The 72,089-nt window shown below is 41.4% G+C and overlaps 1 protein-coding gene and 1 pseudogene across 8 annotated transcripts; one reads left to right on the forward strand and one right to left on the reverse strand.

Moving 5' to 3' along the window:
• The first annotated feature begins 10,077 nt into the window (after window positions 1-10,077).
• Window positions 10,078-29,385, forward strand: LOC149019819 (putative cellulose synthase A catalytic subunit 1 [UDP-forming]; annotated as a pseudogene).
• Window positions 29,386-32,920: 3,535 nt separating this feature from the next.
• Window positions 32,921-42,930, reverse strand: LOC149019820 (uncharacterized). Of its 8 annotated transcripts, none has more exons than XM_089147785.1 (8): window positions 42,702-42,930; window positions 39,415-39,665; window positions 39,280-39,352; window positions 36,699-36,824; window positions 35,803-35,888; window positions 35,589-35,653; window positions 35,135-35,217; window positions 32,921-33,893 (listed from the first exon to the last, which is right to left on the reverse strand). In XM_089147785.1, the coding sequence occupies exons 4-8, from the start codon at window positions 36,777-36,779 to the stop codon at window positions 33,801-33,803; spliced, it is 408 nt and encodes a 135-aa protein (XP_089003911.1). In that variant the 5' UTR covers window positions 36,780-36,824; window positions 39,280-39,352; window positions 39,415-39,665; window positions 42,702-42,930; the 3' UTR covers window positions 32,921-33,800. The 8 variants fall into 8 exon arrangements, with proteins under 8 accessions (XP_089003911.1, XP_089003907.1, XP_089003914.1 ...); XM_089147781.1 differs by having other exon boundaries at window positions 42,668-42,930; XM_089147788.1 differs by lacking the exons at window positions 39,280-39,352; window positions 39,415-39,665 and adding an exon at window positions 41,569-41,772.
• Window positions 42,931-72,089: the final 29,159 nt, after the last annotated feature.

A 72,089-nucleotide genomic window follows, 5' to 3' on the forward strand; every position in this document is an offset into this window, starting at 1 on the left:
TGAGCGGAATTATCCCACTCACGACTTAGAGCTTGCCACCGTTGTTTTTGCTTTAAAGATTTGGAGACATTACATATACGGTGAGAAGATCGCTATCTTCACAGATCATAAGAGTTTGAAATACTTCTTCACCCAGAAAGAGCTGAATATGAGACAAAGAAGATGGCTGGAGTTGGTTTCTGACTATGATTGTGACATCCAATATCACCCAGGTAAAGCAAATGTAGTTGCGGATGCTCTTAGTAGGAAGAGTCAGAAGAAGGATTTGAACTTGTGTGCTTTGAATCGACCTTTGTTGCTGTCAATGGAAAGGTTTGGCTTAGAAGTGGTTCCTGAGGGTTCGGATTGTATTCTTTTTGCCATGACGGCAAGATCCACCCTTAGAGACCGGATCGTCGCTTTGCAAAGTTCTGACCCTGAACTGAGAGAGAAGATTGGGAAGGTTGCCACGAATTCAGAGATGGACCCTGCTTTTAGTACATCTTTAGATGGTGCCTTATTGTTTAGAGGTAGACTCTGTGTGCCTGCTGTTGATGAAATCAAGAAGGAAATATTGAAAGAAGCACACCAGTCGATCTTTACAATACACCCTAGGGGTACCAAAATGTATAAAGACTTAAGGGAACATTTTTGGTGGAATAGCTTGAAAGCGGATGTGGAAGACTTTGTTGCCAAGTGTGAGACTTGTCAGCGTGTTAAAGCCGTTCGCCAACCTCCGTCCGGATTGCTTCAGCCCCTTCCCGTTCCTAGTTGGAAGTGGGAAGATATATCCATGGACTTCGTGACTAGCTTGCCGCGGACAAGTAAAGGAAATGACACTGTGTGGGTGGTTGTAGATAGGTTGACTAAATCAGCCCATTTCATACCTATGAAGATCACCTACACTTTGGACAAGCTAGCTAGACTCTATGTGGACAACGTGGTTCGTCTACACGGTGTGCCGGTGAGTATTGTGTCTGATCGTGATCCTAGGTTCACCTCAAGGTTTTGGAATGGATTGCAGAAAGCCCTGGGAACCCAATTAAACCTGAGTACAGCTCATCATCCCCAGTCTGATGGACAATTTGAGCGGACGATTCAAATTTTAGAAGATATGCTTAGATCTTGTGTGGTGGACATGGGTGGAAATTGGGATGAACACTTAGCTTTAGTGGAGTTTGCCTATAACAACAGTTATCAATCAACAATAGGCATGGCTCCTTTTAAAGCTTTGTACGGTAACACTTGTAGAACGCCTTTGTATTGGACTGAGACAGGTGAAAGAAAAGTCTTAGGCCCGGAAATGATTGAAGCTACAAGTGCTATGGTCGACATGATTAGAGAGAGGATTAAGTCTGCTCAGTCAAGACAGAAATCCTATGCCGACAAGAGAAGGACCGATCTGGAGTTTCCTATTGGAGAGAAAGTTTTCCTTAAGGTATCACCTATGAAAGGTGTGATGAGATTCAATGTGAGGGGAAAGCTTAGCCCCCGCTTCATCGGACCTTTTGAAATCTTGGAAAGGGTTGGACCTGTTGCTTATCGCTTGGCCTTGCCTCCATCTCTTGCTGGAGTTCACAATGTGTTCCATGTTTCGATGCTTCGGAAGTACATAGAGAACCCGGAACACATACTACAGCAAGCACCCGAAGGACTTAGTGCTGATCTTTCTTACGATGAAGGACCAGCTGAAATCCTAGATAAAAAGGACAAGCAGCTGCGGAATCGCACCATCCCTTTGGTGAAGATTCGGTGGAAGAACCATACCCCGGAAGAAGCTTCATGGGAAAAGGAAGACGAAATGAAGGAGAAGTTTCCTCATCTTTTTGGGAGCACAGGTACGCTTTCAATTTCGAGGACGAAATTCTTTTAAGGGGGGAAGAATGTAAAATCCAGCTTTTACCTAACCTTGACCCGACCCGGTCATTGTTATGTTTGTAGGTCCAAAGACCCGAAATGGTGGTAGGAGGGACTTATGGGCCCTACTGGTTGATGACGTAATGTCGGGATTCCAGTTTATGGACATTGATGATGCTGCTCCTTCCTTGAGCACATTACCAGTGCTAAGTTAGAATCTGCGCACTGATGAAGAGCGAGACAGTTGAAATAGCAAACGGACTCCTGTGCGTAATCCGAAGGTACTCCCTGAAACTAGACCTCTTGAGTGAACTGTAGGAGAAAACCCCATGCAATTTGACCTTGTATAGCCCTCCAAGTCCGCACCTAAAGTTGCTGAACTATTCTGTAAAATTTCTGCGAGAGATTGTTTTGGTCGATACTATTGGTCGATACCATCGACCAAAGGTATCGACCAACAAGTCTCGTTGAGCCCAGATTTAAAGATTCTTGGAATATTCTTTTCTATTTATTTATTCCTCGAGACTGGAGCCCTATTCTCGCGTTTTTAACATCTGGGAACGTGAGAGAGCCTCCCAAGAACTCCTCCTTGGTAGTGGTGAAGCATCTTCTTCATCAATCATTGCCAACCACTCATTCCTACTTTCTTGTTCCACTTTAAAGGTATGACTCTCTCTCCTAATCACTTTCTCACTCATCTTTTCTCTATTTTACTGTTGGGACCATGGCCAAGGTGCTGCAACCTTGCATACACCTTGCCATGAACCTTCTAAACCCCATACAATGATATTTTCACCGATATGACTATGATTGATTCACCTCATGATCATTGACTACACATTTCCATGATTTATTGCTTACCAACTTGCTTTATTTACCAAAACTGAGATGAAGCTCATGATTAACCTAATCTATACCTTGCATATGTGCTCCATGTTACTTCTAAATGATTCCCTACCTAATCCCCCATGTTTTCCCCTAATTTGCATTGAGATATAGCCAATGCCATGATCTACAACTCTTAACCTTAATATGTCAATTTGGGGATTTCCAAATGGACCATTGGATTATGAAAGTTTCTTGATAATTAGTGTCCCCATGTTGTGCTTAGACTATCCTCCAAGTTTCATGTCAATCCGAGACCCGGAAGACGAAATCTGGGCAAGAATCCGAAAAGCCAGCTTGCTGTCCTGGAAGTGATTTGGTCGATACTATTGGTCGATACTATCGACCAAATGTATCGACCAATAGAGTTGCTGTCAGCAACTTTTGCCCAGTTCTGATTCGTTTGATCTCCGATTGTTCTGATTTCTTCTCTAACCTTTCATATATGCTTGTTTAGGACTTTAAGACTATTTGGGCCACTGCTTGTGATCTTGGACCATTCTCTTCTCCGATTCAAGGTAAGGATAGTTATCGATGTAATTACCTAGGATATGGAAATCTTGACTTGGTATTCCTAACCTAGTAAATATAGTTTCTATTTCATATTCTTATCGTGTTAGACTTGCTACATATGTCTTTTAACAGTAGCTTTGTGTTTACATTATATTACTTCAATGTTTTATCATGTTTATCAATTTCAATATATGATGACTTATGTCAATGTCATGAATTGAATGTTTATTATGACGTTGTATCTTGTGAACTGATATGATGAACTTGGGCATGTGATTGCTTAAGTATAACTTGGGATTGAGGGGTACCCTACTGGTGCTTCTGTCCTTGGACATCGGAGGGAATAGTATGGGATGTTCTCCGAAGGTGTCCATTGACGCTTTCCCGGGTTATTGAATGACATGCATAGGATTTGTCTAGATGTATGGCTAGGATGTCCCTATCATATCAGACCCGATTCGGAAGGGCATTGAGACCGAACAACCCATGGTAGTAGTGTGGATTTGTGGGCGCTCAAGACCGGTATCCACTCCGTGAGAGGACATAAATTGCATTACGGTTACCCAAAAGGGGCCATTTATTGGTAGGGTTACAAATGGCTAGACTTGGGCTCACGGGCACTCAAGACCGGTGAAATGATCCGTGAGAGGGACGTGAGAGCTTCCCGTTTACCATTTGTGGATGACCAATAGGGTTGATGAGTCCGGTGAGTAATATCCGTGACTCTAGTGTGAAGGATACCGGAAAGGATCCCGAGAGGGGAGGGATGGAAGTATCTGGAACTGGCATGATATGATTAAGTAGATGACTTGCATTGGGCTAGGCTATACCCTGACATGCGCCAATACTTAGACCAAACGGTGATGTGAGAGAGCGGTGACCGAAACCCCGACCATGGATTTGTCCAAGAGGGATGCGGACCCAATTCCCCCGGTGATGAGTGACCGAGACTACCTAAAGAAGTATGGTGCTATGACTTAAAGCATGTCTACCATAGATGACCAGCATACTTAGAATAAAGTCATATTGCATTATATGCCTCATATCATCTGCATCATTTTATGATTATCTTGTGGTTTATGTGTGGTGGGATAACTTCCTTGTTGAGTTCTTTTGAACTCATTCCTTTTCTTCGTTGCAATATTTTGTTAGGCTATTCTACGGGTGATTACTCGATGGCACCCCTCCCCGAGGCGGACCCAGATACCTCATACTACCATCCGGAGGCTGGCTACGTTGAAGACTTCGGTGACCATACCGAAGAAGATTACCAGGCGTACCAGGGTTAGCCCCGGAGTTGTATGGGAGCAGTCATGTTGGGTCTCCATGGTCCTCAACTTTGAAGAAGATATATTTATTATGGAGGAGACTTATGAGTAGTTACCCCTTCTTTTGTGACAGTATACTTAGAAGAATTGTAATAACTTTAACTTACCTTTATAATTTGAGACTTGTACTTAACTAAATTTTGACCTCACTTCCGTTTGGTGAAGGAGTGGATTCCGCCCACTGCCTTCTTAATTTATCTGATTTGATATTTATTTCCGCACTCTGATTATGTCTGACACCTTATTCCTGAATTCCATGATCATTCATTGTTAGTTTATGATTATTATCTGTTCATGATTGTATTATCGTCGATGTGGATTATGTGGTCCCTGAACTATGGATCTTCGGGGTTGTGGATCACATCCTGGGTATGCCAGATAGGGTACCGGCTGGGTGGATGTGACAAGTAGCCTATAAAATCAGAGTTTTAAGATATAAAATCCGAATTTGGTGGTTCAAAAGGGTACCAATCAAGGGGTAAACTACATTAGTAGTATCCTAACATATAGGGGATCTCAAAACACTAATCAAATCAAGTCATCAAGATACAAATTAGGAAACAAAAAGTTACCATAATTAGATCAATCATGGTTCTTGAAGAATTCAAGATAGAAATCAAAGACAAGAACAATAGGAGAATGAATCATTGATTCAGGTAAAGGTATCATGAAAAGCATACTTAGATCTTCAAGAAAATAGACCTAAGAGCATAAATCTAAATAAGGAAACAAAACCTACCATATATGTAACTATCATGATTCATGAAGAAAACATGGTATGGTAGAAGAGAAACAACTAGAGATTGATAAATCATGGATCATGAAAAGAAAACACAGCAATTGACTACTAACATGATCAATATAGTAGATCTAAGGAGATCAGAATTCAAATCAAAAGATAAACAAAGACTAGATCATGGTTTGATCATGATTACTTCAAAAGCTTGCAATGATCATGGTTAAGATCATTGCATTAGCCATTAATCCTTAGGAAGATCATGAGAGACAAGTCCAGAGATGTTTGCAACAGAGAATGCAACATCTCCTCTACTGTCTCAACTCAAAAAGGAAAGAAAAACAGAGATGGAGAAGAAGAAGAGAGTGTAGACATACCTTTGATGCAAAAGGAAGAGTTTTGACGAAGATCCGTCAAGAAAAACACCAAGGATGCAAGGGAGATGACTTGCAGAGGTCTTTGGTTCGTTCCAAAGAGTTTGGAGGCAGAAAATATGAAGTAGACTCGAGATTGGACTTAAATAGAGCAAGCAAGACCTAATTGCCAAAGACAGCACCCATTGGTCGAGTGGATTGGTCGACTGGTCCAGTCGACCAATCAGTCGACCAATCAGTTCAGCAACTCCTAAACAGGGAATTGAAGACCCAGATCAAATCCAATCCTAAAGGGGTTTTGCACACATATCAAGTGACTTACCTAATAGGTAGAAATGCCTTCAAACCATGATAGAGAGCACTCCAAGTCCATCGACTAATCCGATCTTCATCAAGATTCAGTTTCCATAAATAGAACCTCATCATCAACTCTCATGGATTCAAAGCCAGACACCAAGTCCTCCACTGGGATGGCCCAAAGTTGACTTCTTACTTTACTTCGGGTCACTGGACCTACAAATAACAAGGTTTCCGGGTCAAGGTTAGGGCTGGGTTTTACAGAACCATCGAATAGACATTCATGGATTTACTTCCATTGCCCTAGATCTGCCGTTGATAAAAAATGCACGGTTCAGATCTGATCTCGCTTGAAGCGTGCTAAGTGCGTGCGCCAGAAAACGTCCACTGCCCACGCCGCGCGTGTGCGTAAGCGTGCGAGCTCGGATGGTACACCGTCCTTGCTCGTACACTGCACACACAATGGCGTGTCTCATTGTTAAAAATCAAAGTTAATAGGCTGTACTTATTAATTAACTTGGATTCCGACATCTCGGTTTCCAATGTGGGACTATATAAAAGACATTTTCCTAAAATAAACAAAAGGAAAGTCTTCCGCACTTATAAATCCAATAATATGAAACATATATTATTTTATTATATTAAAAATAATACAACAAGATGGAGTCCAGTGAGCATATATGTCACATCCTCCCAACCGATACCCTAATTGGCATACCCGAGAGTGTGATCCACAGCCCCGAAGATCAAGTAATGAGGAAATCATCCTCCCACATATACAATAACATAATCATAAACAGGAAATAATCAGGGTTTAAAATATTATAAACAAAAGATTAAAGTCAAGAAATGATTAATCAATATAATCAGAGTGCAAAAATGATACCAGATGTAATCACATCAAAAGAAGTAGAGTGAGGTGGAAACCCACTCCACAAAATACAGCGGAACGCAGAATGTAAGTCTAAAAGAAATAATATCTAAAACAATGGAACTAAGAGAAATATCTAACATCAGGGTTTTCCATTCTATAAATAACGTCTTCAAAATAGTGGACTTCATCAATCCATTTGAAACGTTCCACGTATACGTTGTCTTTAATCGTACTACGCAGCTTGATCAACTGAGGGATCATCAGAGTAATCTTGATGGTTGCCAACACCTTGCGTGTAGTACGCTTCATCGGCTTGCGCTTCATCGTACCTTTTGCCATAGTAATCAGTACCTGTAGAATAGTCTAACAAAAACAATGTACAAAAGGAATGAGTTTCGAAGAAACTCAGTAAGGTAGTTAATCCATAACAACATAAATAACATGGAAGCAAACCATAACAAGATGCAATGCAATATGAAACAAGTAAGGTATGTATGCATCTAAACTCTATGTATGTTGATCTCTATGGCAGACATGCTTTAAGTCATAGCACCGTACTTCTTTGGGTAGGTCACGCATACGGCTCCTGTTGGTAGTGGGTCCGGCATCCCTCAGGACAAACCATGGCAGGGGGTTAAGTCAACACACTCTCTCAAAACCATTTGGCATAAGTACCGGCGCATGTCAGGGAAAAGCCTAGCCCAATGCAAGTCATCTACTCAGTTACATCAAGTCAGGTCCAGATACTTCCATTCCTCCCCTCTCGGGATCCTTTCCGGTATCCTTTCCGCTAGAGTCCTAATAGTCCCAGACTACGGACTCATCAACCCTATTGGTTATCCACATATGGTAAACGGGAAGCTCTCATGTCCTCTCACGGATATAACTCACCGGTCTCGAGCACCCATGAGCCCAAGTGTCACATCCCGCCCTAAATCCACCAAGGGAATACCCTATTTGGATTACCCAGGGAGTGAATTACAGTCCCGCCGATCAAGTTTAGGAACGATCATAGTCACTTAGCACAATAATATAATCAAAAGCAAGAACAATTCCTTGTATTCAAATAATTTAATAATAAAAGTCGAGAAAGTACCTCAAAAGGATTCACGAATAACATCAGAGTGCGGAAAGGATTTCATTAGAATAAACAATCAAGTGTGAAAAGGAGGGAGGAAACCCGTCCTATTATAATATTAGCGGAAGGTAGATTGATTTAAAATTAAAGATTACAACCGATTCCCAAAATGACAAGGGAACAAACTAAACTACGGTCTCGACGAATCAAATAAAAGGTTAAAAGAAAATGGGACGATATCCCAATACTTGCACACAAGTGCAAGGGCCGAACTGCTCCAGATAAGTCCCAATCTCAGACTGCTAGTCTTCACCAACTTGTACACCGTGACCAGTAGGGTACAGGTCATCAACTTGGTCTTCAGAGGGTTGACTGCCACAGTCAACAGTGGTAGTACGTGCAGAAAAGTCTAACAAAATATGTTGCAAAAAGGAGTGAGTTCGAAAGAACTCAGTAAGGTAGTCATTCCATAACATATAAACCATATGATACAAGCCATAACATGATGCAATATGAAATGGAACACATGATGCAAGTATGGTTCTAACTCTATGAATGCTGGTCTCTAAGGTAGACATGCTTTAAGTCATAGCACCGTACTTCTTTGGGTCGTCTGTCACTCTCCCATTCCATATCTTGGGAATGCCCGGGGAAGATCGGTAAAGTCATCAAAAAAACCGTGGTAAGGGGAATCGGTCACCGCTCTCTCACATCACCATTTGGTCAAGTACTGGCGCATGTCACAGTAAAGCCTAGCCCAATGCAAGTCATCTACTCAGTCGGTCAAGTCAGATTCAGATACGTCCATTCCTCGCCCCGGCGATCCTTTCCGGTATCCTTCACACTAGAGTCAGCGAAATCCCGGATTTCGGACTCATCAACCCTATTGGTCATCCACATATAGTAAACGGGAAGCTCTCACGTCCTCTCACGGGTTGGTTACCGGTCTTGAGCGCCCGTGATCCCAAGTCTATCCATATGCAACTCTACCAATAAATGGCCCCTTTCAGGTATCCGTAGCATGGTTTATGTCCCCTACCGGATTGGTTACCAGCCTAGAGCGCCCATCCAACCATACACTACCACGGGTTGTTCGGTCTCAATGCCCTTCCGATTCGGGTCTGACACGACAAGGATAAACCTAGCCAACCAACTAGATAGTCCTATGTATGTCATCCAATAACCTGGGAAAGAGTCGATAGGCACCTTTGGAGAACATCCCATACTATTCCCTCCGGTGCCCAAGGACAGAAGCGTCAATAGGACACTCCCCAATCCCAAGTTATACTTAGGCAATCACATATTCAAGTTCATCACTTCTCATGCATCCAATACATCTTCATAATACAAGTTAAATCATGATATTGAAATGAATCATCATAAACATACGTAAACAAGAATAGTAATGTAACATGACAAGAGTATAAAGATTTCAATACTACCGTTCTAACACATATATAACAGTCTTATAAAGATTAAAAGAAATCAAGAGATTCTATTCATAAATAAGAACATGAATCATAAGTTGATGATCTATATGTTTATGGAGATAACCATCCTTACCTTAGGTTGAGTTGATGATGAATTGTGAGTACCAAGAAATAGTCCAAAATAATTGTTAAGGCCCTAAACAAACATCAATAATAAGTTAGAGAAGGAATCGGGAAGATTGGATGTCAATTGGATCAAAACTAGCCAAGGTTGCTGTCAGCAACAAGTTTGGTCGATGGTCTTGGTCGATGGTATCGACCAAAATTATCTTCGGGACAGAATAGTTGATTTTGGGGATTTTGGTCCGAAATGGGTCTTCCGGGGCTCGGATCGATCTGAAACTTGGAGGGATGATTAATAACAATGTAAGAACACTACCTAGCAAGTATTATCACAATCCAATGGTCCAAATGAAAACCCCCCAAATTGAGGTCCTATGTTCTAAAGACAAGAATCCTAGCATTCATGAGAAATTGATGGAATTGAAAGGGAAGCTAGAGAATTAGTTGGGGAATAAGTTAGGAACATGATTACAATCATTTGCAAACCAGAGATTAGACTAATCATACTCCACATCTCAGTTTAGTATAAGAAATCAAGTTGTTAAGCAAGGAATCATGGTAATGTATATGTAAGGATCAAGATGCAAGTTTAGCATAGCATGAATGAAGGAAAAGCAAGTATAAATGGGAAGAGACGTTCATGGCAAGGTGTTTGCAAGGTTGCAGCACCTTGGCCATGGTCTCATCAGTAAAAGAAGAAGGGAAGTGAGTAGAATAGAGAGCAAGAGAGAGAATCATACCTTAGAAGATGGTAGTTGGAGAAAAGAGACAATGATTTTTGTAGAAGATCACACCCAAGCCAAGGAGGAGCCTAAGAGGAGCCTTCCCACGTTCTCAGATGTTGAAATGAGTAAAATATCGTTCTAGGTTCGAGGTTTCACTTAAATAGATGAAGGAATATCCAAAAAGCATCTTTTTCTCGATTCTGGGCAACTTTGGTCGATGGTCCTTGGTTGATGGCATCGACCAAAGAGCATCGACCAAAACAAGTAACAGGTTTCAGCAGAAAATCCAGAAATAGTTCAGCAACTTCGAACAAGGATTCGGAGGGCTATAAAAGGTCAAATTGAGTGATGTTTTCTCCTACAAGTCAATCAAGAAGTCTAGTTTCCAGAAATACTTTTGGATCAAGCATGGGAAGGTCATTAGGTCCACCAACTAAGCTCACCTTCTTTGATGCGCAAGCAGGATTTTCCAGACACAGTTCAGCAACTTCGGACAAGGATTCGGAGGGCTATATGGGGTCAAATGGAGTGGGGTTTTCTCCTACAAGTCAATCAAGAAGTCTAGTTTCTGGAAATATAATCATATTGAGCACAGGAGTTCATTTGGTATTTCAACTAATTCACCCCTCTTCGGTGCGCAGATTCAAAACTAACACTGACAATGCTCTCAAGTGAGGGGCATCATTGTCAATGTCCAAGGGCTTGGGTTCCGACACCAAATCAACAACCAAAAGGGTCCACAAGTATCTTTTCCCCCACTTTGGGTCTTCGGACCCACAAACATAACAAACTCCGGGCCGGGTCAAGGTTAGGATAAGGCTAGATATTACAGGTCTACCCTAAGGGAAAGGTTTGGCATGACTTCTTAAGGCTTTCAAAGATAATAACACTGAAATCAAGGTCCAACTTTAAGGTCTAATATCAAACAAGTCTTTCTTCACCCAAAACAAATAGGGTGCCCCGGGCTAGGTTTGGGCTGGATGTTACATTCTCCCCCCCTTAAAATAATTTCGTCCTCGAAATTGGGAGAGTACTAGGTTTTCGAAGGAGATGGATATACATCGCTTTTACCTTGACTTTCTTCTCCCAAAATCTTCGGAAAACAATTAACAATAAATCTTTTGTAAGAAAACAAGGAATAAATCTAACATGCTTTGAAATCAATTCGAAAATATGATCATGGCTTCAAGAAGACTTCACAAGGATCATGGCAAAGATCAATATGAAGATCATAAAACCATAAGAATGACAGGAGATTGTAGAAGAGATGGTTGCAAGGATGCAGCATCTTCTTCTAAGTCTCAATCATAAAGAATAAAACATAGTAAGAGTAGATCAATACAACACATGAGAGATTACTAACCTTCGATTGAAAACAAGAGATGAAAAGCTTGAAGTCTTGAAACAATTAGAAGGAATAACAAATCATGAAGATCACACTTGATTTCTCTCAGAAATCATCATGTGGAGAGTTCACAAGGTTATAGGGTGTATGGAGGTCCACTCTACAACAGCAGGGGTAGAAGGATCATTATAGAGTGCATGGAGATCCTCTATACAATAGCATGTATAGAAAATCAATCATGGGAATGACTTAGGACCTCCCTCCTATCAAAGGGGATAGAAGGCACAAGAAGAAATCGTAGGGAAAATAGATCAGCTTCAGGGTAAACTTCTACCAAATGAAACTAGGCAACTCATACGACAAAGAATAAATTGAACAATGTATATGGTAGGTATGGATTTGGCACAGTAGCAAGGTTAGGATTAGGCGGGATTTCACACCAAGTCTAGCCATATGCAACCCTCCAATAAATGGCCCCCACAATGTGATTCCCGTCCTCTCACGGATATAACTCACCGGTCTTGAGCGCCCGTGAATCCCCATTGTTGCCACGGGTCGTTCGGTCTCAATACCCTACCGAATCAAGTCTGATATAACAGGGGTATGACCTAACCAAACACTGCTAGACAGCCCTAGGTATGACAACCAATGATTCGGGAAAGTGTCGATGGGCAACCCCGGAAACATCCCATACTATTTCCGATAATGTCCAAGGACAGAAGTGTCAAAAGGACACCTCCCAATCCCAAACCAAACTTAATCAAACACATTCTCAGATCAGTCATGACATATACAATCAACAACTCATTATATAAAAGAGAATGTAAAGTCATGATCAAATCATTAAACAATATAGTAATAAGCAATCTCACATAAGTCTAAGTAATAAAAGAAACATGATAAAGAGCTATTGTTCTCACAGTAGTACATCAGAATATAAAGTGTACAAACAGTAAACAACTCATAGTTTCGTAAAGTAGAAACCAGAGAGTATGCAATCTATGTAGTTAAGGAGATAACTGTCCTTACCTTCTAATTCGTAAAGGAACTTAGAGAATCAAGTAAGACCTTGACTAAACCTGAGAAAAGAGTCTTAAACAAGTGTATACTATGAGTTAGGAAAGATACATAGAAGGAAATATTACAATTCAATCAAAACAGACCAAGAATGGGGTTGCTGTACCCATTGGTCGACTGATTGGTCTACTGTCCCAGTCGACCAATGAGTCGACCAACAGAGACAGTAGCCTTCAAAAATCAGAATTTTTAGAATATGAATCCGAATTTGGTGGTTCAAAAGGGTACAAAATAAGGGGGAAACTTTAATGGAAACATCTAAGTCTATAGAGGACAACAAACCATTAATCAAATCAAGTTTCCAGGTCACAACTCAGGAACCAGAAAGTTAACCTAATTAGGTTAAACATAGATTATGAAGGAAAAATATAATGTGATCAAGGGTAAGGAAATAAAATTAATAGTTTACAATTCTAGTAAAGAAAATAAAGTGAGAGTCTTCTAACATGATCAAAATAGGGGTTCTTGATCTTACCCAAGAAATTAGGGTTTCACCCTTTTTGGTTCCTATGAAAAGGTTGAGAGTTCCGGATGAAGGGAGGTAAATTGTTAGGTCAATTACAACAAGAAGAATTAAAAAACATTGAATTTAGATCAACCTCCACATTACCCATGAGGTTTCCCTCACATGGGGGGGTTTACCAAAAGGTTCTCCTGATGACCACACAAGGTTAGGGTTTCAAGGATTCAATTGGCAAGGGTTGAGATCATGATGATGATCATGGATCTCAAGGAACATGATGAGATCATGGAATAGATGGTTGCAAGAATGCAGCATCATCTTCCTGATCTCAATCAAGAACAGATTTAAGAAAAGAAAATCAGAGATAGAGAGGAAAGAGATCATACACATACCTTTGATGCAGGAGGATGAAGATATCTTGAGTTCTTGCGAGATATCAACCAAGGATGCAAGGGAATTGATTAGAATATGGTTCTAACTCGTTCCAGAGGCTTAGGAGGCAGATGAGGCGGAGTATTCCCGAGATTAGACTTAAATAGAGTAGCCACGATTCAAATTTCAAAAACAGAATCAATTGGTCGATTGATTGGTCGACTGGTCCAGTCGATCAATCAAAACAGCAACTTCAAAACAGGGAATTGAAGGCTCAGATCAAGTCCAAACATCAAGGGGTTTTGCACACACCTAAAGTGACATACCTAGTAGGTAGAAATGCCTTCGAACCAATACAAAGAGCACTCCAAGTCCATCAACTAATCCAATCTTCATCAGTGTGCAGTTTCCATAGAAGGGGCCACGACATCCATACTCAAGGATTCCACTCCAGCCATCAAGTCTTCAACTGAAATGGCCCAAAGTTGACTTCTTGCCTTACTTCGGGTTGCTGGACCTACAAACAACAGGGTTTCCGGGTCAGGGTTAGGGCTGGGTTTCACAATATACATACATAAGCACCATCTCAGCTTCTCTAATGTATCAAAACTCCTACCTATATGGGCCTATTCTAATATAAATCTGTCTAGACTTACCTGACCTGATGTGGTTGTCATATCTATTTATGTTCTTCAGGTTATGATGATGAGAAGTCACTTCTCATGTCTCAAAAGAGCTTAGAGAAGCGATTTGGTCAGTCCCCAGTTTTTATTGCAGCCACCTTCATGGAGCAGGGGGCATTCCTCCAACAACCAACCCCGCGACTTTGCTAAAAGAAGCAATCCATGTAATTGGCTGTGGTTACGAGGACAAGTCTGAATGGGGGAAAAGAGGTAAGTAAAAATCCAAGCACATTTCACTTCTTAGTTTAGTGGGTTTTGTTTGTTCCACCACTGCATAAAGCTTCTATCTTCTTTCAGATTGGGTGGATTTATGGGTCTGTGACTAAGGATATCTTGACTGGATTCAAGATGCAGGATGGATATCAATTTATTGCATGCCTCCTCGCCCCGCATTCAAGGGGTCTGCACCCATCAATCTTTCTGATCGTTTGAATCAGGTTCTCCGATGGGCATTGGGTTTAGTTGAAATTCTTCTGTGTTGGTAATACTCCAAAAATAGTTCAATTCAATTAATTGATGGGGAAAAGATTCCTTACCTGGATTTGCTTTCCCTTTTGTGAAGTATTCGCAGCAGAAGTAAATTTGGATCCACATTCTCATTCCACCACCAAATCTCTACTGGGATGATTCCACAATCACAAGGAAAGGGAAGTATTTCCACAACCCAAATGCCTGTGGAATAAAAGATGAAAGAAGATCTAAAGCAAGGAAGGAAACCTCCAAGCCAACGATTGTAGGAGAGAGAAAGAAAGATGGAGCCGCCTCTTTTCTGGAAGAAATCTCGTACGAATGAATCACACTTCTTCACTAATGCGGTGGTTACAAATATATAACCTATATTCTATAACCGCCCTAATTGTGAGTTTCCATATTTGCCCTTGGGCAACTAATTTATTAATTATATTAATAAATTCCAACAGCTCCCACTTGCACAAGGGCAAGTGTTGATCTCTCAATGTGTCCTAGACACACATGTATATCCCAGATATACACATTCAATCTCTCTGCTATGTATCCCAGATACATAGACCTCTTGTGTCCCAGACACACATGTATATCCCAGACATACATATATATTGATCTATTCGCTATGTATCCCAGATACATAGACCACCTGTGTCCCAGACACTAACATCCACAAGTCATACTGGCAAAATGGGTTGTGCGACCGGTGATATACCTGCACGCGTGGAAACCTTCCCAGAAGGTCAGAATGACACATCACTCATAAAAACAAATCAAATAAGCATTAGTATAACACAGTGTCCTAGGTTTATTCAAACTCACCAGACTAAAGGTATCTCGATCCCTCTGAGAGATCACCTTCTTGTCCTTAAAATGTTCACTACTGTAACACATACAGTTGGCGCCAGCAAACACTTTTAGGGTGCAATTGAATCAAACCTTCCCTTTCGCCTCAGACCATCACTACACTTAGGATTGACTCCTTTCCCGGTAGTGCCCCTTTAGGTCGAATCTATCATGACCATCGGTAACACCCCAAAGTAGCCACATCAATCCTTTGTTTCATGATGTCGTCGAAAGTCACTAAGAACACTAACAGACCATAAAGTCCAGGACTCACACAATGAGAGGAGCAGGGATCCATCCTCTCATTTCCAATGATCGCTAAGCACACATAGTATGATATACGTGCTATGGTGGAGCATTCTATATACAATAGAACGTATGTCTATCTCAAAACCATATAGGTCTTAGTCTAGTCGCAACCTCTTGCGCCTAACCCGAGTTTCTTTATTGTCGCCACCCTAGCGCCATATAAAGTACTCACACCTTGCTCCTATAGGCAACATGAATAGTGAAAACATTCATGTTGATTCTCTTCACAATTTAGAAACTCATCTTGATTCCAAATCAAGGCGACATCATGATTATGAACTGACCTACACAAAGTCATTCACAATCCGTCTCATCTCTGCTCGCCTCCAAGGCGCTAAAGGCGAATGCTCGTGTGAGTGAGCCATTCTCTTGCCTATTGACATATCTTGTTTTATGCTAGAAGAAACACAATCACATAGAAAGTGAATAAAATAAATGCTAGAATGAACTCATATTACTCAATAATAAGAAAGTCAGTACAAAAGTAAGTCACAATCTACGCAAGCCCAAGGATTTTACATGAGAAATAAAAACATCCTTGGCAATAGGTTTGGTAAGAGGGTCAGCTACCATCTGACTAGTAGATATGTGCTTAAGTACAACTTTCTTCCTTGATGTAATGTCTCTAACAAAGTGATATCTCAACTGTATATGTTTGGTCTTCCCATGATACTTGGGGTCCTTGACATAGCTTAGAGCTACCGTACTATCACAGTAGACAAGGGCAGCCTCTTTGGATGTCATCACAATCCCAGTATGTCAAAGGAATCTCCTCAACCAAACAACCTCTTGAACCGCAGCTGAGCATGCTACATACTCTGCTTCGATGGTCGAGAGGGATATACAAGTCTGCTTCTTGCTACACCACGAAATGGCCCCGCCATTCAGCAAGAAAGCATATCCAGAGGTTGATTTGCGCTCATCAATATCTCTAGCCCAGTCAACGTCGCTATAGACAACCAACCGCAAATCCGATCCTTGGTAACACAACATGTAGTTACTCGTTCCTCTGAGATATCTCAATATCCTCTTGACTGCTTTCCAGTGCTCTATGCCTGGGTTTGATTGGTACCGACTAACCAAACCCACTGCATAACAAATATCCGGCCTAGTACACATCATAGCGTACATAAGGCTACCCACTGCACTGAAATATGGAACTCTTTCCATCTTGGTTTTCTCCTCTGGAGTCTTAGGACCCATATTAAGGCTCAAATGCAAACCCTTCTCCACTGGAGTATCAATTGGTTTGCAGTTGTGCATTTGGTATCTCGTCAAGACATTGTCAATATAGGTCTCCTGAGATAAACCTAGTAATCTCTTTTGCCTATTTCTAAAAATCTTGACACCAAGCACATAGCTTGCTTCACCCATGTCCTTCATATCAAATACGGAGGACAACCATTTCTTAATGGTTTCCAATAGCTCCTTGCTATTGCTAGCCATAAGTATGTCATCTACGTAGAGTGTCAGAATGACATAATTACCATCAGATCTCTTGGTGTAAACACAATGGTCTTCCTCAAGCATGGAAAAACCATTTTCCATCATAGCTTGGTGGAAGCGCACATTCCACTGTCTAGATGCTTGCTTTAAGCCATATATGGACTTCTTAAGCTTGCACACTTTGCGCTCAAGTCCATTAGCTTCAAAGCCTTGAGGTTGATCCATATAGATCTCTTCCTCAAGTTCTCCATTGAGAAAAGCAGTTTTTACATCCATCTGATAAAGCTCCAAGTCCAACTGAGCAACAATGGCTAGAATGAGGCGAATTGAGGCAAACCTAACCACAGGGGAAAAAGTTTCCTCATAATCAACGCCCTCTCGTTGGGTGTAGCCCTTAGCCATTAAACGAGCCTTGAATCTCTCAATAGATCCATCCGCCTTTCTTTTGATCTTGAGAACCCACTTGTTCCCAATTGCCTTTCGGCCCGACGGCAAGTCAACCAAGTCCCAGACATGATTAACGTTCATTGACTCCAACTCTTCCTCTATTGCTTTCATCCATTCCTTTGAGCTTGACCCCGCAAGAGCTTCCTGCACGCTCTTCGGTTCATGCTCATCGACTGAAGTCATCTCACAATCATTCTCTTCAGGAGTTACCATATAGGCTTCATCCTCTATGTCGAAACGTCGACGAGGAACATGCTCGCGTCCACTACGGTGCAAGTGCATGACAGATTGCTCACCCTCTGAGGTAGCTATCACATCTGCACTCCCACTCCCACTAGGATCTTCTGGATGAACCCTAGGTTCATTATCCAGAATTTGAATCCCTTGAGTGACAAGACCACTATCTTGTATTTCAAAGAATTCCGATGATTCTTTGTTAACTCTTGAAAGAGATGGAAAATCATTCTCCAAGAATGTTGCATCCCTAGACTCAAGTTCCGTTCTCCTCTCACTCTCATCTAGTCCAATGAAGACATGGCCCTTTGAGGGTTCAGAATATCTCACAAAGATACACTTTCTTCCTCTGGGTCCAAGCTTTCCATATTGGTGAGAAGTAGAGTGAACATATGCTGCACATCCCCATGCGCGCAAGTAACTAAAATCTGGCTTCCTTCCGGTCCACAACTCATATGGTGTGGAAGGAACCGATTTGGTTGGAACTCTGTTGAGGATATAGGCCGCGATCAAGCAAAGCATCTCCCCAATAAGAGATGGGTAGATTTGCTCTGCGCCATCATGGATCTCACCATGTCTAGCAAGGTTCTATTCCTCCTCTCAGCAACCCCATTTTGTTGTGGAGTCCCTGGAATAGTAAGTTGTCTAGATATCCCCTTTTCATCACATAACCCTTTGAACATATTGGAGAGATACTCTCTACCTCTATCAGTTCTAAGAGTTTTAATCCTTTTATCTAACTGATTCTCAACTAAGCTCATGAATTTCTTAAAACATTCCAGAGCTTCTGACTTATGAGAAATTAGATAAATGTGACCATACCATGTATAGTCATCAATGAATGTGATGAAATAAGCCTGACCTTTTTCTAGTATGCACATTCATGGGTCCACACACATCTGAATGGATAAGTTCTAAAGGAAGAGAGGCTCTCAAAGCCTTTTTTAAATGGTTTTCTAGTTGCTTTTCCTGCTAGGCATGACTCACAGGTTGGCAAATCAAATAGTGAACCTTGGCCTAAGAGACCTTCTCTTGCCAACCTATTCATCCTATCTAAGCCAATATGTCCTAGTCTAGCATGCCACATATTAGAATCAATACACACAGTATTTTGGCAAACAAAAGCACTACTAAATTAAATGAATAATCAATTGTATCCAATACAATGAAACCATTATTAAGAAAACCATAACCATAAACTGTATCACCCAGATACAAAACCAAGAATTGTTTTCAAATACAACTCTAAAACCATGTCTTAAAAGATAAATAACAGAAACAAGATTTTGCTGAATGTCTGGAGCATACAGCACATCATGGAGTAACAACGTCTGGCCACCTCGCAAAACTAATTTGCATGTGCCTATGCCATGAACCTCCTCGCTTGAGCTGTTCCCCATCGTTATTCTTATGCTTCCTCTTGGAATACGACGGTATTCCACAAAGCTCGAGTGTTCCCTTGTTATGTGTTTTGTCGCACCTGAATCAACAATCCACAAAGGATTTAGTTCAGCAAGCATAGTAGAACTTGTTACATAACAAGATGAGGTATAACACACAGTACATACCTCTTGCTCAGTGCAATCACGAGCAAAATGACCAGGCTTTCGGTACTTGAAGCAAATCAAAGCTGATTTCTTCTTGCCAGCACTAGTCCCCCTTGAATGCTTGGGACCACTCTTGTTTTTGTTCCCACCCTGGTTACTTTGCTTGGACCGCTGAGGTTGAGCTTTCTCTCTCTTGTGCTTGAAGCCTGCACCCTTACTAGTGCTAGCTTCAGCAGCAAATACATCAGTTTGAGGGGCATCGGCCAACATCCGATTCTCATCAAGCTCAAGGTGCTTGGCAGCTTGATCAAAAGTCTTGACCTCATCAGCATGAGTCAAGAAGATCTTCATGTGCTCCCAAGTCTTTGGCAATGACCTGATGACTGCGGAGACTTGCTCCTCATCAGTCTTTTGGCGCCCACATGCGCTCAACACACTAATCATGTTAGACATGATGGTTATATGCTGCCTCATGGTGTGACCCTGGCACATCTTATAACCGTTAAAGGTGAGTCCAAGCTGGTGGCCTCTTGTGGTGGAAGTCCCTCCATACTGGAACTTCACAGCCTCCCACAAAGACTTTGCAGTTCTATGCTTCTCATAACGAAGCATCAGGTCATCCCTCATGGAGCTCAGGATTGTAATCCTAGCTACCCAGTCTTTCCTCTTCCAAGCATTGTATGTATCAAGGTCCCTGCGATGCTGTGCAGTGGTACCTTCCTCAGGTGGGTTCATGGTCTGGTTTATGGTCTCTAGCATATCCTGCTCTTCCAAGAGATATTGCACCTTTCGGTGCCACAGGTCATAATTCCTCTCATTCAGCTTATCTCCTTTAGTGAGGTCAGCAACTATGCTCTTTGTAGCAGCCATTTATTCTAGAGATATTACATTCAAGAATGAGTTCAATAAATCTAGCATAAAACACAACGCATGCAACAACAAATCACACTAGCATAGTCAACCTATGGGATAGCCACTTAAACCAAAAGAGATGCTAACAAACATTCAATCAAATTCTCATGCAAACCCACATAGACTTATACACTAGTTTCATTATGTGAAACCCAGCCCTAACCTTGACCCGGAAACCTTGTTGTTTGTAGGTCCGATGACCCGAAGTAAAGTAAGAAGTCAGCTGGGCCACCCGAGAGGACGGTGTCCGGCTGAATCCATGAAAGTTGATGATGAGGTCATTATGGAAACGAATCCGATGAAGATCTAATTAGTTGATGGACTGGAGTGCCTCTATCTTGGTTTGAAGGCATCACCATTAGGTAAGTCACTGACTTGTGTGCAAAACCCCTAGGTTGGATTGATCGGACCTCAACCCGTTGGCCGGCGCATTGGCGAGAGGCGACCGGGCCACGACCAATCCACCGACCAATGAGGCGCTGGCAATAGGTTGATTCTGCTCTATTAAGTCCAACCCGAGTCCACCGTATTGCGCCCCAAACCCCGAACGAACCAAAGACCCGCAAGTCACTCTCTGCATCCTGGTGTTCTGACGGACTTCGCGGAACCCTTGCACAAAAGGATGCACCCCCCTCCCCACGCCCTGAGTTGAGACGAGAAGAGATGCGCATCCTCGTGCAAACATCTCGAACATGTTCTCATGATCATCCAAGGATTAAGGCAGAACAATGATCTTAACCAGATCATGCAAGCTGAAGGATCATGATCAAACCATGATTTAACCGAATCTCTAATCGAACGACTCTTGGATCTCTCATTGACATGTTAGTGGTAATGGTTGTGTCTCCAGATCCAAACCATAGAATTCTAGTTGTCCCTACCTACATGTGTTCTCATGATGCATGATAGTTACATATATGGTAGGACCTATTTAGATTATGCTCTAAGCCTTATCCATGAAGACCTATGCATGTTTCATGTTCAACCGAAAGCAATGATCCACCTCCATAGTTCTTGTCCTGTCATCAAACACAAGATCCATGTGAGTTAAATGGTAACGCCTAATTTGGATCTTGATACCGATTGATAGTGTGAGGTCCCAAGCAGAATACACGAGTAGCACCCCGATTAGACCCGAACCACCAAAGGATTCAATCTAAAACGAAAGGCAGGAGGGACGAGGGGGACCACGACCAACCACCGACCAAGAGACAGAACCGAAGGCGGGAGTTGAAACGAGGGACCCAATATGTTGTATATACGTTAGGACCCCCAAGGCCAAGACACGACAGGACCTGCGAGATAAAGGTAAGGATGGTACCAAACATAGATAGCATGAACTAGCAAGAAATCATGAATATGCCAAATAGACACAATGATATACACGGCATAACGATACGAGCAACACAATGAATTGATCAGAGATACACCAATGTATACAAGGAGCAAACGACCCAATATGTAGTTACCAAAGTGATGATATGAATGATGCAGTGATGACGATAGTTGGAAAGGAGAGGTGCGACACGCCGGACACACGGGAAAATGGGAGCGGAGAGCCCGGACACCCCAAACGGGATGACAACAGGAGTCTAGTAGGGGCAGGAGTCGAGCAAACCCAACGGAGGGGAGAGACCGAACGACCCGGGAGCAAGGGGACAGGGCGCAAGACCGGAACCAACCCGGAGAGGACAGGAAAAGTGGGGGCCAAGGAGGGGCAAGGAGACGGGCCACGGGCGCAAGACCGGAACCAACCCGGAGAGGACGGAGAGCCCGACCAGTGGAGACAAAGGGGATGAGTCCGAGCCGAGGGGGGCAAGGAACGACCAGGGAAGGAAGGAAAGGAGCGGGACGAGGAAGGAGACGAGAACCAAGAGAAGACGCAGGAGGACCCGACAGGCGACATACCAAAGGGGAGAGAGGGGACAACCCCGCAAGGGCGAGGGAGAAGGACCCAACAACGGGCCAAGACCGGGAAATGACGGAGAGAACCAAGAACAAAGGGAGGAGGAGGGACCCAAAGAAGACGGGCAGACAAAGCAGCGCAAAGAGACAGACAAGAGAGACAACAGTGCCAACAAGAAGGGGAACGCCAAGAAGGAAAGCAGAGGAAAACAGACAAGGAGACAGAGGGAGAAGACGGCCAGAAGAAGGAAGGCGAAGAGACAACGGAAGGGAGGGACCACAAACCAAGACCGGAGGGAGCGACGAGCAGCCGAAGAGGGAAGGGGAAGAGACAACAACAAGGAGGAAAAGGGAGAAAAAGACCCAAGACGGGGAAGATGCAGAAGAGCACGGGAGAAAGGGGATTGACACACGGAACGAAACAAGAGAGATATCCAAGGACAGATACGACTCGTTAGGTGTCAGATTATGTATGTAGTGGGAGGTGATCACGCGTTTGGGGGGCACACTGGTGGGGGCGGCGGGAGGGCGTGCCATTATGTGCAAGAAACATGATTGATAGACCCATAAAAAATAGTTTTATTAAAATAAAACATGTAATCATGTTAATGCCATGAGGTGGTTCACACAGAACACTTCTACCTCATTAGCTCCCGCTATGCCCATTAGGCCCTCAATGCTCAAACATCACATAGATTGTGAGCCATGGATGTCCAGTAAATAGAAACACATTCAAAATTGGACAAAAAACTCAAACGGATTCTGAGACGGATCACCGTCTAACAATCCGTCTGAGACGGATTCTGAGACGGCTCTCCATCTGGAAGTCTGCCCAGACGGACAGTCCGTCTGGCATTTTGTGACTAGACGGATTTTGAGACGGCGCACCGTCTAAGAGTCCGTCTGGCTTCTGTGACCAGACGGATTTTGAGACGGTGAGACGGCTCACCGTCTCAAAATCCGTCTGGTACACGGACGTCAATTCCCCATTTAACGAATTTTTTTTCAAAAAAACGGAAAATCATGTTTTTTTTTTTCTCAAAAAAATCATCCAAAAACACATGAAAAAAATCCAGCATTAAATCTTAAACAAAAATTATCATCATGGATTATTAATTCATGCAAATCTTCATTAGGGAAATTCACAAGGATCCTCCCACTCGAATCCGAACAAAAAATAAGGATTTCCTAAAAAAAAACCTTATCAATTCTCCCATGAGTTTCGTATTAAACCCTTGATCCTCCCATTGGATCCATACAATGAAATTAAACAATGGGGAGGAACAAAGAACCGTGGGAACCAATGGCTCTGATGCCAATGTTGGTAATACTCCAAAAATAGTTCAATTCAATTAATTGATGGGGAAAAGATTCCTTACCTGGATTCGCTTTCCCTTTTGTGAAGTATTCGCAGCGGAAGTAAATTTGGATCCACGTTCTCGTTCCACCACCAAATCTCTACCGGGATGATTCCACAATCACAAGGAAAGGGAAGCATTTCCACAACCCAAATGCCTGTGGAATAAAAGATGGAAGAAGATCTAAAGCAAGGAAGGAAACCTCCAAGCCAGCGATTCTAGGAGAGAGAGAAAGATGGAGCCGCCTCTTTTCTGGAAGAAATCTCGTACGAATGATCACACTTCTTCACTAATGTGGTGGTTACAAATATATAACCTATATTCTGTAACCTCCCTAATTGTGAGTTTCCATATTTGCCCTTGGGCAACTAATTTATTAATTATATTAATAAATTCCAACATTCTGAGCAGGCATTGCCCTATTTGGTATGGTTACAGTGGAAGATTGAAGTTGTTGGAGCAGCTGGCCTACATAAATACCATTGTTTACCCTCTCACTTCCATTCCGTTGATTGCATATTGTGTTCTTCCAGCTGTTTGCCTTCTCACAAATAAATTCATCATCCCAGAGGTGAGTAGAATTCTTCCAAGAGTATAAACCATTTTATGCTTGTGCATGCATACCTACTCCAAGGTGTATGGCAGCATCCTGGGGCATATGTATGTTTAAATGTTTTAGCACATTATCGGGTATGGCTTGGATGATTGATTTTGCATTTCTTTGGATTATGATCTTTTAGGCCCTTGGGTAAACTCTGAAAACCTTTATGATCTGTCACAACTACTACATGCAGATAAGTAACCTTGCAGGCATGTGGTTCATCTTGCTTTTCATTTCCATTTTTGCAATTGGAATTCTAGAGCTCAGATGGAGTGGAGTTGGGATTGAGGATTGGTGGAGAAATGAACAGTTCTGGGTCATTGGTGGTACATCTACCCATTTTTTTGTTGTCTTCCAAGGGCTGTTGAAGGTGCTTGGTGGGATTGATACCAATTTCACTGTCACGTCCAAGGCTAATGATCAAGATGGCGACTTTGCAGAACTGTATGTGTTCAAGTGGACTTCACTTCTGATACCCCCAACAACACTCATCATCGTGAACTTGGTGGGCATTGTGGCCGGTGTCTCATATGCAGTGAACAGTAGGTACCAGACCTAGGGGCCTCTCTTTGGCAAACTTTTCTTCGCCATATGGGTTATTCTCCATCTCTATCCTTTCCTGAAAGGTTTGTTGGGTCGTCAAAACCGTACCCCAACGATTGTCATCGTCTGGTCTATTCTTCTTGCTTCCATCTTTTCCTTGCTATGGGTGCGAATTGATCCCTTCACCATTGTCGATACTGTAAAACCCAGCCCTAAACTTGACCCGAAAACCTTGTTATTTGTAGGTCCAGTGACCCGAAGTAAAGTAAGAAGTCAGCTTTGGGCCATCCCAGTGGTGGACTTGTTGTCTGGCTTTGAATCCATGAGAGTTGATGATGAGGTTCTATTTATGAAAACTGAATCTTGATGAAGATCGGATTAGTTGATGGATTTGGAGTGCTCTCTATCATGGTTTGAAGGCATTTCTACCTATTAGGTAAGTCACTTGATATGTGTGCAAAACCCCTTTAGGATTGGATTTGATCTGGGTTTTCAATTCCCTGTTTAGGAGTTCTTTGAACTCGATTGGTCGTTGATTGGTCGACTGGACCAGTCGACCAATCCACTCGACCAATGGGTGCTGTCTTTGGCAATTAGGTCTTGCTTGCTCTATTTAAGTCCAATCTTGAGTCTACTTCGTATTTTCTGCCTCCAAACTCTTTGGAACGAACCAAAGACCTCTGCAAGTCATCTCCCTTGCATCCTTGGTGTTTTTCTTGACGGATCTTCGTCAAAACTCTTCCTTTTGCATCAAAGGTATGTCTACACTCTCTTCTTCTCCTCCATCTCTGTTTTTCTTTCCTTTTTGAGTTGAGACAGTAGAGGAGATGCTGCATTCTCTGTTGCAAACATCTCTGGACTTGTCTCTCATGATCTTCCTAAGGATTAATGGCTAATGCAATGATCTTAACCATGATCATTGCAAGCTTTTGAAGGAATCATGATCAAACCATGATCTAGTCTTTGTTTATCTTTTGATTTGAATTCTGATCTCCTTAGATCTACTATATTGATCATGTTAGTAGTCAATTGCTGTGTTTTCTTTTCATGATCCATGATCTATCAATCTCTAGTTGTTTCTCTTCTACCATACCATGTTTTCTTCATGAATCATGATAGTTACATATATGGTAGGTTTTGTTTCCTTAATTAGATTTATGCTCTTAGGTCTATTTTCTTGAAGATCTAAGTATGCTTTTCATGATACCTTTACCTGAATCAATGATTCATTCTCCTATTGTTCTTGTCTTTGATTTCTATCTTGAATTCTTCAAGAACCATGATTGATCTAATTATGGTAACTTTTTGTTTCCTAATTTGTATCTTGATGACTTGATTTGATTAGTGTTTTGAGATCCCCTATATGTTAGGATACTACTAATGTAGTTTACCCCTTGATTAGTACCCTTTTGAACCACCAAATTCGGATTTTATATCCTAAAACTCTGATTTTATAGTCTACTGTCTGCATTGGTCGACTGATTGGTCGACTGGACCAGTCGACCAATCCACTCGACCAATGAGTACAGCAACTCCAGAATTGGTCTGTTTTGGATGTTTTGGTATCTTTTCTGTTAGGGATCTTTCCTAATATGTTGTATACACTTGTTTAGGACCTTCTTCTCAAGTTTGTCAAGATCTTACTTGATTTCTTAGGATTCCTTTGCAAGTTATAAAAGGTAAGGATGGTTACTTCTTTAACAACATAAATTGCATATCTTAGTTTCTATATTTGAATCTTGTTAAGTTATTTCTTTAATTAGATTCTTATAATGTTATACTACTGTGGTACTGTCTTGATATCAGTAGCATTACTTATTTATATTGAATTGACTCATGTATGATTTACTTACCAGTTATATACAAATTGATTGTAATTATTGATTTCTTTCCATATATGAAGTTACCATATATGTGATGTTATGAATTGATGCTTGTGTATGCTTAAGTATGGTTTGGAAATGAGAGGTGTCCTTTTGACACTTCTGTCCTTGGACTACTACGGGAATATTATGGGATGTTTCCGGAGATGCCCTTTGGACACCTTCCTAAACTGTTGGATGACATATTTAGGACTGTCTAGTAGTGTTTGGCTAGGATGTCCCGTTATGTCAGACCCTAATCGGAGGGGTATTGAGACCGAATGACCCGTGGTAGCAATGGGGATTCATGGGCGCTCAAGACCGGTAACCAACCCGTGAGAGGACAGGAATCACATTGTGGGGGCCATTTATTGGTAGGGTTGCATATGGATAGACTTGGGCTCACGGGCGCTCAAGACCGGTAACCAACCCGTGAGGGGACGTGAGAGCTTCCCGTTTACCATATGTCGATAACTAGTAGGGTTGATGAGTCCATAGTCAGGGACTATGAGGACTCTAGTGTGAAGGATACCGGAAAGGATCGTCAGAGACGAGGAATGGACGTATCTGGATCTGACTTGATGTAACTAAGTAGAAGACTTGCATTTGGCTAGGCTTTACCCTGACATGCGCCGGTACTTAGACCAATGGTGATGTGAGAGAGTGGTGACCTATACCCCTAGCCATGGAATGTCCCGAGGGATGCCGGACCCATTACCAACTGATGATGAGTGATTGAGACCTTCCTAAAGAAGTACGGTGCTATGACTTAAAGCATGTCTGCCAATAGATACCAGCATATGTAGAGTTAGATTCATACATTCATTGTTTGTTTCATACCATATTGCATTTATGTTTGTTCCGAAATCCTGCCATTTATGTTATTATGGATTTAATCGTTTTACCGAGTTTCTTTGAAACTCATTCCTTTATTGTACAATGTTTGTTAGACTATTCTACGGGTTCGAATATCATGACGGCCCGTATGAAGAAGCGCAAGGAGAAGAGGCATATCTCCAGGAAGGTGATTGCGGTTACAACAATTACATTGAAGATCCCGCGAGTGGTTATGCTCCGTACGATGCTTAGTCCGACCATAGAGTGGAAGCGCCCTTGTGCCGTTTATGAGATTTATACTTATAGGGATGTTGTCTATAAGATTGAGAACAATTTAGTTACCTATTGTACCTGCTATTGGGATTAGATTCTATCTTGCTTATTCTCTTTTAGAACTACTTTTCCACTGGTTGTAGAGTGGGATTTCGCCTCACTTTACTTATCTGATTTAGACACTCTGATGATATCTTGTACTCTGAGTTATATATGATTCATCCTTTTCTTATTTGGATCTATGGTTTATCTTCCGCGCTTTTATTATTTATTGTTCATGATTATGTTATTGTTTATGTGGGAGGTTGATTACTCGATACCTAATCTTCGGGCTGTGGATCACACTCTCGGGTATGCCAGATAGGGTACCGGCTGGGAGGATGTGACAGATACCAATGTTGGTTCAACTAGTCAATGTGGCATCGACTGCTAATCCATGGAAAATCATTTGTTGTGGCAGCTACATGGCCTCCCTTTGCTCACATTTGTGTAAATAACAGGAACCCACTATGAAGTTTGTGTTATTCCAATGTAATTTCTTGTAAAAGGGAATGGGGGGCCTGTTCTTGTTTTTGGGGAGGGATGTGATGGCATCAGATGATTAATTGGTTATCTGCTTCATCACCATTATTTATTAATCTGGCTTTCATTGGCTTGTAGGCAAGATGCCATGGAAGTCAGAATGTATGGGTTCAGTTTTATTATTTGTTGGTTGTATTTTATTTGCTGATAGACAGATACAAGTCATTCATTACTGTGTTTCTCAGGATGTCTCTCACTTTAGACCCATCAGTCTATGCGCCACTCCGTATAAAGTCATAGCAAAATGTTTGGCTAATCGATTAAAACCCATCTTGAGGTCCATTATTAGTCAAACTCAAAGTGCATTTGTTCCAGGTCGTGCCATTTCGGATAATATATATCTTGCTCATGAGTATTTACACTTTATGCGTAAATCCAAATCCAAATCCAAATCTGGATATATGGCTCTTAAACTGGATCTTTGCAAGGCTTATGATAAATTAGAGTGGTCATTCATTGAACATACTTTGAGACATCTAGGGTTTGATTCTAAATGGGTTCAATGGGTCATGCAGTGCATCACCACTGTTGAATATCAAATCAAAATCAATGGTGCCCTGTCCAAACCTATTGTACCACAAAGAGGGATTAGACAAGGATGTCCATTAAGCCCTTACATTTTTATCCTCTATCAAGAGACTTTTTCACAAAGGCTTAGTTCCAATCTAGGTATCCCTCGACTACCTGGTTTTAGGCTTTCCCGTCTTGCTCCAGAAATTAACCATCTCTTTTTTGCTGATGATAGCATGATCTTTTCACCAACATCTATTTCTAATGCATCACAGATAAATGTTTTGTTGCAAGATTATGAACAAGTTTCTGGCCTTCACATCAATCCTGAAAAGTCTATTGTTTTGTTTAGCCCCAGAACCCCTCATGATCTCCGGACTGATATGGTTTTTGCTTTTGATATTAAAGAGGTCAATTCTCATGGAACCTATCTGGGTCTCCCTTCCTCTATTGGAAAATCTAAAGTGCAGACTTTCTCTTTTATTTTGAAGCGTCTAGATTCTAAATTATTTGGGTGGAAGGGAAATTTGCTTTCTCATGCAGGGAAGGAGATATTAATCAAACAGTAGCTTTTGCTCTTCCTGTCTCTGCTATGTCGTGTTTTCTCATACCCAATGAAATTTGCAAACAAATGAATCAAAGGATCCGACAATTTTGGTGGAAAAATGATCAGGGAAGGGGCATTCATTGGGTAAAATGGGAAACCCTGTGCAAGGGCAAAAGAGATGGAGGATTGGGGTTCAGGGATGTACACTATTTTAACAAAGCTCTCCTTGCAAAACAAAGTTGGAGACTTTTAACCAATCCAAACTCATTATGGGCTCAAGTGATGCATGCAAAATACATTAAAGACATTCCATTTTTTGAATGTCGTGTCCCAAATAATTGCTCATGGGGTTGGAGAAGTATATTGTCTGGAAGGGATATTCTCAGACAGGGCATTATTAGGCAAGTGGGAAATGGTGCTAATGTGCATATTTTTAAGGACCCATGGCTTCCCTCTTTGCCTTTTCATGGTATTAGTAGTGCCCCTTTGGGACATAGTCCAATTTGGGTGCAAGAGCTTATTGATTGGGACACTTGCCATTGAAACTTACCATTACTTCAGTCTCTGTTTTCTCCAGGTGAGGTTCAAGCTATCTTAACAATCCATATTTTGTCTCCTGATACTCTAGACTCTTGGATATGGGACAAAACAAAGGATGGTAAGTTCACTGTGAAGTCTGTTTATTATCAATGTTTAGCTATGGCTGATGACCAAGGTAATGTTGCTTCCTCTTCCTCCTCTTCAATGTATTGGAAAATTATTTGACAGATTCCTACTCTCCCAAAGATTAAACAGTTTTTGTGGTGATCCTCATATGAGGCTATTGCAACTGGAAGCTCACTTTTCTTAAGGAATGTTTCCCTTACCCCACTTTGTCTTACTTGTGGCCATACCTTGAAGAATGTATGTCATGCCTTGTTTTTTTGTTATCATGCACAAGAGTGTTGGAGACTATCTCCTCTCCGTATTAATACATCTGATTTTTTAGGGACAAGTTTATTTGATTGGATAGATTTTATCAAAATAAAGTTCAATGGTTATGAAAATTTAACCCTAGTGAATCAGATGTGGAGTGCCTTAACTTGGTGTATATGGAATACTAGGAATGCAGCATTATTTAGAGGGATTGAGGCCTCTATTATGCATACAATGACTATGTTCTATGTTCTCTTTTCTATGTGCAGATATACAATCTCATATAATGAAATTCCAAAGGGCTCATGGGGAACCCTATCCAAGGCCTAGTCATAACATTTCTGAAGAACTTGCTCTTTTTCAAATTTTTGTGGATGGATCTTGGGACAGTACTTCAAAGAAAGGAGGTAGAGGGTGCATCATGTGGGATTACAATGATGGCTTTGTAGCGGCTCAAAGCAGATGTGGACTTAGTGCTTCAGCAACAGCAACCTTAGTTGAACTTGAAGCCATTTGAGATGGCATTATTCTAGGCTCCTCTTTAGGAGCGGTTGATTTGCATATTCATTCGGATTGTTTACCTGTTATTAGTGCCCTCCAATGTATCCAATCATCTTTAGATTGGATGTGTCTCAGTTTAGTTGTAGATATTTTAAAGCGTTGTTCTTTCTTTCTTAGGGTTTCTTTTAGTTATATTCCTAGAGTTGGCAATGGTTTTGTTGATTTCCTTGCTAAGGGTGCTTGCAGGTTATCTCTAGAAAGATCTTGGTGGGGTATACCACCTTTGTTTATAGTGGACTCCTCTCGTTTGTATAGGTCCTCGGACCTAATCTCTTTTGTTTAATATATTAGTTGTCTTTTTGTTTTGGCCAAAAAAAAAAAAAATTTTACTGTGTTTCTCTCTTGTACCGAGGATTGAAGGAGTGGAAAACTTTAGGGCCTGTTTGGTTACTTGAACCCAAAGATTTCAAATCTCTGGATTCATGAATTTGAGAATTATACCCGTTTGGTTGTAAAAATCTCCAGATTCATGAAATCTAGAGATTCACCTTTTTACACTAAAATCGTGAATCTGTAGATTTATGTGTAAGGGGTGAAATCCAGAGATTTCAAAAAAGCTATACATTTGCACATTCACAAAAATCATGTCGATCAAATAGTTTTTTAGGATGAATCCACAAATTTCATTCCACAACCAAACATTTAATTTTAAAAATTATGACTCCACAGATTTGAAATCTCTAGATATATGAAATCTCCAGACTCATGTAACCAAACAAGCCCTTAAGGACTCAATTCGAATTTTGTTGAAAAATGTTTAAACATTTTTGGATATTATTTTTTATTTAAATATATGTTTTAAATTTTTTTTAATCAAACAAGGACATTAAATTAGCCAAGCTGGATTAAAGTACACAGCAGAACAAGATACATTGTTTAACAAGCAAAAAGGTGGGTGTAACCACCAAACTTTAGAAACACCTAATAATCTAGATCCTTTAGCCAATAAATCAGCATTACAATTAGTTGATCTAGGAATAAAATATACATCCATGAAATCAAACAAAATCAATAAGGATCTAACGTTCTCAAAGGTAGAAAGACAAATCCAATCTAAGGAGTTTTCCTTTTTAAAGACAAAACCAATATATGTTTTAATTATGTCTTTTATGTTATGATTTTTAACGGAAATTTTAGTCCTATATCGGGTTGAAATGAGTTGATTATTTCGTTTATATATTGTAAGAACATATGTAATATATTTTTGGAGTTAAGGATTACATTTATGTCGTACGGTGCGAATTTATGTGCCATACGAACCAAGCCTGAACCTTGGTGTGATCTAATCATAGTTATATAGTTACATATTAATTAATATTAATAATTCTATATTACTTGGGACTTACGATGTGAACTCATGTGCAATGCGAACTAAGCCTAAACCTGGTGTGACCCACTTTCCCTTAGGGAGGTTAGCTGAATAGGTACCTTCTAGTAGGGAGTTGAGCTAAATATTGTTGGATGAAAGTGTGAAGATACCATTAGAGATGTACTTTTCTTTCGGGAGGTCAAATAAATAGGTACTTTCCTGTAGGGAGTTAAGCTGAATAGGTACCCTCACAGAAGGAGGTAACTTTACCCTTTTACCTATAGCCTTTGTGGCCTTATAAAAACTCATTCTCGAACTCATTTTTTATAATGAATTTTTCCCTCTTTCTCTCTCTCTCTCTCTCTCTCTCTCTCTCTCTCTCTCTCTCTCTCTCTCTCTCTCTCTCTCTCTCTCTCTCTCTCTATTATTGTTCCGTTAAGCAGTGAAAATAATTGATTACACCTAAAGTAACATTTATGTGCAACCTTAAAGATTTGGATTGACTGATTTTGGGAGTGAAAATACATTTGGTACCGATATTACACAATCAGTTTGTCTAAATACCTTAAAAAAAATACCTCTAATACGTTTCAACTCTAACCAAGTTTGTGATTACTACAATCTTTCAAGTGTCCATGCAGATTCCTCAACAAGCTTTCAGTCAAAACCGTGATTAAAATGTTAATTTTATTTAACTAATAATTTACTTATAAACAGAGAGGGAGATGTTAACTTGAAGTTGGACAACTGTCAGTAATATTCAAGGGTCTGGGTTCGGGGTTTCTTGCCAAAGTAGTTAATAAGGTACTTTCGGTTTGACTATAGTCCTTGCTTGATTGAACGAGACAGGGTGTAAACAGAGCAATGGACCACAAATTCACATTCACATTAAATGCTTGTTATCCCTTCTGCTCACACATGTGGAATGCAGCTTTTCGTCATAGGACCACTGATTCCTCGGTACACCAATGAAGAAGACGCATATGCTGCCTGTAAGTCTCACCTTTCATCTTTCTCTTTCATTCACTATAAATCCCATGGTAGATCTCCCTCCTTGCAACAGATCAGTGGTACTGCACCATCCTTGACGGTTGGTTGATCGTATGATGAGCAGGGCCGTTTAAAATGATCAAGCCGACCCTCACCAACGTTAAATTCCTATGGCATTCATGAGGAATTACATCATGACCAACTAGCCTGAACTGAACCAAGTATACTGATGATGATAATGCAAGAAAGAAGCCCTATTAAAGGACACCATTAAAACTCTAAGCGTGTTTTCCATCACTAAATGACGATGATGTTAAACGTAAAGTATTACAAATTTAGCAATTGTAAGCATTATCCTCCAGGTTAAGGGGGGGAAGGGAAAATTGATCCCTTATGAGTACAAACGCAGCTATGGGAAAAACAACATTAACACACAAGTAACTCAATCATACCATCAACACACTCACACATACCACTTCGAGGAGAAGCTGGTCATGGTACTGTCTTATTTCACGTCACGTCAGACCATAGTAAGGTCAGGTGACCAAAGAATGTGTTTTCTAAACCAAGATGAGATGCTGACTGCAAGAAAGTAACAGCTGCTGTTTCACGTTGTCTCCATGGAGCTTCACTTCGCCCAAGATAATAGGATGATGATGGCTTCACAGATATTTTCTGGCAAGCGCTCGAACCTTTGTATCAAAATGGGAAGATGTAATTCGGGACCCAGGCAAGTAGAGGGGATTAAGAAGAATCTGCCAAATTTTCAAATGTGAATTTTGTATGTTAGCAAACAAAGAAAAACTGCACAAACTAACATAAGAGTATTCACATTAAGGAAATGAAATCCACTAATTCTCCTAACACACACTATAAACAAATAGATGAACCTATAAAAGGGCAAACTGGGTGCCAAAGGATGATTCCACATAGGGTCCGGGGGGTTAGTTTTCCTACACAATCTTACCCCCACAACTTTTTCTAGGAGGTTGTTTCAATGCCATGACCTTGGGGCTACAACTGTGATCCACTAACCATTGCACCAAGGCCCGCCCCTCCCTTTCAAATAAATGAAACCATATTCAATGATAATGCACAAAATACAATTGAAGGAACCAATTTTCTACGTGAAGAAAGGCCAGGATATTGTGAAGGTCCCCTACAATCGGGTTCTAGAAACCATTGGCAGTTCATATTTACTTCTAAATGACAAGGGAAAAGAGAGAGAGGGGAGAGGAGGGGAGAAAGGGGAGGCAGGGATGAAGCTTCCTGACTAAGTCGGGCAATTTAAAGACATGTCAAAGTCAAGATAATATAAAAAGGCACCTCAAGGTATTCTTATTTTTATTATGGTAGTCTATGGTTTCCATTTGAAAACTAGCATGACAGTGAATTGCCTAGAACAGTGTCAATTACGAACCCTACTTGATGGGTTTCTCGTGTAATGCACACATGGATATGATGCAACTTCAATTGAGTTAGAGGTCCTCCCTAAAAAAAAGCCTTCCTGGAAACCTGAGGGAAGGTCCAAGGATTTTCTCTACCCAATCTAAAGATCAATCATAGGGATCAACAACTCAACTTGTTTTCCTGAAATCATACTCTAGCCTTCTCAAAATTTTCAGCAATAGCCTATTACTAGCAGTCATCTGGGCATGCTGTTATTCAGCATGTTATTCAGCAGCCCAAGTCTGGAGTACTGGAATTATAGAAGCAGAGAAAAGGGAGAAATGAGGCTTTTACCAGACATGGTATGATAGAATCACTAGTGAATACCCCTTCTTCAGTACTTTAGTGAATCAGATTAAAAAAATAAAAATAAATTGTAGGAATCCAGACTTTCAGCAATCCATTATATGAAGTATCAGCATTCATGTTCAGCAAAGACCTACAGTGTAACTCATTCTCCATACACAGGAATAAGAAAATATGTGGAAGTAAATTTTTAAAGCGAGGGGAAAAAAAAAGAAAAGAAAAGCAGGGCTTAGTAGTATACCTTTATGTAAAGCTCATGAACCTCTTGGAAGAAACTCTTAATTCCATCATCATTACGGGAATCATGAAGTAGCAAAAGTCGTGTATGTATGATAAGATCAGTCAAAGAAATTAAAGAATGTCATATGTGAAAACACACACGCACACAGGCCACAATGGCAACAAAATATTTCTCAAATGGAAGAGAATTACAATCTCTCTGGTTCATCCGTTCGTTCTGTCAAATAGTAAAATACAAGTAAATGTTTTCTGTCCCAGAACATGACCCACCCCAGTGCCCCTCTGTCCGTCAGTTTCCTCCCCTCTATGAATGACATTTCTGCCCTATTGGGGGGATGAGAGAAACAGAACTCGTGTGGCACTGGTACGGGCCATGCACCCCACCCACCCTCTCAGACAGAAACTCATCCCAGCAATATTTATTCTCTGCATATCAATTTTTAATATGGGAAGGATATGACCTGCAGTAACATAAACTGACACCACCAAATCATTAAACCTGTCTACTGCCTTCAAGAACCTGCATGAAGAATATCACAAGAAAAAATTTACCAGAAAGGGGATAAGATTATGAAAACCATGAGACCATCACAAAGAGGGAACTAAAATGGCTAACATGAACCTCTTAATTAAGTAATATTTAAAATAAAATCTGCCACGGAATCTCACATAGCACTTGTATTCCATGCAATGTCTTGAACAATATCCAAAGCTGCATGCAGTATGAATTGATGCTGGTGGGCAGCTTCTTCTTTCTGTCACAATGCTAAAGATCAGTATCAATCCTAAATGATTACTAAGTAAAACAGCATTGAGTCAAAATCAGCATACTGAAGATAAAATGTATACTAAGTTGCAGTGGAGTAGCACATATTATAATGGTGAAACAGCTAACACATTTTGGTTGAGATACAGTTGAATGACAACAAAACGCAATAGGAACATAATAACTTAACATTCCATAGTGCTATCTAGAACAATATATGGTTAGGAGACTGAAATGTAATTTCTTAGAAGAGCCTAGTAGGGAATTTTAAACTGTATGGTGAACTTTGCATAATTCCCATGTAATGCGTGAGGTTTGGGTATTTCTCAATAAAATATCTAAACATCCAACAACTGAAAAAAGGAATTCAAATCCACAAACTGGACTGTAAGTAGGGAAAGTTCAAATTCACAAACTCAATTGCTAACGGGTAGAAATAATTATCATACTCTTCACAGGTAGGCAAGGTGGATTAATGTCAAATACACGAAATGAAAGAAGTTGAAATGATAACAAAATAATAGCACAAAAGCTTTCCCTACATATAAACTGGCTGAAAATTTAAGTATTTCACTAGGAAAGCCATTCAATATTATAACTATGAAAAAGGAAACTGAAAAAAGTCAAGCAAAGTATTGGACACCATATCATCTCAAAACTGCATAAAAATAAAACTCCCCATTAGAATAAGGACGTCAAATTAAATATGGCAAAGGAGATGCCCACGCAAAGTACACATGGAGATAATGAATACAGGTGGGAAAAAATAAAGAAAAAAAAAAAAAAAAGGAAAGCATACCTTAAGTGCAGAGCCCACTTCAGCTTCATATATAGGAATGTCATTTCTGCTGACAATAATGAAGCATGCTGTACCTGCCATATTCTTCTATACCAGAAAAACTAGCACACTCTGATGGGCTTCAAACTTCAAAACAAAGTAAAGCAAAGTCAAAGACTTTGCACAAACAAAAAGATACAAGATCAAGTAGTAACTGAGAATAAGTTACAGACTTATTCTAATGTGAAAAGCTCCAAGATCAAGTAGTAACTGAGAATAAGTTACTGACTTATTCTAATGTGAAAAGCTCTCAAATAATATGAATAGTAGCACATAAATAGTTTATCAACTCCTTGTATAGTCGGTACAATGTTTTACTTGCAGTAGAAACAACCCAATAAATAGTTTATCAGCTTATACATAAAATCACAATAATTTCTTACAGGTTCCTTCTCTACAATTTAAAAAAAATAATAATAAAATATATAAATATATATATATATATATATAAATCATTAAGCAGGGATTAACCATTAAGTCCTAACTCAGTTTTCCATTTAGTAAGTCTAACTCAATTTGGCAATTCTTGAGCTAAAAAAAAATTTTAGAAAAGAAAAACAAAAAAGCATATTTTCCTATTGCCAACCATTGGTTCCTTAAACGTTCAATTAAATTGGAGGAAGGGAGTTTAACTTACGGTAAGGGACTGAACTTCTATTATAGGTGCAGACATAAGTATCATCTAATTAAGACATGGATCAGGGTAGGGATGAGTAGCAAGTCAAACAACAAACACCAGCAATGATCCTAAGGGTGTAAATCGATATGGTATCAGCAATCTAGGAAGGTATTGGTACCCTACCAAATTTCAATACCAGAAACTGTACCGTACCGATTCCTATATGGTACGGTGTGAGAAAATGGTATGGTATGATTTCGATATGAAAACAGTATGAATTGGTTTTGAATTTTCAAGGGCTGGCCTCATATATCTTTTGAAAGAACAGAAAGTAGATAAACTAACAAAAAGATAAAGTGAGAAGAAGCAGAAAAACCATGGAAGAAAATGGTAGCAGTAGGCTCCAAAATAAATTATGAATATTCATATCATTCACTAAAAGCATTGACGTTAGTGATAGGATTTAAGTGGTGTATTTCAGGTAGCTAGTCCTATACAAATGATATCAATTTTACCACATTCGAATTGATGCTAGCCCATTTGCAAAAATCTTGGGCAACTCTATCATCTAAATACAACTAGTCCCACCTAAGGTATTTCAGAGAGAAAGATAAAAATATTGGAGCCAATCACCCTCAGATGTAGTTTTGAACCTGCTAAAGAGTAAACAAAAAGAAGTACTGAAAAGATTTAATGAACAAGAAGATTGGTAAAATAATGAAAGTACGAAGTTTGGGATATATATGAATTAGTGCCTTTTTTGGGTAAAAATTTAGTGCCTATTCCAAACACTTAGTAATGTGAGATGAAAAGAATCAACAAGTACTGTAACACTTGTGTATATTAAGTGATGTATGTGTAGAAGAAATCCTAACTAGAAAGATGATGGGTGTTAATGAATTAGTAAATTAATCCTATTCCTACTAAAAGATAAAACTTTTACTGAACAGATTAAATTTTTCAAAACTCCAAACAGATAAAACTTTTCAAGATAGCAAACAACACACAATAATCAGAGTCACCTTTTTCTTTTTGGGTAAATCAGAGGCACCTGAAAGGCTGAAACTAGCTACCAAAAGTAAAATCTGCAGCAAACTACAACTTAAACAACACAGACAAGTATCCCATTCAGTCTAGATTGCAAATCCAATAAAGAAACAATACTCCCAACCCAAATAGGCTTGGCCCTTTCAAGGTTTATTGGTCCAATGGCCCAAGGGGTTGCTTCATGAATTGGAGAAGTAGCAGCACAGGTTTTCTTCCTTTTAACATATTTCAGGTCAAACAGCTTCTTATTTACATCAGATTCTGATCTAGACCTATTGGTTCATAATCAAACATCCTATCCCTTTCTTTGTATACTATTTCCTTCTCTCAATAAAGTACAAATTTATCTACTGTTGTTGTCCTTGCTGAAGTTTGATATTGGAAGGGGTATTCACCAACTAGTACTGCGTTTCAGATTCTGTTGAGATTAAATCACAGCAAGGGATTCCCAAATAACAGTTGGTGGCAACCCTGTTATTGGGCTCCAAATTGCTGAAGTTCGTACTGCGTGCCAAAAAGCACACTACCCTAATCTTTTGAGGTGTAAAAAATCCTCATAGTAGGGTCCTTCAACAAGAGTTTTAGCAAGATCAGACTTCTTGATCTGTCGTAAGATATCACTTGATTTTGGATTATGGGTTTTCAACTAAGCCAAGTAATCACCGGTTACTGTAGAAAAAAGATGAATTCTAATGAAATGTGTATTCTTTATGCCAAAATGCAAGATTCTATTAAATTCACCTCCCCCTCAATTCGATTATATATCAAATGTTCTCTTCCATTTTCATTGATAATCATTTTTTCCTTCAATCATTACCCCTAAAACCTGTGAAACCAAGACCGCGCTAAACCTTGCGATCAGAAGATCACGGTTACCTGAGGCTTGGATTTTCAGCGTTGAATTGGTAACCTGCAGCAACGTTTTACCTTCTGTCTGGGGTTCCAATACCTAAAATCAGAGAGAATAGGGTTTCAGAGATGCAGCAGAATGAAAGAGGGAAAGAGCATTACCTTCACAGTCCACCAGGGGTTGCAGAGAGCTCAGTCGACAAAGACAACAGGCTTGCTTTGGGATCTGAGTGAAATTTACAATCGGTTCGTTCTTGGGACACACAAGAATGAACCGTTTCATCAAACCTATTCGTCCTTTTATCTATTCCAAGCAAACCGAACTGAACCGAACCGAACCGAACCGAATCGGATTAAGGGGATTCGATTTCCTGGTTAACCCACTCCAAGCAGCACCTTCCATCTGATTTTTGCTGCACCATACAATCAGGAAACACACATAAGATGGATGGATGGGTGAAGTTCAATACTGATGCATCATGGAAGAAAGACAGTGCTGCTGGACTGGGCTTCTTAATCAGAAATTCACATAGAGAATGCATCTTAGCCGTCTCTACGTCTACCCCAAGCTCAATCAGCTTTTGAAGCAGAAGCTTTGGTACTTAGAAATGGACTCCTCTATGCGTTGGGGGTGGGGGTGTCATGATAGAGTGTGGGTGAATTAGACTGCCTCGAATTGGTCTAAGCCGTTGAAACTTATCCTTGAGAATATTAAATTTCTTATTTCTATGTTTATTGAGAGTAGAATTAGTCATGTTCTCAGGGAGATTAACAGCTGTGCTGACTCACTTACTAGTAAGGCCCTGTTTTCACATACATCGAATCCTTGGATCGAGGACCCACTCGTCTTGGATTCCTATATTGTATCCTATCATTCTTAATGAAGTTCTTATTAACCAAAAAAAAAAATCCAGCTAGAAATTCAGCCTTCTTCCAAGTTCCTGCCTCCGTTATTTCTACGCTATCAATGAAATTAATTAGCTAAGCTGAGTCAAAATCCATCCGTGGCTACCATCAAGTCAAAGTCTCCTTCTGGCTTCTGCCATGTGAAGCAAACGTAGAAAGGCAAAATTGAATCGATCTAGACCTTGTTAGAGAGTAGTCCACGTATGTTGTTTCTAGAAGACGTCTTAGTTCACATGTGTTGTTTCTAGTCTCTTCTATTGTCTTTATATATACTTGTATATCCTATATTCAATATTATGATTGAATTCATTTCATAATATCTTCTGTCATGGTATCAGAGCCTTTGACAAGTGTCTCTTTGGTCCTATCTTTTCAAACTTTATCTTGCTTTTTCTTTCTTTCTTTACAGTTTCGTCTAGCTTTCTTGACGGTTCCGCCATGATTTCTGCAACTTCCTCTGTCGTTTCTCTAAATGTTCAATCTGTTCTACCATTAAAGCTTTCCAACACGAATTATCTCCTATGGCGTGCTCAATTCCTTCCACTCCTCCGTGATCATAACCTGTTTGGTTATGTTAATGGAAGCTTTCCTCGCCCGGTTGTGTCTTCATCGGTTTCTAATGGATCTGCTCATGGTGATGATGGATCTGCTCTTGGTGATGCATCTTCCAGACCTTCAAGTGTTTCTACATCATCACCTGTTTCTTCCTCATTTGGCTCTGTTGTGGATCTTTGGGATCGTCAGGATCAACTGGTCCTCAGCTGGTTAATTTCTTCTCTTACAGAGGCAACACTTCCTCACATTGTCTCTGCAAGAACCTCTCATGAGGCTTGGCAAACTTTACATCGGGTCTTTGCTCCATCTTCCCGCTCACATATAATGGATCTTAAAGAACGGCTTTATCATGTTCACATGGGCTCCCTTGTATCCCTCTTGCTTCCACCAAACCAAACCCAACAAATAAAAAAAAATACATATCAAAAGAAAAACCAAATTCAAAAGACATTACTTGGGCCATCCAAGTGAACACCCCTAACCAAGAAAACCAAGAACAGCCATATCGTCTCATGTAAACAAAATAATAGTATTTTCTAGCAAATGCTACCCTAGTATAATAATGTGCCAATAGCTAAAGATAATTGTAACAACACTGACAACATGACACATTTGAGACCACAAGCTACTTCAACTGCGAAGCATCCATTGTTCGGAACAAATTTTTCTAAAAACATTCAAACCCTTATAGCATTTCTACATTTTTAAAAGGAGCAAATTATGTAGTTTGGTGGAGACTGATGATGAGAATAAATGTTAGAGATAGAGGTAGCACAAAGTGGATATGAAGCTTCCTTTCTGCTGGGACTGATGTGGCAAATCTCATACCAAAGGTAGCACAAAGTGGATACATACTTGAATCTTTGGCCTCTATAAAATCCAGGGATTTGCTTGCAGTCTGCAGATTCAGACTCGAACAATCAGAGAATAAGTAGTAACTACTATGGACATGGCCTAATCATCCCAAACTAAATAATTGTCATTAGCTCCTTGTTGGGCTGGTAGAACTTTGTTGGCAATCATAGGAGGTGGCCCTATTGAAGGGTCTTGCATTTGGACCTGAAGCATATGCACATGAATTGACAAATCAACCACCACCCACAGAAAAAGCAACACTTCTAACATAGAAACAGCAGGAAGACAGGAATTGGCATTACAACAAAACGAAAATAAAATGGAGAGAATGAGCAAAAAAAAAAAAAAAAAGTGTGTTTTATCTCCTTACTCCATCATTGAATAAATAGAATGGAATAACTTGAAAGTTTGAGTTTGGTTGAAGCCAGTGGACTGGAGCTTGTGCACCAAGAAAAGCCAAAAAAAAAAGTCTGATTTTGCCATTGTTCTCTGCCCTGAAAATCTGATTCTTCCCAGTGTCACCTCTTCTCCTCACCAGCCCTTCACCACATTCAGCTAGGATAACAACTGAGCTGTTTTTATTGTATTAAATGGCAGAATATCATCCACGGAAACATGCTGTAGTTTCACTTACATTAAAAAAAATTACTGTGATTTCGAAAGCAATCAATCTGCCGACAATTAAAAAACCATACAGTACCAACGCAACGATGCAGCACCATTAACTTTGATCATGACAAGAAAGAAAAAGAAATCAAAAAAATCTGTACACCAATACAAGAAATTAAGAGTGAATGCCCATCTTTACTAGTTGCAAAAACAGTAAGGCAGATATAGCAATGCACAATTGGAAGATCACCAAGGCTCTCGTAAATAGATGGAATATTGATACAAACAAAGGCTTGTCCTCTGTTTCTGTTGTATCCAAAGATATGATTGATGATTTTCAATTGATTAAAGCAAAAATATGGAACAATATAGATGAATCCCTATGAGGAGAGACACCCATTTATAAATTTTGGGGAAAGATGAAAACAGAGCAATATATCGATCATAGAAGAACCTGAGATAAAAAGAAAAAAAATCAACTATTTCCTACCCTTGATTGTAATGCTTCTCACGATTCCACTCACCAATAGATGCTGACTTGCACTTTTGTTATTTGTTAATGCTACGAACAAATTCTTTCAGCTTTCAGAGCCTTAGCAGAGACACAGAACAAGACTCACCAAATCCAGAAACAGTTAGGGTTTGAGAGGGTTCTAAACACACCTCAAGTAAATGCAGTAGCAGAATGTCTCTTCCTTTCTCAAGAATGCCAGAAGTAGAGAAGTTTTGAAGCAGAGCGAATTTAGAGTTGAGAAGAAGTGAAAGCTCGGGTTAGGGTTTGAGAGGGCTTTCATAAAATAATGCATTTTTACCGTTATACCCCCATCTTGATTTTAAAATTTCAAGTGTACCACCGCATAAATGAAGAGGATGAATTATCCCTTGTAATCCACAATGGATTTTTTGTCTTTGGAGATTTTTATATTATTTTAAATAAAAATCAAAATGATAATAAATGTCAAATCATTTAAAACAATAAAAATCTCATAATAGACAATGAGAATTGATACTTAAAAGAGCCTTAAGCCCAAGTCTGCGCTGAGGTGGGGCATACTTGTAAGGAAAAGACCAGCGGGGAATAGAACTCAGCTTATTGAACTAGAATCAGTGGTAAACTAGGGTGCTGCAAAATTTCAAATTTGAGCTACAGAACTTTTGATTTGCAACCTCCAACATAATAGCCAACTGCCACCCCCTACCCCAAAAACAAAATGATGACGGTTGTAAAGATGACCTTGTGATATGGAGAGTTTATGATCTGACCGGGTTCATACCTAGTCTGACCCTCGACCCCGGTCGAGACGGAGAAAACCGAATCGCTCCCGAGCGAACCGGAGCCGGAAGATGGCTTGCTGAAGAAGAAAGATTATTCTGCTGCAAGCGTGCCCTAATCTTACTTATGGATTAGGGTAATCACCCTGATGACAGCAGACTCAAACTGACGGCTGCGGATAATCATCATCAAAGGGATAACTATCGCATAACCTAACGGTTATCTCAGGAGTCCTCTACTAGCCCAAACTAGTAGAAGTCTATCGCTCAACGGATCTTATTGATAAGATCCAACGACAACCTGAAGAAGGCTCGAGTGCATCCAACGAAGGAGATTCGAAGGTACACTCTATATAAACCTCACTACCATACAAGGTGAAGGAGGGATCAATCGATCAAAAAGAATACTATCTGAGACTCGGGTTCGGATACATCCGATAGATCCAAACTATCAGCGTCCTGCTATCTAGATCACCTTTCCCGTTTCTTCATTCATTAGCTCGTGCTTCTAGCAAAGCCGTTTGTGATTAAGTTCATCAAGCGACTTAGCCTTCGGAGGTGGACTCCCGACCCCGGCGGTCGGGCCACATCCGACGCTTTCGTTTTGCGAGGACATCACGTGGAGATCCAAGGGTGAGCAGATTTTGGACGCATCATTTGGCGCCGTCTGTGGGAACGACTTGAAAAAGCCATGGTGACTAGATCGGCAGCCGCAGCAGCCGCTGCACAACGCAATTCCGGTGTTCATATACCTGGGGTGAATAATCCAGATATTCCCCAGGAAAGCCAAAATCCTATCGAGGTGGATAATGGGCAGGGAGGACGTAATCTTCCTCCTGATACAATCCAAGATCAATTGGATCAGGTAAAGATTCAACTCTTGGAGGTGAGCCAAGCACTCCGCGTGCTCACCAGACGAGTGGTTTTACCACAAGAACACGATCAACACGATTCAGGGGAGACGTGCATTGCCACGTGATCAAATACCACGTGACCAAAGAATGGTTGAAGACCGGAATGTTGATCAGAATTTCCGTGAAGGAGACCGAGGACTTCGGAGGATTGATGATCAACCAAGGCGAGGCGATCGGTTCGACAAACCGCAAGAGAGTACAACCGATTCAAATACAAGGTTGGATACGGGGGTAAGAACTCACTCACCCTTTGTCGGAAGAACCGTTCGTGATGATCGATCGAGCGATTCGTGACGAGGGAAACGTTCGTGAAGGACGGGCTGTTCGTGATGATCGAGTAGCACGTGATGATCGTGTTAATCGAGGTCGTGATCGTATTCTTGAAGATCACCCGACCCAGTTGGTCAAGAATTGGCCAACATCAATGAGAAGTTAGGGCAATTGGCTAAGGGAAGAATAAGCGAGGATATTTACTCGGTCATTCGGAAGACTCCTTTTCTTGAGCCAATTGCGGGATATCGGTTTCCCCATAACTTCCGTTTGCCTACCTTCTCAACATTCGATGGCTCTCGGAGATCCAACAGCTCACATCGGCTATTACCAACCGACCATGGCGGTTTCGGGTAAGTCGATGAAATTTTATGCGGGGTTTCGGTTCATCTCTAACTGGAGCGGCACAAAAGTGGTTTTCTAACCTCCCCTCGGGAAGGATCGTAAACTTTGACGAATTGGCGCGCCAATTCATAGGGCGATTCCATAGTGGGATACGGGTCAAGAAAACGGAAGAAACCTTGTTTCTTGTCAAACAAGGAAAGAACGAATCGATCGGAGAGTTTCGAAAAGATTCAACAAAGTGACGATGGAGATAGAAAACTTGGATGAATAGGTAGCGAGAACCGCTCTATTCACGGGACTCACAAATCGGAAACTCCTGGAGTTATTACTACGGGATATACCCACGACTTATGCTTGAGTTGGTACGAGAGATGCCGAAGCGGCTGAAGTCATGGAGATTCTAGATGCGCGCCAAGGAGATAATAAAGTCTCCAATAAGGAACAAAAGGCTCCTGAGCGAAGCGAGAAGCCAAAGAAGAATGTTCACGATCGGGTTGGAAGATCCCAACCTTGGCGCCAAAGATCCCCCGGTAGAAGTGAGTACACTCCATTGAATGCTCCTCGGGCCGATATTTTGAATATCCTCAAAAGAAAAAATATTTTGAAGTGGCCGCCTAAAATTCTTTTGAAACCCGGAGAGCAGCGGGATCGGGAAAAGTATTGCCGATTCCACAAGGACTATGGTCATTACACTAATGAGTGTCGTCATACGAAGGCGGATATTGAGAGATTGATATCTCGGGGACATCTGTCCGATTTTGTTAGCGAGGAGAAGGGAGGAGCCACGTGGGCCACGTGCGGCTGCCCCTAAAAGGAATTGTTCGGTTAGTTCGAACGATCGAGGGAGGCCCCGAAGTCTAAAAAAGGCAAGGAGGTGATTGAAAGCTGCTACTCGGTCACCGATTCTTACCATCTTTGGGGGTCCAGAGCCCGAATCATTCCGGAGTTTAAAAACCAAATCCAAATTTGTTGGAGCCGGAGAGGCGCGAGAAGCGGAAGAAAGCTGAATGGTGAAGATTCTATCACCTTTAGCGAAAAAGACGAAAGAGATATTTGTTTACCTCATGATGATGCTATAGTCATCAAGGTAGAGATTGCACGGCGGGAAGTGCATAGAGTATTGATTGATACGAGTCTGCAGCTGACCTAATTTCTTACGAAGTGTATCAAAAATTGAAGGTGGATCGGGACTTGATGAAACCTTCATCTACACACCTATATGGCTTTGCGGGGTCATCTGCAGTAGCGGAAGGATCGGTTCGGTTGGATCTTTCCATTGGAAGTTTTCCTAAAGAAACAACTGTCCGAATCAATTTTTTGGTGGTTCGAGAACTACCAGCCTATAATATGATTCTCGGGCGACCATCTTTATCCAAGATAGGTGCTATTGTTTCGACAAAGCACCCGAAGATAAAATTCCCGGCGATATGGGAATCGGTCAAGTCTCCTCTCGACCGGAAGATCTCTCGGCGGTGTTATGTTGCCTATTTAAAAGACAAGGAGGGTCCGAGGAAGGTTACTGCCCTCCCCATAGAAGTTCGAGATGATCGGGAAGAGACGAGAGATGCAAAGGCCCGAACCGGTGGAGAAAGCTGGAGCAAATCCAGCTATGTACCGAGGATGAGAAAAAGATTACTTATGTCGGGTCACGAACAGTGGAAGAGTTTAAAGATGAGTTGAAGTTATTTCTTCAACAAAATAAGGATGTATTCGCATGGTCTGCGAGGACATGCCGGGGATCGATCGGGCCATTGCAGAGCACAAACTCTGGATAGACCCTAAGGCGAAACCGGTGATACGAGAAAAGAAGAAATTTCTCTATTGAAAAGTATGAAGCCGTTCGGAACGAAGTTGAAAAACTTAAGAATTCTGGTTTCATAGAACCAATCGAGTGCCCAACTTGGTTGGCCAACGTGGTGATGGTGAAAAAGGCGAATGGGAAGTGGAGGATGTGTACGGACTACACGGATCTAAACAAAGCTTGCCCAAAAGATTGCTACCCGTTGCCTCGGATTGACCTCTTGATAGATGCTATCGCAGGATATGAAACTTTAAGTTTCATGGATGCCTACTCGGGTATAATCGGATCCTTATGAATAAGGAGGATGAGAAGTATACGGCTTTCATGACTGATCGTGAAAGCTATTATTACAAGGTCATGCCTTTTGGCCTGAAGAATGCGGGAGCAACATATCGAGAGGGCCGTCAACAAGATTTTCAAAGAGCTGATAGGAAAGAATGTTGAAGCATATGTTGACGACATGCTTTGGTGAAAAGCTTTACAAAAGCAAATCACATTGCAGATTTGGTCGAGGTTTTCTCGATGCGAGGAAACATCAAATGAAGTTGAACCCCGAAAAATGTGCCTTTGGAGTCTCCTCGGGCAAATTCTTGGGTTTCATGGTATCACGAGAGGGAATTGAGGCAAATCCTGCCAAAATACAAGCTCGATTGATATGGAAGCTCCCAAAACCGTTCGGGATGTACAATGTTTGACGGGGAGAGTTGTTGCCTTAAGTCGATTTATCTCCAAGTCCGGAGAAAAATGTTTGCCTTTCTTCAAGGCACTTAAAGACCTGAAGGGCGATAAGGAAGCAAAGTGGACTGAAGAGTGCCGAGAAAGCTTTCGAGGAATTAAAAGAAGCACTTGGACAACCACCGATCCTGTCCGGACGAGAGAAGGGGGAAATATTACAGCTATATCTAGCGACATCCCTTTCGGCGGGTCGATGCAGTACTTGTTCGGGAGAAAGATAAGAAACAGTGGCCGATTTACTATGTAAGCCACGTGTTGCTAGATGCGGAGACAAGATATTCGCAAATTGAGAAGCAGGCTCTGGCTCTCATGATGGCCGCCAGGAAGCTAAGGCCATATTTTCAAGCTCATCCAATTGAGGTATTTACAACTTTTCCTCTTAGTAAAGTTCTTAACAAACCTGATTTGTCCGGAAGGATGGTATCCTGGTCGGTTGAGCTAAGTGAGTTCCAAGTGAGTTTTAAGCCCAGAGCGCAATCAAGGCTCGGGCATTAGCCGACTTTGTAGTAGAAACTACTGCACCAGTGGAACCCACCATTGAGGATCCCATTATACCAACCACTTGGGAGGTATATGTGGATGGTTCGAGTAATAAAGATTGAGCAGGCGCTGGAATTCTATTAAAAAGTCCAGCATGATTTATTATTCGATATGCTTTGAGATTCGCATTTGATGCAAGTAATAACGAAGCGGAATATGAGGCCACGATAGCGGGACTTCGGTTGTCAAAGGCATTAGCTATTGCAGATGTTACTATTTATAGTGACTCTCGACTTATAGTCAACCAAGTCCCGGGGGAGTATGACATTAAAGAACCACGCTTGCAAAAATATCGGGAGATAGTGCGGGCATTTCAGAACCAATTTCGGAATTTGAAGATATCTCGGATTTCGAGGAATGAAAATTCAGTGGCGGATGAGCTATCCCGACTAGCCAATGCCAAGGAAAAGAATCTAGACCCTTCGGTCTACATTGAAGAGGTAAACTTTCCAAGTTATCATGAGAAAGAAATTTCTTATATTGAAGCAAAACGTTCTTTGGATGGATCCAATAATCGAATATCTAAGAGATGACAAGTTACCGAGGATCCGGTAGAGGCAAGGTTGATCAAGATTCGATCAGCTAGATTTGTCATTCGGAATGGGAGACTATACAAAAGATCTTATGCTTGGACCCCTTATGAGATGTATAGGCCCCGAAGGAGTAAAATCAGCTTTGGCTGAGGTTCATGAAGGAATTTGTGGCGCTCACATGGGTGGCAAAGCCCTGGCCCACAAAATTCTAAGACTTGGGTTATATTGGCCTAAGATCCAAGAGGCTGCTATGGACTACGTTCGTCGATGTAGTAACTGTCAAATTCATGCTACGATGTCGAAGCGCCCGGCGGAAATTATGACTTCAATTCTAAATCCCATTCCCTTTGCAATGTGGGGAATTGATATCATGGGCAAATTCACCAAGGCATCGGGCGGACGGGAATATCGATAGTAGCAATTGATTACTTCACAAAATGGGTAGAAGCCGATTGCACTGGCGACAATTGCTGAGAAAAAGTGGAGAAATTTGTGCTTGAATCAATCATATATCGCTTTGGGATTCCAAAGATAATTGTCATGACCATGGTACTCGGTTCGATTGTCCACAATTTGAGCAATTCTGTGGAACATATATGATCGAGCATCGTATGTCCTCGGTGGCATACCCCCAAAGCAATGGCCAGGTAGAGGTTACTAACCGAACGCTCTTTGGAAGGAATAAAGAGAAGACTCGAAGCGACAAAGCTTCTTGGGTCGAAGAACTACATAATGTATTGTGGGCTTATAGAACTACGGTTCGAACACCTACAGGAGAAACTCCATTCAGGTTGGCATATGGATCCGAAGCATTGGCTTTGTGGAGATAATGGCGGGGACGTTACGGGATCGTGAGTTCGAGGAAAAAGCAAATGAACAAGGACTGCTTGATAGTCTTGATTTGTTGGACGAAGTTCGGGCAAAGGCAATAGCACGAACTCAACATTATCAAAGAAGGATAGCGTCTCATTATAATACTCGAGTGAAGAATCGTCGGTACTTAGCCGGAGATTTGGTGTTGAGAAACACCCTAGCTTCCGACCCGCGTCACCAAAGAAAGTTGGACCCTTCCTGGGAAGGACCCTATATGGTTGTGAAACCGGTCGGTTCAGGAGCTTATAGGCTGAAGAACATAGATTCCCAGAAAGAGTTGGATCGTTACGTGGAATGCTAGGCATCTCAAAAAGTTTTATCCTTGAGGATGATTTCGATTTTGTTCGTGATGTAATCATTTTCAACTCAATCAATGCAATTTTTGGCTTTCAACAAACTATCTTTTGATTGGGGGGCATCATACACCACATTCAAGAACAAGATCCAACTATAAGGCATCGGATGAAAATTTGTGTGGGTCCTTCAACACTTCAACGCTTATGGAAAATTTTTCGAACTTTCTTAAGTCGGGGCATCGGATGAAAATCCGAGTGAGTTCCTTTTGCAAGGCGTCGGTTTGATACCCGAGTGAGTTCCTTCGAGACTTATTGAATTTTTGAATTATCCTTAAGTATAAGGCATCGGTTTAAAACCCGAGTGAGTTCCTTCTCAGACTTATTGTATTTCTCCGGAAATCTTTAAGTATAAGGCATCGGTTTAAAACCCGAGTGAGTTCCTTCTCAGACTTATTGTATTTCTCCGGAAATCCTTAAGTATAAGGCATCGGTTTAAAACCCGAGTGAGTTCCTTCTCGGACTTATTGTATTTCTCCGGAAATCCTTAAGTATAAGGCATCGGTTTAAAACCCGAGTGAGTTCCTTCTCGGACTTATTGTATTTCTCCGGAAATCCTTAAGTAAAGGCATTGTTTTGAGACAACTAAGACCTAATGCAACGACGATTCAAGTGGCTAGCAAAGTTCAAAGATAAAGTAATTTCTTATTTCTTGGGAAGATCCAAAGAGGCCAAGTATCAAAATAATTACAAGAGCTGGATACAATCTTTGATCAAAGAAGAAAGTCATTACAGTGTTGTTAACAAGTTATACAAGATCGACGCGACTTTGCTAGAACAAACATATGAGTCAACCATTGGTGGGGAGTCAAGGAAAAGAAGAGAAGAAATGAGGATTACAAAAATATTTCGATATTCGGAAAATCCTCCGCAATTTCATACTCTTTGTCCGGCTTGTCCGGGAGAAGAATGGTCCTCGACCAAACTCGCATTCGGTACAAGCTCGTCATAATTGACTTCTTCCGGTGGAGAATAAACAGGAGAATCTTCCAGATATTGCATAATATCCGGATCGGAAGGTGGAGGATCAATCTTATCCTTGGTCCAGTTGGGAGGAGGAATACCCGGGTCGGTAAATACTTCGGGATGGCAAACAGCACTATAGGGAGTCGTATCAAAATGAGGATCTTTCCTTAATATTGATTCCCATACTTCGTTCTCACCATCCCGACGCTTTGCAAGTTATAAGCATTCAGCATATCAACAAAAGGCTTCTTGTGTAAATACTTGAAGACGCGAGCTCTGCGAACATCGGTTGAAAGGGATTCGGGCAAAGGAACGACGGCTTGCCTTTCGGGTAATGTTTCAGATCCTTTAGCTCTCGACTTTCCAACTGTCTGCTCCGGTCGCCGGATCTTCTCCCTGGCATCATCCAAGTCCGACCGAAGATGACCAATCATCGAATTCTTTTCTCTTGCCACCTCCCAAGCTAGATTCCGAAGGCGAGCAATCTCAACATCTTTAGCTTCAGAGATTTCCCGAAACCTAGAAACTTCATTGCTCAACCTCATCGAGTCTAGTGCTTGCTTCCACTTGGTTGTGGAAGTTACCAAGCAAGACTCCTGCAAACAACTTTCGAGTTAGCGAGGAGCGAGAAAAGTAATTTTTCAAAATCGAGAGGATAATGAAGAAAGACTTACATCACCGGTGACTTCGTAAAGACTTCATCTGGAAGTTTGGAAAGAAGCTGCGCTCTCGAAGTCATTTGAGCAGCGAGTACACCATTCCAACGCTCTGTCAAACTTGTTTGACACTAATTCATGCGAAGGATGAGAATGATGAACTACATCAAGCAAAGGCTGAGCTTCATCACTTGTCACCCGACGGCGCTTCCTAGTGGCAAAATCCTCCAACTCAGAAGGAGAGGAGGAGGATGCCAAACAAGCACCGGAGTTAGAAATAGGAGCAGCACCTGCTGAGACCACACCTTCATCGACGCCAACATAGTTGCCTCGGATGCCCGAAGAGTCTTCTTCTTGGGGGTGCACCAACGGAGCTCACCAACAGGCTCACCGGCGGGAGTGCCGGCAGCACCATCGGCAACGGAGTGATCAAGATCTTCCTGGGAAAGACGAGCGATCACTTTGGGCAAAGGAGGCGTAGGGACGGCATCAACGAAGCTGCGGGAATCGACTTGAAGATTCACCGCCAGCAGATCGCCTTACGCTTGGAGGATTCACTAGCTGAAACCACCACACTGGCCCCAACCACCACCGACACAACCCTTTTCTTGCAAGATTTTGCTCTGATAAAGTTCGGGTTGATCTTGGGAGCCACTATGCAAACAACAAAAAAACCAGCCGTATCAGTACAGAGATAAACGACAGCAACAATGGGGAAACCCTAGTTTACTAAAGCTACGACGGACCAACAAACTAAACCCCAAGTATAACTACTGTGCGGTTTACTTCGGGGGAAGAGGGGAAAGAGATGAGAAATCAAAAAACTCACTTGTTCGGGAAATGGATAGAGCTGTCGTTGGAGTACGAGGAATATGGAAGCGGGCCGAAGGACGAAATGTTGCTTTGGCACTTTAGCAAATCTATTTTGCAGAAGTCAGGATAGATGGAGAGTACCCACGAAGGCTTTAAATAGTCTAAGGTATAAGACGACGGTTGAAGGCTAAGGACAACCGACGACCCAGATCGAAACGACGCTTTGAAATCCGCAAAAAGCAAGATCAACGGTCGAAGGGATGCCACATGGAAACATGTGGAAGCGAGCACCTGATGCAGAGAAACCTCCAATCGTCGCAATGCCATTAAAATAATGGATGTATTTCCGATTCATTGGAAACGAGTGAATGGTACACAAAAGCGGGAAAACGTTTGAACTTCGCGAGAAGGGAAACGTGCGGACTTTGCAATAAATGAAGTAGTGGGGAAGATTAACGCATCTTCCCGAAACACATCTTCACAATATTTCTATAAGATCATTATTCGGCGAGGAATGAAAAGTTAAGTGATAAGTTTTATCATTAATACTTTGATATTCAAGGCAATACTTCGGCAGGAGACGGGGAAATTTTGATGCCAACATGAATAAAGAAATGTCTATTCATTAAATTGAGGGTACATCTTTACAAAAGAACAACTCCCTAAGCCTTTTCTTCATTGTTGCTCGAGGGACCCTGGTCGGGAGGACTTTTCTCAAGACCATGAGAAGAGCCTTCCTCAAGAGTGGCATCGGCTGAATCCTCTACAGCAACAACTTGAGACTCGACTTGTGATTTCTCCTCTGGAAGTGCCGGCTCGTCATTCAGATATGCCTCATATTGAGGGTCAGCTGGAAAAGGATCATCTTCTCCCTAAGCCCGGTCTGGAAGATCCATACCAACTTTCCCGAAGACCTGCTGGGTGACATACCTCACGAAAAGGAGCAGTGTCGAAGTCGGGGATCGTTCCAAGGATCTGCTCCCAAACGTCGTTTCGCCCCATGCGATAAGCCCGAATGTTGTAGAAACCTAGCAATTCGGAGAAAGGTACGCTGTTCGGGTATTTCCGAATGCACTCCTTCCGAAGGTCGGCTTTATATGCTCGGGCTTGCTAGGGATTGCCAACTTCGGATGTTCTTCGAGCTCCCTACTTTTGATTTCAAGGCTGTCACCAAACAACGTGGCAGCTGCCTTTTGCTTCCCGGCCTCGCGCTCGGCAGCGAGAGACACGAATTTTCGAAGCTTCAAGAGCTTCCTTGAGGGAGATCACTTCTTCCTCATGCTTTTTCTGCAGCTCCACGAAGGCTGCGGTCAGTCAACTGGTCTATTTCGGAATTGGCCTTGGCCAATTTCTCTTCACAATTTTGCAGCAAGGAGCTGGTGCGACCAACCCGGCTCAATGCTTCCATGTGTTGATAAAAGCTCAACACAACATTCCTGGGAAGACGGAAGATATCAGAAGAAGTCATAAGAAATTATGAAAACATAAGTAAGCAAGAAGACCGGTACCTTGTAGATTGACTAACAAGGGAGGTGTCATCCAGGGCTTCAAACTCCTGGCGATCGAAGGAGCAAGAGCGAGGGAGCTCCACTCTGCAGCTTTCTCAGGATCCCGAGTGACCCTGTCGGTCATCTTCAGGGTCCAATGGGGGATGAAGACTTCCTCACCATCCGTCGAAGCTTTGGATTTTTTGTTGGAGGGAGCATCAATTGTGTCATGCCTCCTCTTGGTTCGGACGGAGGAGGAGACGTTAGCCCTCTCCACCATTGGTTTCTTCCCTTTACCCGAAGCATCAGCTACGGGCCCTGATATTCCCGATACCCCCGTAAGAGGGGTCGGGAGAGGGAAGAGAAGCCTCTTGATCTGCAGTCAAGACCCCGGGCGATCGTTGCTCGGCTGTCACAACGGCCCTAGCGGCCTTCACCCGCGAGGCTTTCGGGGTTTGTTCGGGGAGGCACTGCAAAGAAGAAGGACAAGAATCGAGAATTCAAGACATATCACTTGAGTCAAATCAAAGGATGATGGTTAGAAGCTCACAATGAGCCAAGCCCCAATACTGAAGGATGGAGTTATACTCCATTTCATATCCATGTATCTCTTGATACCATGGAATGGATTTGATCTTCCTGATGGCCGCCTCGTCTTCTTTGGATAAGGGAAGGCCCCGGTTACTTTCAGACGAGAAGTAAACCTCCTCCAGGTGGTCGGGAAGTTAAGATCTGATGGAGGCGCTCGACAGAAAAAGTATCATTCGCGCCATCTTTTGTGATTAGAAGGGCAAGTTCCTTTGACAAGGATGCTGCCCCTCCAATCAAGTTCAGCCTTATTGCGTTTGGAAAGAAAGACCCATCCGGGAGGATGGGAGATAGAAAGAACATGAAAATGTACAAAAAGAGAAAGAGATGGCGTAATGCCAAGCTCAAAACACAAACCCAAGAAGCCGACGATGAGACGCCAGCTATTGGGGAGGAGCATTCCGGGACAAATGTTCCAGCGATTCAAAATTGCGGAGAATAAAGGATTAAAAAAGGGAAAGCGAACCCCGCTTTCCGGTGCATCTATGTACGAGAGAAAATTCACCCGAAAGGGATGAATCAACCCTCTCATCGGGGTGGGGAGCCCTAACCTCGATATGAGGAAGGAAGGTCAAAATCTTGGACAGGTGAAAGAAGGGTTTCTCCATTATAAATGGAAGGAACAGAGCCGGGCCCACCATTGGACCCGGAGGTTTGAGGCTGCCTAGAAGACTCGACAATCTTGGAAGATCCGGACTCGAGAAGGACGGGGAGAAGTTTCGGTTTTTCTTTCAAAACCTTTTTGAGAAACTTCAGCGAACTCCTGCCGAGAGGACGGTTAGGGTTTTGTTATCACTATCCGATGTTCGGGAGCAGGAGAAGCAAAAGCATCATCGCTATCACCAACATGGGGTACTAAAGAAGCCCTATCGTCCGCCATTACTCGTTACGATAAACTACAAAAAGAAAAGACCAAGTAAACTTACCGATTCGGTGAGACGGAAGCTTGAGAGCGGGGAAGGCGCGAAGCGGAACAACAAATGTTCAAATTCCAGACGGGAAGAATGAAACCTACGAAGACAATGAACCGCTTTTAAAACTCCCGCACGAGTGTTCGGGAATCCGAACGATCGAGATTGATTCAAAATCAACGATCAAGATTCAAAGACGTTTTGAAAGTTTGAACTCACGAATCCGAAATAGGCGTTCGGAAACCGTCGCTTGGATGACGTGAGCCATGACAGATCAACTGCAACGAAGATACGTGGCCTTACACTCACAATGCTCGAGGAAAAGTGACCACCGCATTAAATGTGATATGACATTTAATAAAGCACGCAGAGATCATCACCGACGACGAACCCGAGTTAAAAACCAAGCCCTCGGGATCGACCGAACGCTTGGTGCGGGGGGCTCGTGATATGGAGAGTTTATGATCGACCGGGTTCATACCTGGTCCGACCCTCGACCCCGGTCGAGACGGAGAAAACCGAATCGCTCCCGAGCGAACCGGAGCCGGAAGATGGCTTGCTTTGAAGAAGAAAGATTATTCTCGCTGCAAGCGTGCCCTAATCTTACTTATGGATTAGGGTAATCACCCCCGATGACAAAGCAGACCCAAACTGACGGCTGCGGATAATCATCATCAAAGGGATAACTATCGCATAACCTAACGGTTATCTCAGGAGTCCTCTACTAGCCCAAACTAGTAGAAGTCTATCGCTCAACGGATCTTATTGATAAGATCCAACGACTACCTGAAGAAGGCTCGAGTGCATCCAACGAAGGAGATTCGAAGGTACACTCTATATAAACCTCACTACCATACAAGGTGAGGGAGGGATCAATCGATCAAAAAGAATACTATCTGAGACTCAGGTTCAGATACATACAGATAGATCCAAACTATCAGCGTCCTGCTGTCTAGATCACCTTTCCCGTTTCTTCATTCATTAGCTCTGTGCTTCTAGCAGAGCCGTTTGTGATTAAGTTCATCAACTGACTTAGCCTTCGGAGGTGGACTCCCGACCCCAGCGGTCGGGCCACATCTGACGCTTTCATTTTGCAGGACATCACGTGGAGATCCAAGGGCTGAGCAGATTTTGGACGCATCACCTTGTGTATCTATTGAAGGAATCAAGGACCTACCTGTTTCTTGTTATATTTATGAAGTAGAAGGTGATCTTGCCCTTGAATTCAAAATGCTATAATTTCCTTTTCCTTCTGAGTTTGTCATTCTTTCTCATTTATTTATTACCTCTTTTTAAGTTGTATTGCTTTTAAAGCATCCCATGGATGCTAGATTAAGCCTTTGTAAAGTACACAGCACAAGTAGTTCGGTTATTGATGTGATAATTGCCTTGAAACAACATGTTGATACTTATAATCTCTTATTCTTGGCTTCATTTAGGTCCAAAGATGAATTAAAGGATAGGAAGGTGAAGTTTTTCAAACTTGTGAGGACTAAACATGATAGTATAAGCTACTAAAATTTCTTACTGAATTTAGTATTGGATACATTTTAATGTTATCTTTATTCTATATTTTACATTTTAAGGGATGTGATTGCAAAGTAAAGTGAAATTTAATGTCCAAGTCAATGATGATTTGGAGTTAATGACATGAATATTTGTAACATTTACAAAAGTTTTTATTTAAAGACTATGAAAATTTTCCTTTCTTTCCCTATTCTCCTCGCAGCCAAATGGAATTTTATTGTGGGTAAATTATTTCGGAACTTTGGATATTGTTACTTTTTATAATTTTTTGAAGTGTTTGTTTTATATATGGATTCATTTTATAAGAATATTTATCTTTTTATGCATTAGTGATAAGTTTTGTTTTGTATGTGAATCATATAATAAATAGAAGATAAAATTATAGATTGTATGTTTTGGTGGGGCTTAGAATTTGCGTAGCATGTTTTAGTACCCTAAATTATAGATTGCGCAATCACAAAATTATAAGTTGCGATTCCTAACTGTCACACTCCACCCAGCCGGATCCGGTCATACCCGAATACTCATGGGGGTGATACACTTCAGGATCAAGGTTTAGTGACAAACCCACACAAACATATGATATAGGATAATCCAAGGATAAGAATAAATTAAGTTTAAATACTAAAGTTATAAAATCTGAAATATTAATGTTTACAATCATCCATTTCTAAAGTTAATCAAAATGAATATCAGAGTTTGAAAGAAAAGAAGGGTTTTGCAGCGGAAATAATTAAGTGTCTTGATAGAAGATGCCCTCCCTTTCTCGAAGGATATAAGGGTATAAATGTAAAACAGCACCATGAAAGACACTATTGAATCCCATAGCTCTACTAGATCCCTATTGGAGTCTAGCTCCATAGGAGCAGTCTTGGCACAGACACAAAGCTTCATGCGAGTCCACTTCCTCTCCAATCATTCGTTCATGATAATCTGACGGTGACGAATCCTCCATTTGAATGAAGTCCTCATAACCTGCAGAATAGTCTAAAAGAAACATACATATAAAAGGAATGAGTTCAATAGAACTCGGTGAGGTCAACTCAACAACCATATTTACATTCGTTTATGAATTCCATGTCACACATATAAGATTAATAGTAATAATGTAATTAATGACAACAATATGCTGAATGAATGCTTATGATGTTATGCTTTTAACTCTATCATGAAATCTCTATGGTAGACACACATTAAGTTAAACGCCAATCTCCTCTGGGTGGTCTCAATCACTCTCCTTCACAGCTCTTAAGCACGTGTTTTGGGTTTTCCGCGGTAGTTGGGTAAAGTCATACCAATCCATGGTTGGGGATATAAGTCACCACTCTCTCACATCACCATTTGACATGAGATCTGGCACGTGTCAAGGACAACTCTAGGCGCAATGCATAGTCATATAGTCTTGTACTACATATGGTCCAGATATCTCCCCTCATGCCTCGTGCCCTTTTGGTTTGATATCCTTCTCCACCTAGGAATGGTATCCTCAACGGGAGGTAGATAAGGGATATGATGTTCTCCCTAACCCAATGGTTATCCACATATAATGGATATGATGTTCTCCCTGCCCTCTCACAGGTTGGTTACTAATCTTGAGCATCCATGAGCCCTTATCTATTATATGCAACTCTACCATTCCATGATGACAGTGGGCTTGTTTGGTACTCATAGGACCCAACCACTGACATCACGGGTTAACCGGCTTCAATACCCTTATTAGAAGGGTAATAGTACTCATAGGGTCATCTAGCCAAACACTTCTAGACACCTAGCATTCATATACCTAGGTCTAGATGCATATTCATATAAGATCATTAGGGTAATGGGTAAACCCACAACCCTAGTTGGTAAGTAGAAATAAGAGAACTAAGTCTCAAACCAATGTCACACATTCTCATAGGGTCATTAGAGTAAATGACATGAATATTTGTAACATTTACAAAAGTTTTTATTTAGACTTAATATTTTCACTTTCTTTTCCTATTCTCCTCGCAGCCAATGGAATTTTATTGTGGGTAAATTCTTTTGGAACTTTGGATATTTTTACTTTTTATAATTTTTTGAAGTGTTTGTTTTGTATATGGATTCATTTTATAAGAATATTTATCTTTTTATGCATTAGTGATAAGTTTTGTTTCATATGTGAATCATATAATAAATAGAAGATAAAATTACAGATTGCACGCTTTGGTGGGGCTTAAAATTTGGGTTGCACGTTTTAGTACCCTAAATTATAGATTGCACACTCAAAATTATAAGTTGCGAATCCTAACTGTCACACCCCACCTAGGTGGATCCGGTCATACCCGAATACTCATGGGGGTGATACACTACATGACTAACGTTCAGTAATATAGGATAATCCAAGGACAAGAATAAATTAAGTTTAAATATTAAAGTTATAAAATCTGAAATATTAATGTTTACAATCATCCATTTCTAAAGTTAATCAAAATGAATATTAGAGTTTGAAAGAAAAGAAGGGTTTTGCAGCGGAAATAATTAAGTTTCTTGATAGAAGATGCCCTCTCCTTCCTCGAAGGATATAAGGGTATAAATGTAAAATAGCGCCATGAAAGACACTATTGAATCCTATAGCTTTACTAGATCCCTACTAGAGTTCAGCTCTATAGGAGCAGTCTTGGCACAGGTAGGAAGCTTCATGTGAGTCCATTTCCTCTCTAATCGCTCATTCATGATAATCTACTGGCGACAGATCTTCCATTTGAATGGAGTCCTCATAACCTGCAGAATAGTCTAAAAGAAACATACATAAAAAAGGAATGAGTTCAACAAAACAAAGTGATGTCAACTCAACAACCATATTTACATTTGTTTATGAATTCCATGTCACACATATAAGATTAATAGTGATAATGTAATTAATGACAACAATATGCTAAATGAATGGTTATGATGTTATGCTTCTAACTCTATCATGAAATCTCTATGGTAGACACGCATTAAGTTAAACGCCAATCTCCTCTGGGTGGTCTCAGTCACTCTCCTTCACAGCTCTTAAGCACGTCTTTTGGGTTTTCCGCGATAGTTGGGTAAAGTCATACCAATATATGGTTGGGGGTATAAGTCACCACTCTCTCACATCATCGTTTGACATGAGATCTTACACATGTCAAGGACAACTCTAGGCCCAATGCATATTCATACGGTCTCGTATTACATATAGTCCAGATGTCTCCCCTCATGCCTCTTGCCCTTTTGGTTCGATATTCTTCTTTACCTAAGAATGGTATCCTCAACGGGAGGCATCTTTTGGATTCCATTCCCTAACCCAATGGTCATCCACATATAATGGATATGATGTTCTCCTTGCCCTCTCACAAGTTGGTTACTAATCTTGAGTGCCCATGAGCCCTTATCTATTATATGCAACTCTACCATTCCATGATGACAATGGGCTTGTTTGGTACTCACAGGACCCAGTCACTGACATCACGGGTTAACTGGCTTCAATACCCTTATTGGAAGGGTGGTAGTACTCATAGGGTCATCTAGCCAAACACTTATAGACACCTAGCATTCATGTACCTAGGTCTAGATTCACATTCATATAAGGTCATTAGGGTAATGGGTGAACCCACAACCCTAGTTGGTAAGTAGAAATAAGAGAACTAAGTCTCAAACCAATCTCACACATTCTCAAATCATCAACCACAAGATTCGAAAAGAAATAGAATCAACCATACATTCTTACCTTTCATTCGTGCAAGTCACAAACAATCATGTGATAATAAATATAAAAATACAACAACATATCAATAATGAAATTGAAATAACATTATCAAGCATACAAGACATGGTTAAGTATATTCCGCAACTTTCAAGTTAGTTACATTCTCCAAAGTCCCACAAAGCACACCCAAGAGTATGTAATTAGACTAAAAATAACCCTAGTTGCATAAGAGAAAGAGTAAGTAAAAATTGAGAATTAATTGGGGTTCAAAAGAGGTCCAAAATACACTTCCCGAATATGACCGGTTGAATGGCCGGTTGCATAGGCTTACACAACCGGTTGAACAGCGGTTAGCCCACCATCAACCTAGTTTTGAGCAAAAACTTATATTTTGCCTTCGATTCGAAATAGGATTGAAGCGAGACTTTGGGGGTCTAATTAACTGTAATGGGGTCCTAAAAGTACCAAAAATTCATCTCAACTAGGCTTCAAACGAAAAGCCTCAAATTCGGTTCTCACGAGTGTCTGCAGGTGTCTCTGAGATGTTCAAAACGAAATTGATTGCAATAACTTGCATAATCATCTCTCAAAAATGGGAGTAAAAGAAAGCATTCATTGGAATCCATTAACTCCAACTACCAAAACCTAGCATTCAATGATGAAAAATACCATTAAACTATGTTTGGAGAAAAGAGGTTGAAGAACTCTCACCTTTCTTAGCGTTACCATGAAGATTCGAGTCTCAAGCAATGCTGCGTGGAAGAAATCCAGAATCTCCTTTGGTTTCCTCTTCTCTTCAAGCCTCAATCCCACTCTAGCATTAGAAAATACGTTCTATGATGAGTTGAGGCATGTTGGTGCAACCTAGAGGGGGGGGGGTGATTAGGTTGCAACTAGTGGATTGTCCCAATTTTTTGGTTTGATTGGAAATACAAGGTAAATTAAAAATTCACATGAAATTAAACAATAGCAAACAACCACAATACAAGAATTTATAGTGGTTCGACTTTACAAGTCTATGTCCACTCATCTCTTGGCCTCAAGAGGGTATTCCACTAGTGATTCGCTTTCAACAATAGGTAGAGATCAAACCCTTTACAATCTTTGTTACAGGGCAAGAGCACCCTTTACAATCTTTGTTTATCTTAGAGCAAGAGTGTCACATCCACCTAGCTGGTACCCTATCTGGCATACCCGAGTGTGTGATCCATAGCCCCAAAGATCAGTATCGAGGAAATCAACCTCCCACATTTACAATTATATAATCGAGAACAAGATTAAATCACAGTTAACTATATTAATCAAGAGAACAATAATATAATCAAAGTGCGAAAAAATGATACCAATAGAATAAATCAAATGTAGAGTGTAGCGGAAAAAAACTTACTCTACAGTAAAGTAGATCAAAAATAAAGGAAAGATTACAACCGGTTCCCAAAATGAAAGGGAAAAGAAAAGAAGTATACAAAATCTAAACTAAGGTCTCTTCGAATCTATAACGTATCCATAAGTAAAAGAGATTATGTCCCATCGCTGGCACACAAGCGCTAGAGTTGGACTAATCTTGATGAGCTCCAATCTCGTACTGGTAGTCTTCACAATCGTAGTCATTGTAGCCAGTACCTTAAGTACCGTATAAATCATCAGCTTGATCTTCATAGTATTGACCATCAAAATCATCTATACCTGCAGGTAAGTCTAACAAAGATGTTGCAAAAAGGAGTGAGTTCAAAAGAACTCAGCAAAGCAGTTCATTCCATAATAACATAATAACACATGATAACAAATCATATAGAATGCAATATGATATAAAACAAACAATGTAGATATGATTCTAACTCCATGTATGCTGGTCTCTATTGATAGACATGCTTTAAGTCATAGCACCATACTCCTCTGGGTAGGGTCTAAATCACTCTCCCTCAACTATCTCGGTATCTTGGGTTCTCCGGTTGGCAATGGGTTCTGAAACCTTCTCGGACAACCTTGGCTGGGGTTTAGGTCAACACTCTCTCACGCCACCATTTGGTCTGAGTATTGGCGCATGTCAAGGTTAAGCCTAGCCAAATGCAAGTCTTCTACTTAGTTATATCAACTTAGATCCAAATACTTCCATTCCTCGCCTCTCGCGATCCATTCTAGTATCCTTCTCCCTAGAGTCAACGTATCCTATGGTTACAACCAACTCGGGCTACAGACTCATCAACCCTATTGGTCATTCACAAGTAGTAAACGGGAAGCTGTCATGTCCTCTCACAGGTTGGATACCGGTCTTGAGCCCCATGAGCCCAAGCCTACTACTACTGTCACATCCTCCCAGCCGGTACCCTATCTGGCATACCCGAGAGTGTGATCCACAGCCCGAAGATCAGGTATCGAGTAATCAACCTCCCACATAAACAATAACATAATCATAAACAATCATAATAAAAGTGCGGAAGGTAAACCATAGATCCAATAAGGAAAGAATGAATCATAAATAAATCAGAGTACTAGATATAATCAGAGTGTCAAAAACAGATATGTAAAGGGAGGCAAAATCCCACTCTACAACCAGCGGAAAAATAGCTCTAAAAGAGAATAAACTAGACAAAATCTAATCCCAGTAGCAAGTACAATGGGTAACTAAATTGTTCTCCACTTTATAGACAACATCCCTATAAGTGTAAATCTCATAAACAGCACAAGGACGCTTCCACTCAATGGTCGGACTAAGCATCGTACGGAGCATAACCACTCACGGGATCTTCAGTGTAATTGTTGTAACCGCAATCACCTTCCCCGGAGATATGCCTCTTCGCCTTGCGCTTCTTCATAGGGACCGTCATAATACTCGCACTGCAGAATAGTCTAACAAACATTGTACAATAAAGGAATGAGTTTCAAAGAAACTCAAGAAAGGCGATTAAATCCATAATAACATAAATGGCAGGATTTCAGAACAAACATAAATGCAATATGATATGAGACAAGCAATGAATGAATGAATCTAACTCTATGTATGCTGGTCTCTAATGGCAGACATGCTTTAAGTCATAGCACCGTACTTCTTTAGGAAGGTCTCAATCACTCATCATCAGTTGGTAATGGGTCCGGCATCCCTCGGGACATTCCATGGCTGGGGGTATAGGTCACCACTCTCTCACATCACCATTGGTCTAAGTACCGGCGCATGTCAGGGTAAAACCTAGCCAAATGCAAGTCTTCTACTTAGTTACATCAAGTCGATCCAGATACGTCCATTCCTCGTCCCTGACGATCCTTTCCGGTATCCTTCACACTAGAGTCCTCATAGTCCCTGACTACGGACTCATCAACCCTATTGATCATCCACATATGGTAAACGGGAAGCCCTCACGTCCTCTCACGGGTTGGTTACCGGTCTTGAGCGCCCGTGAGCCCAAGTCTAACCATATGCAACCCTACCAATAAATGGCCCCCACAATGTGATTCCTGTCCTCTCATGGGTTGGTTACCGGTCTTGAGCGCCCATGAATCCCCATTGCTACCACGGGTCGTTCGGTCTCAATACCCCTCCGATTAGGGTCTGACATAACAGGACATCCTAGCCAAACACTACTAGACAATCCTAAATATGTCATCCAACAGTTTAGGAAGGTGTCCATAGGGCATCTCCGGAAACATCCCATAATATTCCCGTAGTAGTCCAAGGACAGAAGTGTCAAAAGGACACCTCTCCTTTCCAAACCATACTTAAGCATACACATGCATCAATTCATACCATCACATATATGATAACTTCATATATGGAAAGAAATCAATAATTGCAATCACTTTGTATATAATTGGTAAGTAAATCATACATGAGTCAATTCAATATGAATAAGTAATGCTACTGTAATTAAAGTTATGCAACAGTAGTATATCATTGTAAGAATCTAATTAAGGAAACATATCAATGATATTCAAATATAGAAACTAGATTCATGCTATCTATGTTGTTAAAGAAGTAACCATCCTTACCTTTTATAACTCGCAAAGGAATCCTAAGAAATCAAGTAAGATCTTGGCAAACTTGAGAAGAAGGTCCTAAACAAGTGTATACAACATATTAGGAAAGATCCCTAACAGAAAAGATACCAAAACATCCAACACAGACCAATTCTGGAGTTGCTGTACTCATTGGTCGAGTGGATTGGCTTCGACCAATGCAGACATAGCCTAAAAAAACAGAGTTTTAAGATATGAAATCCGAATTTGGTGGTTCAAAAGGGTACTAATCAAGGGGTAAACTACATCAGTAGTATCCTAACATATAGGGGACCTCAAAACACTAATCCAATCAAGTCATCAAGATCCAAATTAGGAAACAAAAAGTTACCATAATTAGATCAACCATGGATCTTGAAGAATTCAAGGTAGAAATCAAAGACAAGAACAATAGGAGGATGGATCATTGCTTCAGGTAAAGGTATCATGAAAAGCATACTTAGATCTTCAAGGAAATAGGCTTAAAAGCATAAATCTAAATAAGGAAACAAAACCTACCATATATGTAACTATCATGATTCATGAAGAACACATAGTATGGTAGAAGAGAACAACTAGAGATTGATAGATCATGGATCATGAAAAGAAAACACAGCAATTGACTACTAACATGATCAATATAGAAGATCCAAGGAGATCAGAATTCAAATTAGAAGTTAAACAAAGACTAGATCATGGTTTGATCATGATTCCTTCAAAAGCTTGCAATGATCATGGTTAAGATCATTGTTCTAGCCATTAATCCTTAGGATGATCATGAGAGACAAGTCCAGAGATGTTTGCAACAGAGAATGCAGCATCTCCTCTACTGTCTCAACTCAAAAAGGAAAGAAAATAAGAGATGGAGGAGAAGAAGAGAGTATAGACATACCTTTTGATGCAAAAGGAAGAGTTTCGACGAAGATCCGTCAAGAAAATCACCAAAGATGCAAGGGAGATGACTTGCAGAGGTCTTTGGTTCGTTCCAAGGAGTTTGGAGGCAGCAAATACGAAGTAGACTTGAGATTGGACTTAAATAGAGCAAGCAAGACCTAATTGCCAAAGACAGCACTCATTGGTCGAGTGGATTTGTTGACTGGTCCAGTCGACCAATCAGTCGACCAATGCTGACAGAAATTCCAAAATAGGGAATTGAAGACCCAGATCAAATCCAATCCTAAAGGGGTTTTGCACACATAACAAATGACTTACCTAATAGGTAGAAATGCCTTCAAACCATGATAGAGAGCACTCCAAGTCCATCAACTAATCCGATCTTCATCAAGATTCAGTTTCCATAAATAGAACTTCATCATCAACTCTCATGGATTCAAAGCCAGACACCAAGTCCTCCACTGGGATGGCCCAAAGCTGACTTCTTACTTTACTTTGGGTCACTGGACCTACAAATAACAAGGTTTCCGGGTCAAGGTTAGGGCTGGGTTTTACATTCTCCCCCCCTTAAAGAAATTTCGTCCTCGAAATTGAAAGCGCACCTGTGCTTCCAAAGAGGTAAGGAAACTTCTCCTTCATGTCTTCTTCCTTCTCCCAAGAAGCTTCTTCAGGGGTATGGTTCTTCCACCGAATCTTCACCAAAGGGATGGTGCGATTCCGCAGCTGCTTGTCCTTCCTATCCAAGATTTCGGCCGGTTCTTCATCGTAGGTCAAATCAGCACTAAGTCCTTCAGGTGCTTGCTGCAAAATGTGTTCCGGATTCTCTATGTATTTTCGGAGCATCGAAATATGAAACACATTGTGAACACCAGCAAGAGGCGGAGGTAATGCTAATCGATACGCAACAGGTCCAACCTTTTCCAAAATCTCGAAAGGTCCAATGAAACGAGGGCTAAGCTTTCCCTTAACATTGAATCTCATCACACCCTTCATTGGTGAAACCTTCGGAAAGACTTTCTCTCCAACTTGAAATTCCAAATCGGTCCTTCTCTTATCAAGCATAAGATTTCTGTCTTGACTGGCAGACTTAATCCTTTCTCTTATCATATCTACCATAGCACTCGTAGCTTCAATCATTTCAGGACCTAAGACTTTTCTTTCACCTGCCCTCACCAAGACAAAGGTGTCCTACAAGTATTGCCATACAAAGCCTTGAATGGAGCCATGCCTATTGTTGCTTGATAACCGTTGTTATAGGCAAACTCAACCAAAGCTAGGTGTTCATCCCAATTACCACCCATATCCACCACACAAGATCTCGAGCATGTCTTCCAATGTCCGAATTGTCCGCTCGCATTGTCCATCGGACCGTGGATGATGAGCTGTACTCAAGTTCAATTGGGTTCCCAAGGCCTTTTGCAAACTATTCCAAAACCTTGAGGTGAACCTAGGATCACGATCCGAAACAATACTCAATGGCACACCATGCAGACGAACCACATTATCCACGTAAAGCCTTGCTAGCTTATCCGTAGTATGAGTGATCTTCATAGGAATGAAGTGGGCTGATTTGGTCAACCTATCAACAATCACTCACACAAGTGTCATTGCCTTTACTTGTCCGAGGCAAGCTAGTCACAAAGTCCATAGAGATATCCTCCCACTTCCAACTAGGAATAGGAAGAGGTTGAAGTAATCCAGATGGGGGTTGTCGAACGGCTTTCACACGTTGGCAAGTCTCACACTTGGCAACAAAATCATCAACATCAGCCTTCAGACCAATCCACCAAAAATGTTCCTTCAAGTCCTTGTACATCTTGGTGCTTCCCGGGTGTATAGTAAAGACCGACCGGTGTGCTTCCTTCAATATTTCTTTCTTAATTTCTTCGTTTATGTGCACACACAGCCTTCCTCTAAACAACAAAGCACCATCCATGGATATACCAAAGTCGGGGTCCGACTCAGATTCGAAGAAATCTTCTCAACTTTGATCAAAAGCTCTTGATCGAACTCTGCAGAGCAACAATCTTATCTCTAAGACCAGATCTTGCCGTCATGGCGTAAAGAATAAAATCAGAATTCTCGGGGACGATTTCCAAATCAAAACTCTCAATAGAAGACCCCAATGGTAAACTCAAAGCATTCAAATCCAAAGTCTTCTTCTCGGGTTCTTCCTACTAAGAGCATCAGCAACAACGTTTGCTTTTCCAGTGGTGATACCGAATATCACAATCATAATCGGAGACTAGTTCCAACCATCTCCTTTGTCTCATGTTCAACTCCTTTTGGGTGAAAAAGTATTTCAAACTCTTATGATCCGTGAAAATGGCAATCTTCTCACCGTAGAGGTAATGTCTCCAAATCTTCAAAGCAAAGACAACAACGGCAAGTTCTAGATCGTGAGTGGGGTAATTCCGCTCATAATCTTTCAACCGCCGAGAAGCATAGGCTACGACCTTGCCATGTTGCATCAAGCACGCAACCCAATCCAATCTTTGACGCATCGGTATAAACCGTCATACCACCGGAACTATCGGTATAGTCAAAACCAGGGCACTTGTCAATCTATCTTTCAACTCTTGGAAATTCTTCTCGCAAGCGCCAGACCAAACAAACTTTTCTTCTTTCCCTGGTCAACTTAGTCATAGGAGCAGCCAACCGAGAAAAGTTCTCAATAAACCTTCGTAGTAACCCGCCAATCCAAGGAAACTTCTTATTTCCGTTATCGACTTCGGGTCTTTCCCAATCAGCCACAGCTTGAACCTTTTCAGATCGACACGAATACCTTCGGCTGAAACTACATGACCAAGGAATACCACTCTCTTAAGCCGTAAATCACACTTGCTAAACTTAGCGAACAATTTCTTTTCTCGCAACCTTTGCAAAGTGAAACTTAGGTGACTCGCATGCTCTTCTTCGCTCTTCGAATAGATCAACATGTCATCAATGAAAACAATCACAAACTTATCAAGCACATCGTGAAATACTCGGTTCATGAGATCCATGAACACCGCAGAGCATTGGTCAATCCGAAGGGCATGACTCTAAACTCGTAGTGACCATACCGCGTTCGGAAAGCTGTCTTGAAGATATCACTAGACTTCACTTTCAATTGGTGATATCCGGACCTTAAGTCAATCTTTGAGAACACAATCGCACCCTTCAACCGATCGAAGAGATCATCAATTCCCGGGCAGCGGGTATCTATTCTTGATAGTCGACTTATTCAACTCACGGTAGTCGATGCACAAGCGCATACTACCGTCTTTCTTCTTGACAAACAAGACCGGAGCTCCCCAAGGTGACACACTAGGCTGTACATAAACCTCTATCAATGAGCTCATTCAACCGATTTTGCAACTCTTTCAACTCAGTAGGAGCCATCCTATACGGAGCTTTAGATACCGGAGCGGCACCAGGGACGAGATCAATAGAAAACTCGACATCCCCGTCTCTGGAGGCACTCCCGATAGATCATCGGGGAAGACATCAACAAAGTCGTAGACAACCCCGACTTCATCGACTCTTTTCTCCACTTTACCCTTGCCTTCGGATGAAGCATCATCCACTAGGGCATAGACTTGCATCGGTGCGGACAAACACCTTCTTACAAACCCTTCTCTTTTCCCCCGAAATTCTAAGACCGGACTTCCACAAATATGGAACTGAATCTTCTTTGAGGAACAAAGGAACACAGCTTTGTGGGCTGTTAACCAATCAATTCCCAAAATAATATCGAAGTCCTTCATATCAAGAATTACAAAATTGGCTTCCAAGTTCTTCTCACCAATCAACACAGACATTTAGATAACCCCTTATCTAGTTTCACAACAGACCCAAGAGGTGTACTAATCAATAAACAACTAGACAACTTCTCGGGGATTAGGTTAGTCTTCTTGATGAATGCAGATGACATGAACGAATGAGATGCACCCGTATCAAATAAGACAAATGCGGAAATAGAAGCAACTAACAATGTACCCGTAATCACTTCATGGCTTGGATCCCGCTCAAGACCGGAAATACTGAAAACTCTACCAGAGGGAGGAGCAGGAGCACTCTTCACCACCGGAGCAGCTGTCTGGGCAGTGCCGCTTCGCGGACAGCACGAGCGAATTGACCAGCTTGCTTGCAAGAGAAGCAAACAGGATTGCCGGGTCCAACAGGGGTGGCTGCAACAGAGGGCTTCGAACAAAAGGCCTAGCACTTGCACTTGCACTTGCCGGTGGTCGGTTTCCGCCATACCGTCTAAAACCGGCCGGGCTGCTGAAAACCCGAGTTCCGACCTACACTCTTAGGCTGAAAGGTAGGAGTGGGGTAGGGGTGTAGGTCTCACAAAACGCCGATCATTACGATCCACCAAACCCGCAGTTCCTTGGCTGCCAGGGCTTTTGCACACGAGCACTTTCCTTCTCTGTTTCTTCCAACTTCTTCGAGTTCTCGCACCACTTGAGCATAGCTCACTATAGGCCGGACCGTGAGGTAAGCTTTAATGGGCTGGCGCAGTCCTTTGAAGAACTTCTTTGCTTTGGCGAGGTCATCCTTCGAGAGTCTGGAGCAAAGAAATGAAGCTCCTCGAACTTCGTTGGTACTCCAACACCGACAGAGATCCTTGTGTAAGAACCATGAACTCAGCTTCCTTCGCATCTTTCACCGCCTCGGGAAAGTAATTCATATAAAAAGCCTCTTTGAACAACTCCCAAGTTACAACTCCCGCATGCAAACCTTCCAAAACAAAGCCGAGTGGAGATCCACCATGCATCGCCTTCTTGTTGCAACTTCTGCTCAGCAAACAGAATCTTCTCGAGCTTCCGAGCATTGCAGATGTCGGAAAGCCTTCTCCAACTCACGAAGCCACTTGTTAGGAAACAAGGGGTCCTTGGTAACTCCAAGTGAAAGTGGGTACTTGCATCTTCGTAAAACTCTCCATCAAAGTAGTATGAGGAGTTCCAGCTAAACCTCCCGCATTCAGGATCGCGGCATGAGGATTCACATTAGCACCAGCTCGGGTCTCATTATGCAGAGTCATGAAACCCACCAACATCCGGTTGAACCGAGCCGCTTGTTGCCGCATCATATTGCCCATAATATTGGCAATATCTTGGAAACTTCCAACATTCGGGGCACCGGGTATCTCATGGGTACCCCGATCAACGTTAGGTATCTCACCACCTCCATGAGGTATTTCACCACCTCCCCGAGGTATTTCACCACCTCCTTGACCACCGGATTCACCACGCCCACTTCTCGTAGTAACCATTCTCGCAAAACCGAGAGCATCAAAATACCGAATTTCAAGTTTCAACATAAACCACAAGTCCAAATGATTTGAAAACTTAAATCATGCTTAAATATATCCATATAGTCATCAAACAATAATCCATAAGGCAAAAATCACATTTTCCAAAAATTCAACAGCAAAAGAGGTCTCGTGACCATTGGTCGAGTGATTGGTCGACTGACCCACCGACCAATGAGTCGTCGACGACCAATCACTCGACCAATGCAGATAGAATGCGAAAATTCGCATTATAAGCCTCATTTCCACATTCCAACTTCATTCTAACTTCTTCCAAAGGTGAGAGAGCTCTAGGGAAAGTCTCCAAAGGTTCTCACAAGTGTTCTTGAGGTGTTTTGGTGCTTCAACAACAACACAACAACACACAACCATCACAAACAAGGTAAATCTCTCATTCTTTCTTCCATTTTCATCTTCTCATGCTTGCATTTCAAACAAAACCATGCTTTGCTTGTATCCAATGCTAGAAACCATGCTTAGGAATGCTTAGAAACATATTCCCTAGGTTTTAAACACAATGCCATGCATAGACAACAAGTTTTATCATATTGGTGTTCATCTCGCAACGTTTTCATACCGAAATCGTTATCCTTAGAAAAATTTCGTTTTCTCTCAAACCGCTTGAAATTTTCGCACGAGATCAAATGCTACATGCTCAAGATGATACTGTAGATAGGTCCATACAATTTGATTTAACCAATTTCAACTTTTCAAAAATCCCATTTTGACCTAAATTGCAAAATCCCCAAATTTCCTTCTTGCTGATTTTTTCGCTTTAATCCAAGTTTTCGATCGATTTTCTTCAAACAAACCTCATAGACATGAAATTCCAAGTATTGCGCACATGCTAGTATGTTCAAATCAAATTTCCCCCAAATTTGAAAATTTCCAAAAAATTACGAAAATACCCTTTTGGCTCAAATCTTAAGGTAGCACTAACTGGAATTGTCTCTTGTCTCAGATACCCACTATGCAGAGGGGAGGGCGAGGACGAGGTAGAGGTCGTGGTCGCATTGTAGGGGCACTTAGGGGCAGAGGTCAGGTTCCTTCAGAGCCTAGACAGGAGGTTAGGAGACCAAACATGTTCGACACACCTCAGGCCGAGTTCTTGTACGAGGCCTACTTCAGTTACTGCAATATCGAGATGGGACGTCTACTTCACTTACACCAGCTCAGAGTCTTTAGGATTCGGCAGAGATTCGACACGTTGCAGTGGACTCATCTCTTCACTGAGGATATGCCGGTATACCCGGCACTAGTGAGGTTGTTCTTCAGCAACCTTACCTACACAGAGGAGGCTCGAGGCCAAGGACATCCACTTAGACTTGTCCTCAGGAGCAGGGTCTTCCGGACTCAGATTCGCTTCTCCACTTGAGCACCGGCTGAGATCTTGCGGGTTCCTTACTATCCACAAGAAGGTGTGTGGATACCGGCAGGAGCAGATCCGGACA

The sequence above is a fragment of the Hakea prostrata genome, chromosome 3 (assembly GCF_041222555.1).
Source record: "Hakea prostrata isolate BN-2017 chromosome 3, UWA_Hpros_2, whole genome shotgun sequence".
NCBI lineage: Eukaryota > Viridiplantae > Streptophyta > Magnoliopsida > Proteales > Proteaceae > Hakea > Hakea prostrata.

What these genes read in the sequence shown, in the direction of transcription:
- LOC149019820 (XM_089147786.1), bottom strand. Translation starts at nt 36,779, where the DNA reads ATGGCAGGTACAGCATGCTTCATTATTGTCAGCAGAAATGACATTCCT. An exon ending in AAGTGGGCTCTGCACTTAAG is followed by an intron (nt 35,889 to 36,698) that starts GTATGCTTTCCT and finishes GCATTGTGACAG; the next exon opens with AAAGAAGAAGCTGCCCACCA. An exon ending in GCATGGAATACAAGTGCTAT is followed by an intron (nt 35,654 to 35,802) that starts GTGAGATTCCGT and finishes TTCTTCATGCAG; the next exon opens with GTTCTTGAAGGCAGTAGACA.